The following is a 67910-nucleotide window of genomic DNA, read 5'->3' on the forward strand; positions in this document are numbered from 1 at the left end:
CCCTTCACCATTTTTATTTTCAGAGAGGAAACAGAGCTGGGCACATGCTGTTTGTGCCAAAATGAGGGAGAGAATGTGGGGGTTGGTTGAGATGCTGTCTTCCAAGTTCTAACTACCATACCAACATTGGCATAGTGGATTAGGGAAGCATGGCAAGAAGGTGCATGGGTACCAAACTTCCGGGGGTTGGAGATCAGAAATTCAGAACAGGATTCAGAAATGCACGTCGTTGTTAGAGATCAACTAGCACGTGGTACCAAGCTACAAGTGTTCGATGTATGTGTAAACCGTCAACCATTCGGATCGGAATTATATTATTGCGTGTTGATGAACTGCGGAAGAAGAGTATTTTCAGAGTAGTTCAGTTCAGTGGTAGAGCCACCTCCCGAGCTGGTCGGTTTTCCGCTCAAGTTCCCTAGTTGGTGTACGTTACTGCCAATTGTTGGGAACATGATTTTAGTAAAAAGTTAATGGAAACTAGAAAGGGCCTTTTGCAGTCTTGACTCAATGGCGCCGCTAGCTCCACTTTCGGAGCAGTTCGTTTTACATGGTTTTGATTGATGCAGTGTTACATATGTAAATTGGTTGTAGAGCAAAACCTATATTGCTGTTGCATATAGCTCTTTTGAGCTAGTTGTCATTAGGGTTTCTCTTACAACCAGTTATCTAATTTCAGAATATCTTTCTTTGTCGAAGGGTTGCACAGATAAATAAAGCCCCAACTGAATAGGTCACCGGTGAAATCATTGGAATGGAATTACTCGTATAGGAAAAACTACAGAAAAGTGAGGAATCAATAAGAAAATCTATTCTTTCAAAAGAACAAAACTTTCATTTTAGTAATTGTATAGTGTTGAAGTCACGGTGTTGTTATAAGTTTCAGAACTACTAAGTTTGAATAAAATCTAAACGAAAATTCTAATTTTAGTAAATTTTATCTGGTTTCCTACTGTTTACTGTGATAACCATTGTTACCGGCTTACTGGCATAAAACTACTAGGACCATTTTGGAATTTGGATTGATACCAAAATGTGTCTTACCAATTTTTTTAGCAATCTAAATAGTAAATGTGCTAGTTTGGATTAAGGCCAACCAATAGGTAGCACCCATGTTTTATTTGGCTAAATTCAAGTAGTTTCTTCACTACAATATCAAATTTTGGCTTCATATTGGTCCCAATCCAAACATGAGCTAAATAACTCTACTTTACCCATTTATTGGAGTATCAAAGTTTACCTAGATTTTAGTATTCCTGATAAATTGGTAGGGTAGAGATCTAAACATGCCTGTAAACTTGGCTGTTGTCTGATTAAAGTCCACGACGAACCATCACGGTATGAACTATTGCGGTCTTCTTTTTTTAGATAATGGAATAGAATATCCCGGCCTTTGCTCAATGAGCTACAGCCAATTATTATAGAGTAGCACACAAAATAAAAAGTTTCTCACACAAAAAAAAAGACACCTACCAACTCAAGATAAGGAGTACACAATAATTGAATTCTGTTTGTGAATCCCCATCCAAAATTGGTAAACATTTGCATAACCGTTGCCTCAAGATTATGATATGCAACTTTTAAACGCTCGCCCTCTTCATCACACTTTTGTAGCAGTGCCCAAGACCTGAGCCAATGTGTTGCCCTGAAAATTACCTACATATATGAAATAGATAGTGATTTGTCAAAAATATCATTCCTACTCAACCATAGAGCCCAACATATAGCAGAAGCTACTATGAGAATAAGTTTCCTATTTTTCTTATATCGCGGTCTTCTTGAAACAGAGAAATTCCATTTGCATCTCTCAACTATGGGTTTTTCCTACTGCCGATTATTGAGCTTATCATCAGGGTGCGATAGTAGTAAGGGCCCGATAAACTTCACCAAGCTTAAATAAATCTGAATGAAAATTTTAAATTTGGTAAATTTTGTCTGGTTTTTCTATCGTTTACTACGGTACCGTGGTTCAAATGCCCTAAAAAGGGGTAATGTAGATCCTGGTTGCCGTCTGATAAAAGCCCATTACGAAATACGAACTATCTTTTTTAGAACTCAGGAATTTGATCTTCTGAAAAAAGGAAAGAAAAAAAAACCCCCCAAATTTGATGGAGTGCAGTGCAGTTCAATTCTCCTGCTTCCAGTTGACACAAGAGCCATGGGCCACAGTTCAAGAGGAGGTATTTGGGCCACATATATTAGGTCAGCCCACGACGAGGTTAACCTACCCAGCGTGCACACGTGTCACACTCCCACTGGCCACACATCTCCCCTCATCCGCTGCGTGGTGTTCCGCCGCCCCGGAGCCGATGCGGCCGGCTGGTTAATTTGGATGCGATGCGCCGGCCCACGTCGGCCCACCATCTGACGCCGACGCGTGGACGCATCCTGTCCATCCATCACCTCCATCGACGGCTCTCAGTCCTCCTGGTCCATGCACCCGGTCCACCCAATCTCCCCCCAAAGCGAAGCGACAAAAAGGTGAAAATAAAAGGCAATAAAATAAATATAAAATCAGGGAGAAAATATAAAGAAAATCGAGGGATTGGTGGAGAGAGGAAGAACACTGGGAGAAGAAGAACACAAGCGTGCAGCGTGCGTGTGTGGAGGCGAGAGGAGGAAGACGAAGGCGAAGGCGAGGAGGGAGGAGGTAGCTGCGCGCGGCGATGGAGGTGGGGTTCCTGGGGCTGGGCATCATGGGGAAGGCAATGGCGGCCAACCTCCTCCGCCACGGCTTCCGCGTCACCGTCTGGAACCGGACCCTCGCCAAGGTTTTCCTCCTTCCATCCCTCCCTTCCTCCGCAGATTGGTGATGAGTCTGCTCGAGTAATCCGATGTCCCTGACGCGTGTTTGAGTTCGTGCGCGCGCAGTGCCAGGAGCTCGTCGCGCTGGGCGCCGCCGTGGGGGAGACGCCGGCGGCCGTCGTCGCCAAGTGCAGATACACCATCGCCATGCTCTCCGACCCCAGCGCCGCGCTATCTGTTAAGCCCTAGCCCCTGCCTCCTTAGTGTTTGCAAGATGGGACCTCTTCCCTGATTTTTTTTGTTTTTTTTTTTGGGGCCAATTCATCTAGGTTGTATTCGACAAGGACGGCGTGCTCGAGCAGATTGGGGAAGGGAAGGGTTATGTGGACATGTCCACTGTTGATGCCGCCACTTCTTGCAAGATAAGCGAGGTATACATTTCTCCCTGATGGCTTTGCCTTGCCCTGCCCCCACTATTTTTATTTCAATTCATGTATGTATGAGTGATGAGTTAATCGTGTATTAGTAATTAGTTTGGTGGCTCTTTTTGCCTCAGTGCAATTTCTTGAGTGCGATTGGCCAGTTACATCTTCACAATCCTGCAAGTTTAACTGTCTGAGTACCTTACCAAATTTCACACTATTAGATCCTGCAATATATGTTGCTCGCAAGCATATTCCTTGATATCGACGACCCTGTTAGTGTACAGTTTCCATCCTGGTATGCAAAGATAATCAACTGAACACCACCATGACAATTTGTCTTGCATCCATGTATTCCTGGATATCGACCTAAGAGGTTGGCATTTCCTTTTTTTTTTTACACTAACTTGCCACATCATATACGACAATACCTTCTGTAGTTCTCACTCGTTTTGCTTTTGTAAGTTGTTCTAAAACTGATAATTATTCTCTACTATAAATCATTGCAAAAGCGCAGAGCTTCTAGCCTTGTACCCCCTCCGTCCAAAAAAAAAGACCAATCCTACCTACGAACCTGGACACGTGTGTCTAGGTTCGTAGCTAAGAATTTGTTTTTTTTTGGGACAGAGTAGTAGGCATTTCCGTGTTTTCTTATGTCCTTACTAATTTAATGCTGCCATTCTCATTAATGAGAGCCATTTTGCCCCCTTGATTGAATGGCAACAAGTTATTTTGTATACCTCATTCTAGTTACACTGCCAAGCACAGAATGAATTATATCGTAATCTGAGGGAATATTCCAGGAAAACATGTGAATACTTATAGAATTGGACGATGGAGGAAGATAATATATTTTTTCTCGTTCGCAGTTAGAAAGAAGGAAGAATAATGACAAGCCAAATATCGTATCTATCTCTTTGGCTGTCTTATGCAATTGGCTACCAGGGTTTGATTTATGTCACCAAACATGAACAAATTGAGCCACTTTTTTGCTCCCCAGAGAACAGTATTGCATGAATCATAACACAGCATGGCCACTTGGTGACTAATAGGCTCCTGAGTATGTGCAAATGAGGCCATTTTTAACATTCAGCCTTCTCATCTTGGTAGAGCAAAGAAGCCATTCCCATACAAAACTGTCGGCAATATTCTAAAATACTACCTGTGACCTCACTAAGATAACATGGAACCCAGTACTAGAGTACTAGACTGCATACTTGTAGTTCCCAATTAATAACCTAGCAAGGGTCAACATCTATCAAGGAGTATTGTAGGTTGTCAGGTTAACATTAAAGTTCAAACTTCACATACTCAACAGCTAATTTAATTTGCTAAACGTTCGGTGCTCTGATTTTTTTTATTTGTTTAAATAGTAAGGAAAGCCCTACTTTAAATATTGGAAATCGTTAATGCATCACCACATATCATAAGAGGTGATTTAATTTATGAACACAATTCCATTTTGTTTATGCATGCTATTCCCTTTTTTTTTTTTTTGCATAAATGCACTTGTGGTCACAGTATGATCCAATCTTATTCACCAATGTATAAAAGTCCACCAGTAATAGTGGCATAACATTCTGAATGGTGGGCGACCGCTCATGTATTGTGCCTTTTATGTTTTGTCTGATGAGTACATGCATGGTAGTATGAGTATAACACTGCACATTTATAGATATGCCACTTCATCATAGATTACCATTCAATCAGAACCTCACATGATTATGACATAAGGACTCCAGCATACCGCACATATGTGACCATTGAACTAGTATGTGCTTGTGCAGTAAGTTGGAAACTAATTCAGTACTGTTGACAGTATCAACTGATCAACTCAACATATTTGCATATTTCTGAGTTTTCAACATCAAGCCAACAGCCAAAAGAAAAGCATTAGCATCATAGCATGGAAGTTCAGCACATTTTTAATTCCACTGGATTGCTGTGGTGGTGTCCTTTATTTATTTTTTTTTTCATCAGCATGACCGAATTGAGTGTGTTCTATAACTACCAAGGTATGTTTACAATCTATTTCCCTTAAATACATGTTTGCAGGCTATAAAACAAAAAGGTGGGGCTTTTGTTGAAGCTCCAGTTTCAGGAAGCAAAAAGCCAGCTGAAGATGGCCAATTGGTCATTCTTGCTGCAGGGGACAAGGTAATTCCATATGCTATGATGATTGTTTGCAATTACTACTGTAAACTAGTTGTATTGGTGGCACTTCGCAAAAACAGTCTTTCTTTTTCTGGGAATAAATGATTGTACCATATTTTGGTCCTCTGCTTGTTAGTTTTTGGTATAATTGATTCATCCAGTTGAGTTCTTTTGATGATTATGGCCTAATGATCATAAACCTTTTGTGATTATATTTACAAAATTTATAGTGCCCATAATGGCTTTTAGTGTATATATGGGTCTACCACTGTGGCGATTTTATCTTTTTTTCTCTGCAAACAACAAAATGTGTCGGTGCATATTATTATTGTTTTGCAGCATTTGCCTGAAGTCCAAAGAAATACTCAGCTTATATAGGCTGGATTTGGTTTAGATGTTAGCATCTAATAAGTCAAGACATGGATTGATGATACAAATCTGATGCTTAAGCCTGTCAAGTGTCAACTATGCCTGTTCTCAACAATTTTAACCAGCAAGATACAAATCACTACTGCTTTAGTGCTATGTCAGATCTGTTCCGCATTTGATGTAATTATACTCCTGCTACAGGTATTGTATGATGATATGGTCCCTGCATTTGATGTACTTGGGAAAAAGTCGTTCTTTTTGGGAGAGATTGGAAATGGAGCAAAGATGAAGCTGGTGGTCAACATGATCATGGGAAGGTGACTCTATCAATTATTTATAAACATCTGCTGCAGTATGATGAATGCAAGCTCCCTATTGTTAGCACATGCACATATCTCCCCGTATCTTTCTGGGCTGTCATTCATTTACTGCCGTTTTTTCCTCTCATACAATACAAGTAATGTTGTTTCTTACTGCAGTATGATGAATGCTTTGTCTGAGGGACTCTCTTTGGCTGATAACAGTGGTTTGAGCCCCCAGACACTTCTTGATGTCCTGGTATGGCACATGGTTAATTTCATTCTACCGGAGCCACCTCCTTTACAATTGAGCATCAAATAACACCGAGTATATCATTGTCTTTCAGGACCTTGGCGCCATCGCGAATCCGATGTTCAAGCTGAAAGGGCCCTCGATGCTGCAAGGCAGCTACAACCCTGCATTTCCCCTGAAACACCAGCAGAAGGATATGAGGTTGGCACTTGCCCTAGGAGACGAGAACGCTGTCTCCATGCCAGTGGCAGCTGCTTCCAACGAGGTGCGACACCTCTCTTCCCCCCTTTCACCGCAACCTGTGAAAAGCTGAAAACACAGCAACTGATTGCTTGAACTCATCACTGTAGTTTGCTGAATCGCAGGCGTTCAAGAAAGCAAGAAGCCTGGGGCTAGGGGACCTGGATTTCTCAGCGGTTTACGAGGTACTCAAGGGCGCAGGTGGCTCAGGCAAGGCGTGAAACTCTGAAACGCTAGAATCCATTCTTCAGAATCTGCCCATTGCCATGCAGATTTGCTACAGTGATCGGCATCGAACCACGCAGCATATGTCATCGTATTGATACTACCGGGTAACCAGTGTGAACGATGTAGTTGCAGGTTAAGTACTATAGCTTGCATGAACTTCATCCCAATAATAAAGATATATATAGCTCTGTTATGCGATGCAACTGTGTATTCACTATTTTCTTTTGCGTTGTTTATGCTGGAAGTAAAAGGACGGACACAGTAAAATGCTTACAGCCACCCGGAACGCAGGATTGACAAATAACTCATTAACAGAAAAAAAATACTAATATTTGGTATGAATATATATGATCACAGAATTGTAAAGCACAAAAAAAGAAAAATACAGATAACTGTTTGGATAGGCTAAAAAAAATCCAAGAGGTTAAGCCCCAGGCTAACTTTGGGTGTGTACGGCTGGCCAACTACAGCGCTACGGCTGCAACGGCTATGGTAGAAATTGTATATTGCTATTATAGCTGCTGGCTGCCATCTAGTCACACCAAACAGGCCCTTTGAAAGGAGTTTCACAGGATTATAAAAGTGTCAATCCTTTGTTCACTGAATCAAATATGAAATTATTGGAATCTTACAAAATCCCTTCATAAATTTTTCATTCCGAGGGGGTGTACTTTAGTCTCTCTCTCAAAATAATAAGTCTGTAGTCTAAAAAAAATAAATCCCTACTCAAAGAGACTTATTTTTTGGAGAGCCCCCCCAGTTTCCAACGGAGGTCTCCGGGTTGAGAGGCTGTGAATGACTGGATCACACTTGACTAGATGTAATCATTTCCTCATCCGTGCTCCAGGGGCTGGAGCCTGGAGGCAGAGATCTGAATATAGATTGTTAATATAGCAACCTTTTAGCATTAAAATTTTGTCGTAAAATATAGTTCCACTATCTTCTTTTCTCTGCTAATCATAATATTTCACAAATTAATTTCACCTAATTATTTAATATATGTGTTAAACCCTATAAATTATTATATTTCAAAACCGAGGTAGTAGAAAACTTTTATAAAAAAAATGCATCATTTAAGAGCTTGAGTGGTGTGTTTGTGACGAGGCATCATCGATAAGAGAAAAAGAGCTTGAAGATTGCCATTAATTATTTTTTTTTTTTTGCGGGGGATTGCCATTAATTAATTGCTAGTGCACTCCGATGCAGATTGTGTGGTATTTCTTCCATCCGAAAGTGCTATTTAAGCTTAGCTACTTCTCACTTTTCGTTAACACGTTTTTCAAACTACTAAATGATTTGTTTTTTAAAAAACTTTTTATAAATATAAGGTGCTTTAAAAATTAAATAAATATTTTTTAAAAGTTTTTAATAATTAATAATCAATTAATCATATGTTAAACATATTTCTCGGTATTTCTCGTTTTGCTCTAGCTAATTAGCTAAAATCTTCCGTCGTGCGCCCTTAGACATATTATATGTCACTAAGAGCGAGAAAAATTAATTCATACTGCATTAATTTAATCTTGCTCTAAAACAGAGTATTAAGATGGATACTCGATATCGGTCAACCATTTAATCTTGCCCAAAAAATAAAAAGATAATATCTTCATTTAAATCTTGGATGCACGTAGACTATAAATTTTCATTTTTTTCTGAAAGAAACTAGAAATATAGGTCGTGTTTAGTTACAAAATTTTTCTTCAAACTTCTAACTTTTCCATCATATCAAAACTTTCCTACACACGTAAATTTTCAACTTTTTCGTTATATTGTTTCAATTTCAACCAAACTTCCAATTTTGATGTGAATTAAACACAGCCATAATATGTTTAGGATTTCTGGATAATGCAGTATAGTGTGGTCATACCGACGTAGTAGTGACTACTCCAATAGTACGACCTCAAGGCTCAAGGTGGTCAAGGCGGTCTCCGGCCGTTCTTCCAAAAGAGTCAAGCAAAAACTAGACCTACTCTACGTCATACCACCATAATTAAGAGACGTACGCTTATTATATGGCTATGCGACGCACCGCCGGCACCGGTGCTCACGGCAGCGGCGACCGCGTCTCTCTCGGTTAACGCCACGCCATATATAAAAAAATGTTTCTTAGTCAAGTCAATGAATAACGTATCAAATTGGAGTATCGAACTGCTACTACGTACAAGTAGCTTAATTTAGGCCGAAGACAACGATTAAGTAAAAGCACGTAAAATAAAATAGCAATCAATACATAATTGTCCGAGTTTTTTTTTACTGGAATTACTGCCAGTTTGCCCAGCAGGGTAATTTTCTTTTATTAAGAAAAATATTTACAAAAGGTTACAAGAAAAGGGAAACCAAAACATATAAAGCTTGTAACCAATCAGCTACAGATTGCTTGAGTGGATCCTTCATTCTGCAGAGATGCAGAAGAACTTCATTTACAAAAAGAGACTTCCATGACTGAAAAGAAGGTGGATGTTTCACACATGATTGTCCGAGTTTTTATAATACAAATTTAATTTTTACAGAACATATCATTTAGCAATTTTAAAAAATATATCTTACTCGAAAGGGACTGTAGCCTAGTGGTTACAAGAGCCTCAGTAGCACCTGAGGTCATGGTCGGGTTCGGGCGTTATGCTTTCAGTGGTAGGTGGCGTACCCGTCGACAGCGAGGCGTTATGCTTTCAGTGGTAGATGATGTACCTGTCGACAGCGAGACGCCTGTGGTGACTTCGTCAATCTCAAGGATTTACCAGCCTAGTCTTCGAAGATGCTCATAGGGGTAGGGTTTACGTGCGTGTGTTTATAGGGAAGAGTGTCTGTTTTGCGTTGCTCAAGGAAAAAAAATAGTAACTTATAAAAGAGCGAGCCTGAACTGACGTTTTCTTTCAAGCGTCTTCATCTACCGGGGCGTCGTGTATGATGGGCTATGCCATCCATCTCGGCCTAGTTGCTACTCCTATCTAATCTGAACGTTTTCTTTAACTTATGTGTGTCTCCATGGGGGATTTACAATTATAACACTGCAAACATTAACCTTAACATAATCTTCACCTACACCATAGACAATCTTAACACAATTAATTTGACTCCATGTCCTCGGCACCAACACCATAGACATCTGCGAATCTGCGATCCCCTCAGTCTAAAAATAAACTATTTTTAATTATTTAAATATTATTTTACAATACAATTATTTCTTCACCTAAGATGTGTTTAGTTCTTTTCAGTTGGAAGTTTGAAGAAATTTGGAGTTTAGAAAAAGTTAAAAATTTATTTGTGTAGGAAAGTTTTTGATGTGATATGATGTGATGGAAAATTGTGAATAGGATGGAAACTAATGCCCTAATCCCACGTCTCAACCATCCATATATCTATTCTCCATTTAATTTTTCTATCAGTTTTATTTTTCTCAACCAATTACAATCTCTTCTTCATATTTTATCCTTTTTTAATAATGTCCATTTTCAGTTTTAGAATTTATTTAATATTTTGAAACGGAGTATACCCTTACACGATATGTAGTACTTACCTGCTAGAGAATGCAGGATACATGTATAATGCAGTAGCGCGTGCTGGCAATGATGCTCTTCGAGTCAAGTCCATGGTGATATATTAGTACTAGAAGACATCTCTTTGAAGTCTCGAGGATCTTGACTCTCCGTTTCGCTGTCATTGACCTGTTTCCGTGAATGATGGGGCAATTGGGCATCTTTGCCTCCATACTGAAGGCAATGCATTTGTTTCTCTTCGTGCTTCAAGGCTCAGATTTATATTTATTTTTATGCCCGCAAGAAATAAAAAGATTCAGTTTTTATCTTCTGACGAGTAATAGCTAGCACAACCGATTGTCTATGGTTCTATATGCACTCAGATTCAAATGTGGTCTTTAGAAGAATTTTTTTTAGGGGAATTTTTTTTTTCGTGGGGAGTCTTCGGAAGAATTAAATGCGTGTAGCTTTTGCTACTCCATCCTTCCCAAATCGATCGTCATATAATGGAATTCAAAATTTCTCAAATTGATCATTAAATAACCGCATGGACACGAATTTCTTCAGAATACAATTAATGCAGCATGTAAGAATATGTGCGTGCTAAGGTGTAATTAGCATGGTGTTTTAATCGATATATGCGTTGTGGGAGAATATGTACATGATGTCTTGATTGATGTAATTTAAATTATCCTTGATCTTAGTGCATAAACTTATATGATGATCAGTTTGTAAAGGAGGGAGTAGTAGTCACTGAGACACTACTTGCAAGATTATGCGTAAAAGGTGGAACCGGTGAAGATTAATTGGGGTTGAATTCTAGTGGGTAAAATCATACACTTGTACGCATAATGCATATATACCCTTGTCAAGTCGTGATTTCTTTAGATAGGTTTCGTCTTCACCACGTATAAGAGGGTGTTTAAAATTGAGGGCGATCTCCATTGATTCTAGACTAGCTGCATATGACAAAAATCAATATAATGACGACCGCTCTCTTTCTGTCAGTGTGTTTTTCGCAGTGCCATGTTTCCTATTCAAAATAGTGTCAAATCACATTACCTATTATTTGACTAGAAAATCTTTAGAATTGCAATTTATAATTCCATGTGAGTTTTCTATGCCAATAGAATTCGATCTGTTTACAAAAACCTCTTACATGTACAAAATATTGTTCCATCCATTAAAAGGTCTAACAAAAAAAATTTTGTCTATAATTAACCATGTTATAACTCATATGCTACACCTCTATCATGACGAGGCAGTCACACTACACTTTCTGCTGCCACTGGCAACTTCATCGAAAAATTAAATGGATAAACGGTAGGGCAACTTCATGTATTCAGAAGAAATTGCTAGATATTTTTGTAAAATAAAATTGCTAGATGAGATTAATATTGATACTATAATCAATTACTTCATCTGTAGGAATATTTGAAGAAAATTTTAAGACAACATTTATAATGTTTTACATAATAAATATTGCTTTTGGATGCACTTCAAATGTTTAGTTATTATCTAGAAGATATAATATTAAGGGTCTCCATTTTTTTAGTTCGCCCTAACCACCAGAACATCAGGACCGGCCCTGAGCATGCTACACGCTAGTATTCTCATCCCTGCTAGCTAGAACAAACATTGGAATTACATATGACACCTTGTGGCTTTTGGGATATATATATGTAATGCATGACTGCCTAATTTGTCTATTTTAACTGACACCATGCATATATAGCAGTGACGGAGCCAGAGGCGTCATCAAGCTAGGTGACTTAGGGTGTTTCTTGGTGGTGACCACTTTTTTTCAACTAGCAAATGTCAGCGGAGACGTAAGGTATTTAGTGCCTTACGTGTAATTCTGACGGTTGGGGTTATATCTTAATGGGTGGAGCATGCTAGTTTGCATATATGTCATCTTTGTTTTTCTTTCAAATTTAACACGTGTAAGGTAATAGGCAATGTCAGATCTAGCTTGACCCAAAGTTTAGAGGGGTCCGCCGACAAGAAATAGATGAATTATGCAATTAGATATGGGCCATCGATCTCCATCTAACCAAATATATGATAAATATATGACGCAACTCTTCTTTTCTAAGAGAAGCAAACACAAAAAGAGGGGATGGGATTCATTGCATGCTCATGTTAGGCTAGGGTATGTTCAATATTTACCCTTTTCTAACTTCTACTCGACGTTTTTCGCGCGTATTTTTTCAAACTGCTAAATGGTATATTTTTAATAATTTATTTTTAAAATTTATATTTTGAACTAATACTTAATTAATTATATGTTAATATTGTGTTCTGTGCGTGAAGGAGAAGTTACCACTCCTTCCGAAATCCGAGCGCACCGATTCCTAAATGATGAATGGGTTATCTTCTAGAAGGTTAGACACGTTCAAGTGCCAGACACCGGAGACACGCCTTTTGTACCAGTACCACTGTTGCCCCTTCCGCATCATCTCGAAATTCGCAGCCGCCAAAACCAAATCCGGCCCTCCTCGATCGATCTCGATCGGAAATATCGGATTGATTGCATGAATTGGTTCCTTACTACTTAGTAATACTCGATCGATCGGTTTTGTATTTTCAAAAAGGCGCAAACACAAAAGGTGATCGATACTCCATGATATGCGATCAAAAAGTGAACAACTTTCGTGCAACACATTGGTTTTGTACTCCTCTGCTCTGCTGATATTTTTGTACTAGATCTGTTGCTGCTGCCGACCTCTCTCTAGCTTTGAGAGAGAGGATGCTAGCTAAGATTGCACTTAAGTATAGTGACGGATCAAAAAAATTTTAAGCCTAAGAAAATATATGTGCTTATAACTGTAGACGTTATTAAACACTGAAAATATCTGCAAGTATATATAAAAATAAATCTTACCAAGTTTTACCATCTTACCAAAAGTTTGGCAGGATGACAGTATTGCTAAATTTTAGTGGGACTTTTTATATATTGACAATAAACTAAACGTAGATATTTTTTTTGAAACTTTACTCAAAAAATATTGGTATGATTGAAAATGGTATCAAAGTGAATAGGCACATAGAATGAGAAATATCTGCAAGATGACGGGGTGTTGCTTAGCTGCTGCTGAGCCTGAGAAGATTGAACTGTTTAGATGATGTCAGCTGTAATTTTCAGGGCCTAATTATCTACCACAGCTTTTCTCCTCAACCAAATGCCACATTGCCATACTATAACCGTGTATGCAAAACACAGAACACAGAGAGTATGAAAATATCATAGCAATCTTGATGAGTAGTATGTATTTTCCCATACTCCCAATTAGCTAGTCCTTATCAAGGCAAATCATTTTTTTTCCTTTTTCTTTTTTGGAATGACCAAGGCAAAAAAAAAAAAAGCACACATTGATAGCCTTTCGGGGGGAAAAGAACGAAAAGACACAGGGACACAGCAGAGTGAAAACTGAAAAGAAAAGGGAAAACACTAAGCTGCATGCACCTTTCTGCTGGTGGGCCCTCGGTGCAACTCACCACCTTCTAGAAGGTCATTCTTTTTTTTTTCCTCTCTAGAGAATCATCTCCTCCTCTCTGTTTTTCTTTTTTTGGTCGGGGAAACGCATCTCTTCAGTTCACGCTGCATGCATGCTTAGCTCTGTGGCATATATATATTGGCGCGCCCACAAAATCACATTTTTTTAGAGAAGGGTATTTTTTACCCGGCCTCTATATCCAACCTGATATATACGGCCATTGAGATAGGGAACTTAGCCCCGCAAACAACCCAATCTGAAATTCGCTCCATAGGAGATTTGAACTCAGGACCTTGGAGCACTACTCAGGTCACTGTAACCACTAGGCTACATTCCCTTTCGTAATCACATACAAAATCACATACACACCAACATGCTATGTAGTGGTGGGAGTGGGACAATGGTACATATGCATTTGTAGAATAATAGAGTCTAATCTTTAGTTTTTCTGGTGTGACCTCAAGTTTATAGGAGAATCACTTTTCATTTCCCCAAAAGATTCTATGATTGAGGGTTGATGGCAATAATTAAAAGGTGATATATATAGTATTCCTAAAATACAATAACTTCTAGCGTTCAGAAATATTAGATATGTTCCAAGTCAATCTTTTTAAGCTTCAAAACAACAATATATGTTATATTTAGATTGGATGCATGAAAAGTATGTACTACGCACGTAGATTTGTCTCAAATGTTTTTTTTATAATACTGTAATTTTGTTGAGATTTGAAAGTATTTCAGAAATAGAGAGCAGCGATCAAAATCTGTGTAAGACCATGCTATATATTTTAAAACATGTTTTCGTCATTGAGAAAAAGAGTAAGTGGGTAACCTCTTCACTGGTTGCAGGCAAAGTATACATTGGATTATGATCGGCAAGATGTAATATCCTTTTCACATCAAGGATCAGAAGAGCATCCAACTTTGCATATGGCATTACAAAGGTTAGAGGGTAGATTTCAAGTCATTTTCTTTCTTTTTTTACATGCATCTTTCGGTTCATACATTATTCAGATATTTTGTGGTAATATTTACACATATCAAAGCCACATACTATGGCAATAAATGAAAAAAAAATTGTTGCAATAGCACAAACCAATGTAATAGTTTAAAATTCGTTGCAATATACTATTACCATGGCACTTGTTATAACGGTTGACAACACATTTTTATTTTGTTTGCAATTAGTGTCCGTTGCAATGAATTTTGGTTTAATGCAACAAATTTTTTTGTTGTGAAAAATAGATTTACTTCTATAGTGGCTTTAATTTTCTTCAAACACGAAATGAAACATCGATACACATGTCTATGTGCACATGCATGATCGATACCACATCTTTAATTAACAGCTCTTTATGCTAGCTCCATGCATTATTTGTCAAAAGTCTTACCATATATATGTACGATATGTAGTGATAAATCATCACTATCGCTGGAAATTGCTCTTGTAAATATATTTTATGATTCTTGTCAAGTCTACCTGTGTCGTCGGATTTAGGCTTCAAGATTTTTTTTTTAGTAATTCAGTGGTTGAATTATATTTCCTATCGGTTGTATGCTTACCAAGTTCATACAAAGGCTAAAATTTGTTTGCACTCAATATATAGAATTGATCTATAAGTAGGGCGAGAGAAAATTTATGGATGTGTACGCTCCACAAAGAAAATTAATTTTTGTTTGGGGCAATTGCATCCATGCCCCCACTTTCAAAGCCAATTGCTGTTTTACCCTTACTTTTTAGGGTTTGCAATTTTACCCCTATTTTTTGAATTTGAATCAGCCGTCTACCCCACTTGTAACAGCCGTTGGGTGGGTCCCATATTTTGGGTCAAAGAAATACAAAAGGAAATAAAACAAATATTTTACAAAATATGAAATTACCTTTGTATCCCTGAGGGAATGGATAGGGCTCAGTCTGTGTCCTCCACCCGTGCGTCGGTCCCTGCGTGCGTGCGTGCGAAACCGCGAGGGCGTGCGCGCGGTGCGGCGGCGGCGAGGGCGGGCGGGCGGGCGGTGGCGGCCGCGGCGAGGGCGTGCGCGAGGCGGCGGCGACCGCGGCGAGGGCATGCGCGAGGCGGCGGCGGCGGCGGGCGGGCGCGCGCGCCGCTCCCAGGCGTAACCCAGCCGGCGGCCGTGGCTCTGGGACGCGGAGGCGGCCGCTCCCAGCTACGAGGCAGGCGACGACAGGCGAGGCAGAAGGCACCGCGCCGCGGCGAGGGCGTGCGCGAGGCGGCGGCGGCAGCGTCGAGGGCGGGCGGGCGGGCGCGCCGCTCCCAGGCGTAACCCAGCCGGCGGCCGCGGCTCTGGGACGCGGAGGCGGCCGCTCCCAGCGGATGGCGTGCCATGAGCCATGGTTCTTGGAGCCATGAGCCCCCGCTCGTCGCGTGCCGCGTCGTCGGCGTCGAGCTGCGCGTGAGTGATACTGACTCTCTGACTTCCCTCCGGCTTCTCTCATTCTCTGATGGCGTCTCGTGGTGCGCATGCAGGCGAACGCGGCGACGGACGAGGTGTACGCGCGGCTCGCGCTGGTGGCAGAGGGTGAGATGAGCAAATGCAGCTTGGATTTCCTGCGCCGTCTAGATTCTTGTGTGATCGAGTTCAGTTCTAGAGAATGGGGGAGAAGTGGAAGCAGTTAACTTGTTTATACTCTTTTAGGTAGTTGTCTGATCGAGTTGTCTGATTTTGATCAGAGACATATCCTCTGTGTCGCACTTGTACTAGCTGTTTGATGCTCTCTCAATGATCTTGTGTTTCCGGTAATAAACCGTTGGTTTAATTTCCTCAAGATGGAACTAATCGTTTTCATGGTTTGAGATGAATGGCCTTGATTTCTTTCCTGGATGTTGTTTGATTTTCAAGAAACTTCTGAATCCATATATGCTCATATTTAAATTATTTATAACAATCAAACAAGCTGAAATCACAAAAGAAGGGCAAAACCACACACAGCTGAAAAAAGTGGGGGCAAATATACAATAACCGCCAAGGGTATAAATGTCATTTTCTCCACAACTAACACCGTTAAAACCGGCTGTTAAAAATGGGGGTACACGGCTGCTTCAGATTCAAAAAGTGAGGGTAAAACTGCAAACCCTAAAAAATGAGGGTAAAATAGCAATTGGCTTTAAAAGTGGGGGTACGGATGCAATTGCCCCTTTTTGTTTTTGGCTAAACATGATCTAATGTATACGCCATACTAATAAACCATTAACAATACCCCTAATGTACAACTTTAAATAATATAAATGGTTTTTATTTTCAGCTTCTATCATAAGGCACACAATTTATCCATGCCTAATGTACAAACCGAAGAGAGGTTAACTTCAGATGGTTAAGATGTTAGTGACCATAATGTAGGTGCGGCCATTACACTCCTTGAGGGAGAATCCATCAAATTCGATGATAAATGGAACGGAGTCCATTATCATAATTTGGCTTCCCTAGTTTAAGATCAGTTATATGTAAGGAGAGACTTATGATAAGCAATATTATTATTTTTCACTTACTGTGCTTCAATAATCTTCTCTATTACCCCACTCCTATATGAAAATATCACTGATCAAATTTACCAAACTTATACCTTTATAGTCCACCATATACAAGAATATCTTCCTCCACTACGTGTACAACTGTATTTTTTTTCGCTTTCACTATATCCTTCTAAAATACCACTACCTCCATCTTAAAAAAAGACTTCACTTCGATAAAAAATCTAGACAAAGTAGTTAAAAAAAGTGAGGTCCATTTTTATGTCCAGATTCATATATAAAAGTGAATTTCTTTTTACGGACGTCATATTATCTAATTTTCAGCACACTTTAAAAAAAAAGAGAGAGAAATCATAGCTCAAATTTGTCCTCACACTCACTCTCCCTCTACTTAAACCCTCCTAAGCCCTCCTTCCTTCACTGAGCCACACACACAAACACCCTCTCTTCCACTTTCCACGTCACAAAGCAAAGACGCCACACTGCTGCTTGCTCTGCTCGCCATGGGCGGCGCCATCGAGCGCGACGGCGCGCTCCTCGGGGCGGCGTTGGTGGAGCCGGAGGCGGCGGAGCTCATCCCGGGGTTGCCGGACGACGTGGCCATGGAGTGCCTGGCGCGCGTGCCGAGCCGGTCGCACCGGGCGGTGCGCCGCGTGTGCCGCGGGTGGCGCCGCGCGGCCGCGTCGGAGGCGTTCCGCCGCCGCCGGAGGGCGGCCGGGGCGGCCGAGGACGTCGTGTTCCTCGTCCAGGCCACGCCAGCGCGCGGCGGTGACGACGGGAAGGGGCCGTCGGCGGCGACGGAGTGCGCGCTGGCCGCGGCGAACCTCACCACGGGCGAGTGGCGGCGCGTGGAGGGCGCGGGGGAGGGGGAGGAGGAGGCGTGGGGCGGGGGCGTGCCGTTCTTCTCGCGGTGCGCGGCGGCCGGGGACGGACGGCACGTCGCCGTCGTCGGCGGGTGGGAGCCGGCCGCGCTATGCCTGACACGCGACGTCCGCGTGCTGGACGTCCCCGCCGGTGTGTGGCGGCGCGGCGCGGCGATGCCGGACTCCCGGGGCTTCTTCGGCTGCACCGGGAGCGGCGGCGTCGTCTACGTCGCCGGCGGCCACGACGAGTCCAAGAACGCGCTCCGCTCCGCCTACGCGTACGACGTCGCCTCCGACGCATGGCGCGCGCTCCCGGACATGTCCGAGGAGCGCGACGAGCCGCAGCTCGTCGCAAACCCGGGCCGCGTGCTCGCCGCCAGCGGCTACCCGACCGACGCCCAGGGCGCGTTCAAGAAGACCGCCGAGCGCTACACCACCACCACAACCGGCGACGCAACCGCCTGGTCCAGCGAGGGAGACATGGCGCCGAACACCGCGGAGACGTGCCTTGCCGCGGTCGGCGGCAAGGTGTGGGCCGTCGGCGCCGGGAAGGGCGGCGTGCGGGAGTGGGACGGGGGCGCGTGGAGGGACGTGGCGGACGGGCCGCCAGGCATGAAGGCGTGCGTGAAGGCGGTCGGCGCGGGCGACGGCGACAGCGCCGCCATGTTCGTGTTCGTGTTCGGCAAGGTGGAGGACGGCAAGCAGTACGCGGCGTGGGTGATGGAGGACGCCGGCGGCGCGGCGCGGTGGCGCGGCGTGGCCGTGCCGCCGGGGTTTGGCGGGTTCGTTTACTCGGGCGCTGCTGTGCGGGTTTAGCCGTGATCAGTGTGCTGTCAGGTCGTCACCACCTGACAAGGATGATCCATAGGAAGAAGAAGAAGCTGTTGCGGTGGAAGTACTGGCTGAACCGGAGGAGGGCGCTGTAGGGCGTAGGCTGTAGCTCTCGTCCCGACAACAGCGCCAAGGAACCAGAGGAAGACGGTGGACCAGGTGTCCAGGTTTGGCCTGTTTGGTTGGTGACATGATGAAAACTCATACATGAAGCTATGCTGAAAGTTTGAAGACATTTGCCTGACCAAGCAGCCTGTGAGATGAGTTGTTTGGTTTGAACCATGTGCCTGAGAAGAATAATGCAATGTCATACTGTAATAATTACTTTTAACAGACAATATTAACAGATAGTATTAACTCAACAAACATGATCAATCGGTGGGAAGAAAGAAAAGAAAAGCAAGAAAAAGAATGTAATTAATAGTGGGACCCATAGATTTCACATCACCTTAATCTTGCTACTAGTAGCTTATCACTTGCATGAGAGACGGGCGTTGGAATTTCGTCGCTTGAGAGCAACTCCAACAGCCTCTCTACTCAGCTCTCCAAGCTAAAAATTTAGCAAATGAACTAAAAACACTACTCCAACAGACTCTCCATTCAACTCTCCAAGCGAACTGACTCTCCATCCGAGCTCATCCACTAGCCAAATTTGGCTAGCCTCCCAGGCTGGCTATCCTCCTTCCTAGTGCTCCATCTACTCGCGCTTCTCCTCTCCTTCTACGAGGAGCTTATCGGACACCACGAGCAGGCGCTAGGACGCAAGGACGACGTCGGCCACCACGAGGAGCTCGTCGGCGCCTGGGAGGAGGGGCTCCGAAAACCTCCCATCCACATCTGGCGCCGCCACCTCTGCCCCCGCCGCCCAGCCGCATCCGTCGCGGCCGCCCCCGCACTCGGCCTCATCCGGCGCCGCCGCATCCGCCGCGGCCGCCCCCGCGCCCGGCCTCATCCGGCGCCGCCGCCTGCGCCCCCGGCCGTATCCACCGCGGCCGTCCCCGCGCCTGGCCGCATCCGATGTGGCCACCCGTAGCCCTTCCATCGTCGGCGTCACTCAAGAATGGCAATAGAAGAGGAAGAGGGGGAGAAAGAGGAAAAGGGAGAGAAAGAGGTGGAAGGAGGTGTAGTAGAGGCTGACGTGTGGGTCCCAATGTCATAGACTCATAATAGAGAGGGTAGATGGAGAGGCTATTGGAGTGAGGAATGAGTTTGGCTTGACAAATCAATTAGAGAGTTGGCTATATGGGTGTTTGGAGAGTCTAATTTAGAGAGGCTGTTGGAGATGCTCTGAGTCAGGCTAATCAAAGCGGCTAGCTATCAGGTCAGGCCACTGCAGGAACACGGGGACAACAACCAAACAGGCCCTACTCTTTCGGTTTGAAAGTTTCTACCGGACGGTGGCAATATACCGAATTTTGGTTCAAAATTTCCAAAATTTTAAATAAATTTTAGTTACATTTGAACAAAATATTACCAAATTCACAACAAAAATAATATAAATTTAAAACTTCGGCCGAAATAATGTCATATCAAGGGGTCCGATATGATCGAAATTTCGGAAATTTCGTTACATAATTTTGAACCATTCGCTGGATTACTAGAGGGACGCCGATCCTCAAGGCCCATCGAACCTAATCCACAGTATCATGGGCCTCAATGGACCGTGTAATTCTCATCCATGTAAACTAATAGGAATAAGTTCACTTGGTGACCCTCAAAAGTGATTGAAATCTAATCCGTGACCCTAAACCACAAAACCGGATATCTTGACCCCCAAACTAAGAAAACCGGTGCAATTTGACTTCCTCGGCCGTTTTGGAGGGTGGTTTCGCTGACGTGGAGGTATTGACCTAGTCTGTGGGCTGACGTGGCATTTCAATTAAAAAGCTATACGTGGGACCCGTTTGTCATTCACACACACAATTATGAGGCCCACTGACATGTGGGCCCCACATGCCATCTTCTCCCTTTCTTCTTCCTCCCCTCCCTTCTCTCTTTCTTTCTCCCTCTCCCCTACGGCCGTCCGCGGGGAGCAAGCGGCGGCGGCCGAGTGGCGGCGGCGGCGGGAGGGCAGGCGGGCGAGGGCGGCGGCGGCTCGTGGCTGTGGGAGGACGAGAGGAACGACGGCGGGCGGGAGAAGCAGGCCGCGACAGCGACTTCAAAACCGCGTGGCCCCACGGCGAGGCAGAACCACTCAAGGAGAGGGATGAGGGAGAGCGCGCCGCCGAGGAGGTCGCATCACGCCGTCACCCCCCCTACGCGGCCGTCCACCGAGAGGAGAAGCGCCATGATCCGGTCGCCGCTGCCGCCGCCGCTGCTTCCCCTCGTCCTCCCTCTATCATGAGCTGTCGCCGCCCTCGCCCGCCCGCCCTCCCGCAGCCGGCTCCCCACGTCCTCCCACTGCCACAAGCCGCCGCCGCCGGCGGCTCCTGCCCGCCGGCCCCCGTCCCTCAGCCGCCGCTCGCACCGCCGCCGGCTCCCCTCGTCCTCCCACTGCCATGAGCTGCTGCCCTCACCCGCCTGCCCTCCTGTCCGCCGGTTACGGCGTCAAAAACCTGGTCGGCGGCGGCCGAGCTCGCCGTACCCCACCGCGTGTGCCTCCCGCCGCCACCGCTGTGGTCTCCTCCGTCTTCGCCGCAGTGGAGCTCAGCCTGGGCGCCACCGCCGCGCCTCCGCGGCTCACCACCGTCTCCACCACTCGCCGCCGTCTCTGCCCGCCGTGGGAGAGAGAGGGAGGGTAGAGGGAAGGGATACGTGGGTCCCACAATCTATTTTCGGTGTCAATGACAAATGGGTCCCACATATATTTTTTAATTCTAAATGCCACCTAAACGCCACGTGTAAAGGAGACCCGGTCAATACCACCACGTCAGCGCCACGTCAGCGAAACCACGGGCGCCGACCGGCAATGATCACTATAGAGGAGTTGATTACAAACGCAGTGGATACATTGGGCTGTCGCACCCTCCCCGTGCGGCTTACAAGAGATATATATAAGAAATCTAGAAGTCCTAGTGGATAAAGACTAGTCATACTAGGAAACTAATCGGAATATATTGTGGGCCCAAAATTCGGATCACATATTTAACAATCTTCATCTTGAGACGAATTTCCCTTATAGCATAAAAATCTTCAATCTCCAAACAACCTCGTAATGATAAAATAAATGTGCGCCAAATAGTCACTTGGACTATAATCGATAACACCCTTGATCCAGAAGAGGTAGACCATACTTCAAACTCGCCATTGGGAATAAATCCTGAATCTGCTGGTATGACATTGTGGAACCCAGCAGAGACGTGAAATCGATGCACAAACTTCAAACTCGCCATGGGAATAAAATCCTGAATCTGCTAGCATGAATTTATGTAATCCTCCACGTGATCTGGACAGGACCCTTCAGGCTCCCTCTCGATGACTTCGCTTGTGTCCTGAAATATGTATGCGCAACTGATAGACTAGTGCACGACAACACTTCCTTTTCGTCCTCAATATATGCACCAACTTGCATCTTCACTTGCCATAATGAGTATATTGCATCTCAATTCAGGAGCGGTAGATCAACCTTTAAACTCGCCTTGGAAATAAAATCCTGAATCTGCTAGTATAAATTGTGGAACCCTAGCAGAAACGTGAAACACTCTATATGCATAAAAAGAAGTATTTGGATCTCCGGATAAAATCTCCTGGTAAACTGGCGTGTGGGCGATTCACCAAATAGAACCATAGCAAGCAATGCACAGGACTTGATTTCCCGGTAGAACTTCGTGTGCACGAAGCAAAAACCAACGTGAAATTTACTCCCTCCGTCCCAAAATAAGTGTAGTTTTAGCACTGTTCATGTCTAACGTTTGACCGTTCGTCTTATTTGAAAAAGGATTATGATTAGTATTTCTATTGTTATTAGATGATAAAATATGAATAATATTTTATGTGTGACTAATTTTTTTAATATTTTTCATAAATTTTTTAAATAAGACGGATGGTCAAAACGCTGAGCACGTATATCTATGACTGCACTTATTTTTTGGACGGAGGTAGTAATTTGCATGAACAGGGCAGGAACGGTGGGCTTCCTGACCTAATCTTCCTGGGAACCGTGCGCGATAGATGGCCTCCTGCTTTTCTCCTACTTTTCTTGCGCTCCTCCTTCTGCGATGGCTGTGCATCGGCTGCTGCTTTTTCCTTCGTGACGTGCGCTGCTGCTCCAGCGTTTTCTCACGCGGTCGCGCGGTCAGGAGGACGGCGATGACTCGGAAATTCGGAATTGACGAGACGGCGCGACGAACACGCGCCTGCTGCCGCCGATCAGATGAGATCGATTTCTTCGATCGTGGAATCACGCCGGTGGCCGGGATTGATAGATGGATCTCAAAGGCTTATGAAATTAGATGCACAACAGAGACACAAATTTTACATGAAAAATCCTTCGGGAAAAAATAGGATTAGATGCACAACGGAGACATAAATTTTACATGAAAAATCCTTGCGGGAAAAAATACAGACGCTGATCGGCAATGATTACTATAAAGGAGTTGATACAAATGCAGAGGATACATTAGAAATCTAGGAGTCCTAGTGGATAAAGACTTAGAGTCGTAGTAGGAAACTAATTCGAATATATTGTAAGCCTAAAATTTAGATCACATATTTAACATAGATGACATGCATGAACCGAGGGGATATTCCCTCCAGGGATGAATATACTTTCCCATCGAAATAGAATCTGAGAGCTCAGGCAACTGATCATCATATGGCAACTCGGTGGTAAGTTACGGTGGGGGCTCAATTCGGATTGAAGCGTAATATTAATTAAATATCTTAAAGCACCTAGTAATATCTAAGTTACCTATAGGTTTGTGTATTCTTGTGATTTGCTTTGTGTTCTTGTTGACATCGAGTGGAACCCTCACAATATTGGTATTTTATTTTTAACAATACTACTATTAAGCTATGTTTAGTTCCACGTCAAAATTAAAAGTTTGAAAAAATTGAAACGATGTGATAGAAAAGTTAAAAGTTTACTATCAAAACAAAATACCCTATACCTGTCATTGACAAATTATTGGACAAATTAGCTGGATCATAATGGTTTACCAAGCTGGACCTAAGGTCTTGGTACAACCAAATCATGATAGCCGAGCGAGAAGAGTATAAAATGGCTTTTCAAACACACTCAGGGCATTTTTTTTTCAATCCTACATGGCATGAAATTTGTACAAAGTATACTCGTGTGGATAGTTAGATGGGTAAATGACTCACTTATCTCACATTAGTAACTCAAATATTCATTTTGAAAATAGAGTGACCTACATGACACACTTAAAGAAGTTTAATGACCCTCCACGTAATATATACACGTATACAAATTTTATATACGTATATATGCAAACTTTATATACACACGTATGCAAAGTTTATATGCGTACATACGCATACAAAGTTTATATACGTACGTATATATGTATAAACTTTATATACGATACGTATAAAGTTTGTATATATAGTAGCCATGATCCACATGCACGTCGTGCTCATGGCGCACGATCGATGCGACGGCAACCATCTCCCTCTCGACGTCAACCTTCGACGAGAGCGTCGAGGGCGCCTTGGAGCACCGGCTGCATCGCGTACGGTACGTGCAGCAGATAATGATGCACATGCAGTCAAACATCCAAATAGTCTCTCTCTCTCTCTCTCTGAGATGAAAAAGGAAGGTAGCAACGACACAAGAAGAAGACAAAAAAAAATGCTACTGGGATTGTGAACACTGAACAAACATGCATGCATTGCGGTGGTGTTTGGATATACAGGGATCAAACTTTAGTAAATGTCAGATCAGATGTTTAGACACTAATTTAAAATATTAAATATAGTCTAACAATAAAATTAATTGTAAATGTTTACTGTAATATCACATAGCTTAATCATGGATTAATTAGGTTCAAAATAGATTTGTCTTACGAATTAGTTTAGATTATAGAATGAGTTTATAATTAGTCTATGTGACCATCCAAACATCCCCTACATTGGCATGTAGAGAGGGTGTGGTACTATTCTTTTAGCAAAGCCCAAACAAGGGGTCATTTTATTTTACAGTACCCTCTACTTGAGCTGGTAGTAGTGTAGTAGAAACCAAATCTAACCATTGATCCTGATGGGTACTTTAGAATTTTACTTCTACACCGTGGAAGGGTATTTTCGTTATTTCAGGTGCTTCCACGAAGGCTAGTGATTCGCTCGTTCCCGTTCGTTGCGCACGACGGCCGCAGCCCGTCCTCGCGCGCCCGACGTCTGCCTTCGCCTTTCGCGAGGCCTCCCGTTCTTTTCGCGCGAACCCACTGCCACGGCGGCGCCGCCCCTCACCTCAATGCGCGGCCGCCACCCGCCGCCCCTCCTTGCGTAGTCGCGTGAACCCACGGCCACGTACGACGGCGCCATCCCTCCACCCCCTGTGGCCCTGTGCACCGCAGCACCGCTTCATTCTTGGGATATGATGGTGTACCGGCCTGCTCTAGGGAAGGTCGCTTTGTCGAAATGTGTTCTTGAATCACTCAATTGCTATACTGCAAAACTAATTACTGAATCACTGATGTTTAGCTGATGATGTATAATTTAGTCATTTTCGCATTAGCATCAGGCAAATGAGCTAATACCGAAGCTCGTTTATCTGCAGCAGAACTGAGTTGACGGACTAAGTACTGAGTTCTAGACTGAACTGAAATAAGGCTAAAAAAGAAAGCTCAACGACTCGCGGTTGCAAGCACACTCTCACTCTATTAGCGTCATTCTAATCAGCTATCCGAATCTACAATTTGACTGACAAAAATAACTACAATCAGATATGAGCTAAAACTGTGTTAGTGTCTTCTTAATCAGCTATTTCAATCTGCAATTTGACCGACAAAAACAACAATTGACAAGAAATTGACCAACATCAGCATGGCTACGACGGTCTTGAACCCTTCATCGGTTTGATCACCTTCCGGCCTTGTCTTAGATTCTGATATGGATCATCCCACTTCAATTAGGTGTTGCTAAACCTTGACGCTACGGTTGAAACAGGTGTACTAGCAGAGTCCTTTTTTTTTTTTTTTGCGAGAGTACTAGCAGAGTCCTTTGACAGGATCTCATCATCAGTATCAAATTGACGGCACTGCCAAACGCGTGAAGTGCGGCGGCCTCCGTCGCGCACAGCAGCACTGCATGTCTGCAGCATCTCGCCTCGCCTCCGTTCTCCCTCTCGCATCTCATTTATCGACAGAACGACTCTCCTCGCCATCCCCGCGTGCTGCAGTTGTGAACCGATTGTGCATATTGACCCCTGGACTAGATTACGAACTTACCCCTAAGCCAATTGCAAATTCATCACAATGCCATCTATTACATTTCCAACGTTACCCCTCCACGAATTATACTACATCTACTACCAGGTGTAGTAGGATTGAATCTAATCCATTAGATCGAATCAAATGGACGTCTCACATTCATTTTGAGGTACTTAAAAAAAATCCAGGCAACCATGCTGCTGCTGCGGCAGCTTTCTTTTTTTCTTAATTATCACGGAGGAAAAAGGAGAAGCAAGGTCTTCATCATGCAACACACGGACGCTCAATTTCTGCAGCATCTCACGCTAGCATTGTGGTGGAGAATAATACTATCAGAAATGCAGAAACTAACACAATGCAATTTTTTTTGAGATAATAAGTGTTCACATTACAAATGTGCAAGAAGACACAGCAATTGTGCAGAAACCAACACAATGCAATTCCATGTGCTCAAGCTCTTAATTAGTAGATAATAAGTTTTCACATTACATATTACAGATTACAGGAAGAGAAAACTAAGTACTATTACTAGAGTAAACCAGCAGGAAGTCAGGAACCCAGACCATCAACCCCTAATCATGCTCCTAGGCAAATATCCATCAAAGACATGCATCGAAGAAATCCATCTGTTTTGGATTCTCATAGAGTAGAATTTAGCCGGCACCAAATGTGATCCATCCACAAGCCTCGACGCCGGGCAGAATGCGTAAGTAATCCAGTGAGTCCATACATCCACCTGGCTCCAAGCTGCTGTGAATATCATCGGAGGCGATGGGAACCCACTCACTGGCTGGTGAATCACTAGGAGATAAACTGATCCAAAGAACTCAGGCGGCGGTAGGACGACGACGGCGGGTGGGTCACATGGGCAGCCGCATGTCCCGCAAAGAATGCGGCTACAACAAAACGAATACCGGAGCGCTACAGCGCCGCAGATAGAGCACCTCGCCAGTGGGAATGCCTGTGGCACAGGGGCGTTCCACGGATACACGACACGGCGTGCGCCGCCGCCGCCTGGTTCTTGTGCGCCGCCCCCTGCGCCTGCGCCTGCTCCGCCACGGCCGCCGCCTGCCCCTGCGCCTGCTCCGCCATGGCCGCCGCCTGCGCCTGCGCCGCCACGGGCGCCGCCTGCCCCTGCGCCTGCTCCGCCATGGCCGCCGCCTGCGCCTGCTCCGCCACGGCCGCCGCCTGCCCCTGCGCCTGCTCCGCCACGGCCGCCGCCCGAACTATGCGAACGAGGTGAAGATTCAGATGGCGTGGGCCACTGGGTTGGGAACCCCTGGTGACGAACACCGGCGGGCGCGGTCGCCGGCCCTCGCACGGGCGAGCGCGAGACCCTGGAGCAGACAGGGGTGTACGGCGATGCGGTCGGACTCAGTGTGGGCGATCGGGCGCGAGTCTCCAGGGAGCGCGCACCTGGCGCCTTAGAGAAGGCGTGAGATGGTGGTGGGCTTGGAGTAGTCCTCGCCGCGGCGATGTCGCCGGCTTCGAGCGGCCCCGCGCCAAGCGCGACGTCGTCGTCGCCGTCGTCGCCGTCGTGGGAGTCGGTGTCGTGGCGGAGCGCGTCGAACTTGTTCACCGTTCCCACGAAGCGGCGCATCTTTTTGTCGACGCGGTTCGAGGGAACGAGACGCCCGCGGTTGCGGAGCCGCTCCGTAGCCGTAGGAGGAGACGACGAGGACGACGAGGAGGACGTCGCGGCGCGCTGCTTCCTTTTGGCGGGGTACGCCCTCCTGACATCGCGGTGCTTCGACCCGACGAAGGAGCCGTCCGCGTCATCCCCAGCTGTCGGGCGGGATCGCCTCGGCCTCGGCGACGAGAGGACGGCGACCTCCTCACGGGACAGCCGGGAAGGCCTCGCCCCGGATCGGGATCCCGACCCCTTGCATCCGGAGGCCGTCGCCGACGGCGGTGAGCTCCCTCCGCGGCGCACGCCCCCGCTCAGCTGCGCGGCAGGTGGTGGCGACGGCGAGCCACGCCGCTGCATGACGCTGTCGATGAACATCCAAAGCGTAGGATGATGTGGCGTACCCATCGATAGGGTTTTTCTTGAGGAGAGGGGAATGGTTGTGATGGGTGGGAGGGTTGGGCGGACTTGGGATGAAGGTGAGAGGGGACGACGAAGAATATCTGCTTTTATAGTCCTCCGATCGATCCGTTTGTGCTCTGCGTGAAACAACCCGAACCCGACTCTGAAACTTGTAGTACCACTGCAACTGGACCCGACGACTCCAACAACCCCAGCTACTACTACGTGTACAGTATACTACTGGTGGTGGGCACTGGGCACTACTTGTATAATACTGTACTACTACCACGTACAGTACTCTACTACTAATACCCTCAGGCGCGCCGCGCGTGTATATACATGCATACAGTACTGTACGTGAGTACGTATACGGAGTATTGGGGAAAGAAGTTGCCGTGGATTCCACTACCACCTCCGAGCCGTTTGCACTGCAGTGGGCCCGTCCCTGTCCTTGCAATTAGCCCTGAGTACGTGGTTCGCTTTGCCTTTCAGCCTCTCTCTGTAGACTGTAGCAGAGGAGGATTTGCCGCTGCGAGCCGCGTGCTTGTCACGCGCAGGCGCAGCCCAGCTGTACCACACGCACACGGCAAAAAAAAAAAGAAAAAAGAAAAAAAAAGATGCGCAATGCGCCCAATTTTAATTTTGTTTCATCAGTAAAAATTCGTAATCGTAATAGTGTGATGTACTAGTACAGAATGCATACACTTCACTAGTTGCAACGATGAGAAGAAAAAAAAAATCTCTCTCAACGCTCAGTAATAGCATTTGTTCAAGTCTAATTATGTGCAGCCATGTACAACTGGTACATACTGTACTGTACTCATGTACTGTAGAGGGGTATACTGTAGGAGTATCTATGGTGGTATTTGGATATAGGGACTAAACCTATCACATAAGATATTTTGACACTAATTTAGAGTATTAAACATAGACTACTTACAAACTAATTACACGGATGGAGACTAATTTGCGATTCGAATCTATTAAGTCTAATTAATTTAAGATTAACATATATTTACTGTAGCACTATATTATCAAATCATAGACTAATTAGACTTAATAGATTCGTCTCGCAAATTAGCCTTCATCTTTGTAGCTAGTTTTGTAATTAGTTTATGTTTTATACTCTAAATTAGTGTCTAAATCTCTGGTGTGACAGGGACTAAAATTTAGTCCATGATCCAAACTAGCCATCGTCAGAGGGACGCTCAGCGTTGCTACTCTACTTGTTTGGCATCGGACGGAGGCGAACCAATACATCATACCGATGTGTTCCTTCTCGACTCACACCAACAAAATCAGCCCACGAACATTTTCGTGGGTTAATAATTTGTTGGTGTGGACCAAGAAGGCGTCAATTGATCGATCAGTTGCGCTTGTTCTCTTTTGTCCAATGCGAGTGGCGTAGCGACGTTGGAGATGTCTAACATAGATTGATCTATATTACATGATCCGATTTCTACGAGTAATAAGGAAACCAGAAACCAATAACTTATAATTAATTGAGTTTTATTACTATCTAATATTTTAAGATAATTTATGCATGAAATTTTTTTTCTATAAAACACACTACTGTTTAACGGTTTAAAGAAAATGCTAGATGGGGATGGAGTAATCTCGTTTATCGTCAGGACCTCACTGCGACCGGCGAGGCGCGCGCTTGGTGGAACCAGACGCAGACAAGACAAGGTTTGGTTTGCGGGGGTGGGGCCCGGTCGAACAGGGCACAGGAATTAGGACAGGATGCCAGGAACTGTTTCCCAGCCTTCCACACGGCACAATAGTACTTTTTTTGATCTTCTACTAGTACTCCTCCAATACTATCCCCACGGATCGGCATCCTCTGCTTTAGCTTTCAATCTGAACCTTTCATTAATGGATCAACGATGCATATACTTCCCTTGCCCATGGGGCCCACCTCGATTCATTAATGGATCAACGAGGTCTACCCATGGGGCCCACCTCCATTCATTAATGGATCGACGAGGCCTCCAGGACTGAACAAGGGAGGAGATTGGAAAGCTAGGGCCTCATCTCATCATGTGGCTTTTTTCGTAATTAGCTCATTAGAGAATAAAAGTAAATTTATAGATATAACTTTTATATATGTGTTCTCGATGACTTAAAAGCTGATATTGAAAAAGAAACTACGTTGAAAATATCTCAAAATCAATATTAAAATTAAGTTTGAAAATTTAAAGTTTGGCTTTTACTTTAGCTGAATAGGCCATCCGATGGGAGCCCTACTTTCCAGCATAGGTTGTTTTGAGTTCCATTCAAACTTTCAAAAATTCCATCACATCAAATGCGAAAAAAATCAATTGCATAGTTTGTAATTAAATTGTGAGACAAATCTTTTGAGCCTAATTACGCTATGATTTGATAATGTGGTGCTACAGTAAACATTTACTAATGATAAATTAATTAGGCTTAATAAATTCGTCTCGTAATTTACAAGCGGAATATGTATGTTTTTTATTATTAGCCTATGTTCAATACTTCAAATGTGCCCTTTTTTTGGACAAATTGATCTTTCTCAAAAACTTATTTTGAAACTGGTCCTTGCAAAAAACTTCAACCAAAAATAGGTCGTCGACTCAACGCTAAGGACCTTGGCGCTGACCTATAACGTCTTAGCGCCAACTTCATTGATGCTAAACTCTAATCGAAGGTGGCATGGATTTGCTGAGTCATTATAGCTCAGCGTCAAGGTCCATTTAAATTAATGTGGAGGCATCCATTTTTAATGAACCACCAATAGCACAATGGCACTTAGGTATTGACGTGGCGCTTAGGTGACATTGGAATTAAAAAATATGCATGGATCCAGTTATCATTCAAAAATTATATCATGGGACCCACTAACATGTGAGTCCTTCTCTCTCCCTTACATCTCTCTTTCTCTCCCCTCCTCCCTCCTGTCCTTTCTCCCTCATCGCCTCCTTCTCCCTCCTCCCTCCCTCTCTCCCGCGGCGGGCGGAGCGGTGGCAGGCTAGCGGAGACGCAAGAGTGGTGGCGGCATGCACTGGAGAAGCGGCCTTCTGAGCAGTCGTCCTCTGGCTCCTCCGCAGAGTAGCTGGGGTCGGCGCCGCCTTCTCCATCTTGGGCGCAGCAGCGGTCGGCCTAGTGGTCGCAGGGGTCGGGATCGGCGCTGGCAAGGCCCTCGCGCGGCATCTGGGTACTTCCTCCGTCCCATAATATAAGAGATTTTGAGTTTTTGCTTGCACTGCTTGACCACTCGTCTTATTAAAAAAATTTGAAATTATTATTTATTTTTTTGACTTATTTTATTATCCAAAGTATTTTAAGCACAACTTTTCGTTTTTTATATTAGTATAAATTTTTTAAATAAGACGAGTGGTTAAATAGTGTAAGAAAAACTTAAAAATTCTTATATATTATGTGATGGAGGGAGTACTACGCAGCGCCACGCCTGGGTCACAACCTCTCTCTCTCTCACACACACGCACACACACAACTTGTCACTTTGCCAGTGCCAGCCCTGGCCGATCGGATCACCTCCCAGGCTCCCATCCCTCCCTTTTGCTTTTCGCCGCGGTGTACGCTGCTGCCTCCAGCCGCTGTCCCCTCCCCTTCCTCCCGCGGAAACCGCTACGGCACAACGCATCGGAGGCAGATATGGTGTGTGCATGCATTTGCTTGACTATCAGTCCACCACCAACCTCTCCCCTACACAGAGAGAGAGAGAGTGTGTGTTTTTGTGTGAGGACCGCCTCCTGTGCAGCTCTTCTTCCAGGGTACTACTCCATTTTGCTGCATGTAGGTACATTCATGTGCTAATTAACGAAACTGTTTCTACTCACAGGTTAGTACTCCTAGGTTACTGATCACAAAAACCGAGCTACCACATAATACATAACTTAATCGCAGTTAAAATCACACAGGCGTCACAGGTACTACTATACCTCCCACACACTTAACTCCGGTTTGGACTATAGAGATGAGGGATCCGAGAGATGACCAAAATTTGGCTGCCTTTTCCTTTTGCTTTTCGAGTAGTGAACGCACTCTGCGCTGCAACGTATACATGCATGCATGAGCCAAAACGCTGATACGATCGCTTTGCAAAGGAGAGAGAGATCAGAGGCGAGCAGTACACCGCCTGGCCTGATCGTATTTGAAACGTGACACGTACGCCGAATTGCCGATGATGATCAGGCCATATGGTTTTAATTTCACTGTAAAGTTGTACAGATTAAAAGTTTCTAAGAGACAAGCTTTATCTTAGTGGATAAACATTTTGTAAATTATTTATATTCCTTTTTTTAATTTAATGTTAACTGTGGGGGCTTCCCCTACAGTGTTTTTCTAAAAAAAATTGTACAGATTATTATTTATCTATCTATAATTAAAAACTTGGTAGCCATTAACTACGGGGTGACATTTTTTTTCAAACTTGGGCACAGCTGTGGCTGTGAGTATCTCATGTGGGCCCAAGCACGTACGAGAGATAAGGCCAAGGCGCATGAGACACCCATGGGTCATTCCGGAATCTTCTTTTTTCCGTCCGTTGTGACCGAGTTGTGACTTTGTGTTGGAGGCGAGGACTCATCACACTGGCTCACTGCGTTCATCCATGTGCTTGCCTAGCTGCAGTAAAAATCGATGTTGCCCACACACGTCGTCCTGATTCATCCTGCCTAAAGCTAATTGATTAAAACACGATCTATTTGATTTGTTCGATTGACAAAATTAAACATTTGCTGGCCATAGCGATCGAAATTAATTGTGCAAGACTACAGAGGCATTACGTGGCAGCAGTTAGAGAGATTCGATCGCTGGGAAAAATGAGAATACTTGGCTACATTAATTTTAATCTGCTCTTTCCAGCTGGCATACAATAATTCCAATCTGTATATTAGTATTTAGTTTGTCAAATCGGGACAATGTATATCATAAACAGCACTCCAAACATATATAACTTCGAATATTTCGAGAAATCAAAACGGAAGGAGGTGTCAAATTTAATGGGTCACTACACGAACGTACGCCTTTCGCCATTTGCAGTTTAACTTTGAAGATTAGGAACGGTGCTACACGTATGCCAACACTGACTATACGTATAACTTCACGTTTATAGTTATATCATAGCTTAGTTCGTTCTAACAAGATCGTAACACCAAAACTAATAAATTGACGAAAAACAACCTCAGAATAATTAATTCACCACAATAAACTCGTGCCAGGTTGCACTGATTAGGAAAACCTAATCATTTTTGCTAGGCCAGTCTACAACGTCGCAAGCCACTCTCTAATGAATTTTCACGTTACAACCCTCGTCAACCTTTTACATTTCGTATTTAAATTATTGGATTTTTTTTCAATTCAGAGATATATAAGTCTAACATTTTACTGTATACACCCTGAAAATCAGAAACTGATATAAAATCCTACTGCTGCCTCTCCCCTCACCCCTCCTCAACGGCGTTGCCTCTCCCCCTATGTTCGATGATATTTTGTACACCTTTTTTTATTTTATAAGAAATGGGGTGCGTCAAAATATTAATCTCGGAAATAACAATATAATAATAAAATTAGTGATTAATTATCACTAATGGTACAATCTGACATACACGAGCGTATATGCATGAATGTTATGTGACACGTGCCAATATCTGCTCTAGTGCCTAAAGTACAGACGTGTATATGCTCATGGTATTGCTTCAGGTGATAATACATTCCCATAGTTGTACGATGGAAGGAGGCAAATATGAATTTTCTTTTTATTAATCTGAATGGAAGCATGCCACTGTAGCACCGTCATTAGAGGATGCTAATCACGTGATTTGCCGGCAGTGGATTGCTTGGATGGAAAACCATGTACGTGCTTGCATAGAAACTCAAGAAATATAAAGGCGATGTAGCTCTGTCTAGAGAATCCCTTGCCATATGCAGTGTGCACGCATATACGAATACAAGGAACTAATTGCTCCGCATCACGCCAGTTCGGAAAGTTGATTGTCCCGGTATAATTTGGATGGAATCATATTGAGTATGATCCTGGCTAATTGGAAGAAATCATAACATATGGAAGGAATTGCAAAATCGTAGAATCAACTGATTGGCTTGCTATCCATATGTGAGCCATGCATGCACTGGGCAGAGAACTGCATCCCCTTCACGCTATAAAAGAACCAGCCATTTCACGGAGCAGAGGGAGACAGACGGAGGCGACGGAGAGAGGTCGAGGACCGAGGCAGGAGCCGAGAGCCTGCGCGTTCACGCTGCGGCAGCCGTCGCCGTCAGGCGCTGCACCATGTCTAGCCTTGGCAGTAGTCAGTAGAGCCCAACATATACAGGGGAGGAAGAGAACACACAAACGAGAGAAACACAGGGACACAACACACAGAGACAGAACACACACGTCAGTTGGCCGTAGTATCTCGGCGTCCGGCGGGAACGCGTGAGCTCGGCGGCCGGTGATGTTGGCCGCAGTACCTCGGCGTCCGGCGAGGAGGCGCGTGCGCTGAGGAGGCACGCTAAGGAGGAGACGATCACTGGGGAGCCCGTACTCAGTCATCACCATGGGTATAGCTCCTTAGTTTTCTTCTTGTTTTTCTTCTCTTTCTGTTCAGATCATCATGCATGCACGAGATGGCGACGAGAGACACGAGGTGTCACAGTTGCTGCATGTCTGAGTTCCTGAGACACCGTCCAAGATAATGAAATATGGGCTACCTCGGTGGAGATCGCCGTCATATCAAGCTGCTGTGGAAGCTGTCAAACCATCCCGCCCGAGGTTGTGCTGCTCCATCCCGTCGGAAACTCCGGCCGCCGGTGACACATCCTGGCGCTGCGACGTCATCGAGATGCCAGGCGTCCTTACTGTGCTGACGGCAGCCTCTGCCTCGCGACGCGGCCAACACCTCACCGTCGCCGGCGCTACAATCTTCCTCATGTTACAATTGTCGAGCGGCCCGAGGACAACGCCGGAGCGCTATTGCTTGGTGCCCGCACGCCGTTGCCGAGTCCAGCCATGATCCCTTCGCTTCAGCTGGCCGAGGTCGTCGTGCCGTCCGTCCACGACGCTTTCGCTTCGGCACGTCGGGATCATCCTCGTACTAACAGCTACGGCGTCATACTCGCCGGCCTTGACCGCTCCATGACAAAATATTTATATATATACACCGTCATCGATGATGATTGATGACTCGTCGCCGTCGCCGGTCATACTCTCAGACCTGCACGGCCAGGGCGTTTTCATGATTGTCATTGACGCCGAGGTGATGCGATCTCGGCCAGAAATCGGAAGAACCCTCGTCTTCGTCATCAATCATTAGCATACATTTATCCTCGCGGATATCACCAATGGTGAACCTGTTCTTGGTCATCATCGCCTACGCCGATTGTTTCTCCGCCGATGGCAAGCCCGGCCTTGTCGTCGTTGCCAGCGCCAATCATGCATTTGTCGCCAACGTGCAAGTTTGGAGCCGCCGGCTGTTAAAGAACGTGCTTGGCGTCGCCGCCGGCTGCTGATAACCTCGCGTTCATCGTCACGGCTAGAGTCATCCTCATGCCAACGACGACGGCGTCATGCTCGCCAACCTCGTCCGTTCGATGACGAAACCCTTATATTTATATATATGACCCGCCATTTACTGCTTGTTTGCTGATGGCGAAGTCCTCCAACTCGTCGCCGCCAACGGCGTCATCATCATATGAATCCTCACCTCACCGTCTAGTGATCACGAGCTCGGCATCCCTACCGGTGTCTCTGTCACTCCGCAGCGCCTATACACTGACGGCTTCTTTGTGGCAACCATCGGCTCACTCCCGAGTCAAGCCGTTACGATCGGAGGTGGCTCAACATCATTTGAGTCCGGCCCCGATTGTCGGCGCATATACAAGAGGGCCACCCCACTCTTGGAACACATATCATCGTTTTCAGGCTAGGCTACGCCCCTAACATCCCCTAAAACTACTCAATACTAAGTGTTTACTGCAGTGATCAGACGACTGACCATTGTACCATGATGATGGTCGGCCATTGCCGTGGAAACTAGAAGGGCGATGCTACCCCAACTGCCAGTGACCACAAGCTTGGCATCTCCACTGGTGTCTTTGTTGCTCCTAGCAATATTCATACACATACTGATGACTTCTTCATGCTCTCGAGTTCGGCACTACCACCGGCATCATTACTGATAGTCTTTTCACGGCTGCCACTGACGTGTTCGGCGGCATCACCGGTGTTAACGCCATCATGACCGACAAGGTTGGATGGATGGGTGGGCGGAGTTTACATCGAGACGACGTCACCGACACTGGCGCGTGGACCGACAAGGCCGCGGACACTGCCAGCGCCCACTTACACCCTCACCACATCAGCACCTTGCATGGGAGAACATGAAGCTAATATCGATGACGACGACTAGCACAGCTTAATCGGAGGTGTCTCGCGGGTTCAACCCGTGAGAGTAACTAACCGGGTGTTTTCCGAGACCCCGAAAACTAGGACCACATAATCGCCAAGTCAGATCCACCTTGCCTATAGGCTGTGGAGCGCATTTGACTAAGGATTTTGTATTTTTTTTAATTCTTTGAGAATTATAATAAAATGCATTTTCCTTCGTCCATTTTATTTTTTTTACTTAGTACACTGGCACGCCCGCACATATTATTTTATTTTACTTCCCTGGGCGGAGAGATTTGAATTTAAATTCTCTCCAAACACCCTCTCTCTGGCGGCGCCACCAAGAACGAGCAAGAGAAGCTACTCTAGCTAGTCGTGCGGGGTGCTCATACTCGGAGACATTCACGGTGGTGGTCTCGAGCTCCCCTCCTCACTGATCAGCGTGATAGGGGCCGACAGAGCTCTGGGTAGTGCGAATCAGGGCACCGTAGACCGGTGGACCTCCAAATGGTGTGGATCAAGGCAGCATAGGTGCACATTGAGACAACATGGTGTAGATCGAGGCGGCACATCGACAAGCTCTCTAGCGCAGCCTCGATGGCAGATCTGCCTAGGGTGATGGGTGGATTTTCCCATGGTGATGGAGTAGCAAGCAATGGCGCAGATCGACAATGACAAGTCCTGGTATGTTCCCAGCATCGCGGTGGATCTTCCAAGCTGCACGGATCAGGGCGTCGGGAGCTAGGTGAAAGAGCTAGGTGTGGCAATTGATTGGTCAGTGTGAAAGTGAATGAAGGACGATGATACTATATCTGTGGCGGGTGATGGTAGATTCACCATCATAATTATAGTCTTTAAAATGAATATAGATTTGTGTATGGGTTTTCTGCTCTATTAAGTTGTTTTGTTCATGCTGTGAGAAAGAGAGGTTGAAAACCGCTGATAACCATTTCCCAACAATAATTCGCCGAACAATGAGAAATCGCGTGTTCCTTTTGATCTTAAAGGGATGATTGGATTAATTTATCTCACTTCACACCAACTGCCCTAGCTTAGCTCTGCTTCAATCTCTCTTTTCATGAGCCACTGATTTCTCTTTGGCAGACTTCTACCGAATCCTGCCAGGGCCCTCACTTGTCGCCTCTAGCTGCAGCTGTTAAAATTAATTGAGTAGTTGTGTGACAGTGTGAGGTGGTGTTTGGATCTATGGACTTACCTTTAATCTCTGTATTTAGACACTAATTTAGAATATTAAATATAAACTACTTACAAAACTAATTACATAAATAAAAACTAATTTGCGAAACAAATTTTTTAAGCCTAATTAATCCAAAATTAGAGAATGTTTACTGTAGCATCACATAGGCTAATCATGGCTTAATTAGGCTCGATAGATTCGTCTCGCAAATTAGTCCAAAATTATAGATGGGTTTTATTAATACTCTACGTTTAATATTTATAATTAGTGTCCAAACATTCGATGTGATAGGAACTTAAAAGAGTGGTATGAGTCCATGCGAATCTTAGGAAGAATAGCACATATTTTTGGCAGGGTTGTGGAGAACAGTCGTACTGACCGATTAAACGGATGTACATATATATGTCCGCAGTAACAAAACCGTTTATTATCGTGGTACGCTCAACATTTATTTTTCATGAACATTAAAATTTTAATTTTAGCAATTAATCCACCATCTTCCGTTTAATTGTTCGTGGCATGTGTATTTGATGACGATCCAAAGTTGTTTTTGGACTTTGTTTAGTATTTCTTATATTCTGTTATGTTTTACTTATTGAATATAACCAAACATACCATTGTTTGCTGTTTGAATTGACTGTTGGAAACTATATTTTAAGTTGATGTTAATTATAAGTATTCAATTAAAAGATAACATTAATATATTCAATTTATATTGTTGTAACCATTTAAATGTCCAAAGTACGTACTTGGCAACGTCATATTTGCCAACATAAAATTTCCACATAGTTCTTATTAATCTTGTATTATGATTAATCAGTGAACGGTACCCTTTTCATCCGAAAAGCATATTTCGTCTTCCACAACAATGGTTTTTTCATCAACTTCGATTTCCACGCATTCTTGCATCACGTCCAGAAACAGGCATCACCATGGCGTCACAAATTTTAGGCCATGCGTGTGTTTGCAGTCACTATAATCTAGGCCCTGTTTAGATTCCATCTTTTTTCTTTAAACTTCCAACTTTTCCGTCACATCGAACTTTCCTACACACACAAACTTCCAGCTTTTCCACCACATCGTTTCAACTTCTTCAAACTTTCAATTTTGGCGTGGAACTAAACACAACCCTAGTCACAAACTAATACCTTCTGACCTAATTTAGAGTAGATTATAGTTATTTTTTTTAACTCAGAATAGTTGTATATATTATATATTTGAGTTTTGAGATTGCAAAGCAAAGCACGGGTACAATACTAATGTTTGTATAGGGAAAAAAAAAATGAAAATTCAGCTCAAACGAATTACCAGGTCTAAACTCTAAACACTGGGAATAATGCCTTTCTGATGTTCCAGAATCAGATGTCCACCGGTGAAAGTATTTTTCACAACAATTCCGTCAAATGGCTTGCTTGCTAGCTTGGATCCATCCATCCACACATACATATAGCACCTACCGGTCTGTAACTAACAAAAATTATGCACAAACAGATTAAACAAATCCTCCGGAGACAGCACTTACTTCAAACGGACCTAGCGCCTTCATGCCAACTCCGATTTAGGTGGTCTTGGACTTCATAGAAAGTTTATCTCGCTACCTTTCAAACGCATCCGGTGTCATGTCCAAATTCATCTCGAGTCAACGGAAATCGCCAAAATAAGACAGTGCTGTTGTTGAAACCGAACTTAGACCTTGGGCCTTGTAATAGACTAGGCCCATCTCGGAAGTGTCTCCCTCCACCTCCATGAATTAGCACTTAACCCTAGCTTTATTTTCCCCTATAAATAGCTTTGTACATCGTCAAAAACAATTGGGTTTTATTTAGTTGAATTTTGCCAAGTGCCATTCACCTTGTCTCTAGTCCTCGCTCGATTAGTCGACGACTATAGATTCAGAGCCCCCAATAGTTGGTGTGTTGATTCAGAGCCACCTCAATCGCAACTATTCCTTTGTGCTTAATTACCTATTCGCAATATTTAGATTGCATCTTATCTTGTTCTTGCAGTGTTCTCTCGTTTGCATTGCAGGGATCATCAACCGCGCGTCACGGTTGGTACGACATTGTTTGTGGTGTAGCGATTGCACGGCGTCCTAGACTTGTTCTGGTTGGTAGCCACGTCGCAAACGTCACACTCGATCAAAGCAAGAGTTATCCCCTCACCAGAAGATCGGGCCACGAGAGAGAGCGTCATCATAGAAAATCTAAGAGCAGATACAATAGCAGACAAGTCAACTGCAAATATATTTTAAGGAGATAAATGAGGAGAGAGAAGAGCAGCGGGCTACAGATTTACAAGCTGTAGCACGGACTCCAAGACGCAGTGTGTGTATGACATGTGGTACCAGGTATTAATAGTTTAGTACTCCCTCCATTCCAAAATATAAGGCATAACCAACTCTAACCCAAAGACCAAGAAAATAATTATTATCATCTTGTAGTTAATCATCCTAATAAATACAATGCATGCATCCAATAGAATTAGAGAACATAAGAGTGGAGGATTTAAAAAAGTAATAATTTAATGAAGAAAGGGTCATAGTTAATGGCCTATATGCATGCATGCCTTATATTATGGAATATCTGAAAAAAGTGGTTGTGCCTTATATTATGAAATGGAGAGAGTATGTAACTATTGTATAAATAAGCTACTAGATTGGCTATATATGAATTGGAGCTAGTAGTTGGCTATACTATTAAACTTGCTTTAATAGCCAAATCATACAATGGTTGCTTACTAAACTATTAATATATGGTCCCACCTATCATACACACAGTGTGTCTTAGAGTCCGTGCTGCAGCTGGCTACAGATCTGTAGCCCGCTGCTCTTCTCTCTTAGGGCACCCGCAATGGTTATCTATAGACTCTCTACAAGATATCCATGTCAGCATATTTTCCTACTTGGAAGAGATTAAATGAAGAGAGAGAGAGAGAGCACAAAGCTATCTACTAACCTGGAGATAGTCTATAGAGAAAAACGAGGCAATGCATTAGAGAGCTATAGATACCCATGTAGACATACTATTGAGGTGGTTTACTATTAATCTAGTCTATTGCTGAGATGTGCATGTTTTATAGAGAGCACCTTACTTTATCATTGCGGGTGCTCTTAGAGTAAGTTTAATAATAGAGCCAACTATGAGCTTATAGCTTATATTAGAGTTAACATGTATAGTAAATGAGCTGTAAAGTTATCTTGAAGTATGTGAATAGATAGCTCTTGCATGAGAGCCAACCCTCTTCATTTTTCAAATTCTCTTTCCTCCACATAAGCTTATAGCCTACTATTATACTTGCTCTTATCATTTATCTCATTAAATATATTTATAGCTGACTTATAACCTACTATTATACTTGCTTTTATCATTTATCTTATTAAAATATGTTTATAGCTGGCTAATAGCGCTATTGTACCTGCTCTTACAGCAAACTGAACCACACCGATCGACAAGATCCTAGTGTCAGGCCATGACATTATGACAAGCAGCCAGCGCCGCCCCACTACCAAATGCTTCGCTCTCTCATAACCTATTACCTCTCCCTCCACCCCACCACGCGCACCTTCGCTAGCTGCGCCCGGAAAGGTGGATGACGCACCTGTGGTGGCCGGGACAGGAGGATGCGGCAGCGGCAACTAGGCCTGGATCAGGTGGTGTTTGGTTGGAGGGACTTATCATAAGTCCCTTTTAGCCTCTAAACTACCAAACGGGAGGGACTTAAACAGACTAAAACAGCATAGGCTAATAAGTCACTGGGGGAGGAGCTTATACGGTCTAAAAACCTATAGAAAAGCGATCCCAACCCTATCCTGTTGCTCTCGCTCTCACTTCACACTCTCTCTCTCTCTCTCACTTCATTCTCTCTCCTGTACTACTCGACTACTCCGCTCTCCCCATCCGGCGCAAGGCGCAAGCTCACGCCGCTGCCGACGCCGCCGCGCGCGAGCTCCCGCGGCCGCCGCCGACGCCGCGAGCTCACGCGGCCTGCCACCTAAGCCGCAAGCTCACGCGGCCTGCCGCCTCCGCCGCGCTCGAGCTCCCACCGACGCCGTCGCGCGCGAGCTCCCGCAGCCGCCGCCTCCGCCGCCGTGCGCAAGCTCACGCCGCTACCCCACGCTAGCTGCCTCAGGCCATGGAGGATCTGGTGCGGGCTACCATTTTAGTCCTATTTAGTCCCTTCAACCAAACAGGCTATGACTAAAAAGGACTAATGTTTTAGTCTTGAGGCTAAACTTTAGTCCTAGTCCTGGGACTAATGTATCCAAACATCACCTTAGTTCCTAACTTTTTCTTCAAACTTACAACTTTTTCATCACATCGAAACTTTACTATACACACAAATTTCTAACTTTTCCATCACAACGTTCCAATTTCAATCAAACTTTTAATTTTGATGTGAACTAAACACACGGTTAGACTATTAGAACATCCGCAGAGCAGTACTGGAGGAGGGTGGAGGAGATCGGAAGGCTCGGCAAGTGGCTGGCCACCGAGGACGAGCATGCATGGTAAGAGGCTAAGAGCATCAATGACGCTTCATGGCGACCAGAGATGAGGGTATCAGCGGCTGCCGTGCTCCTGGTTCTATTTGCCATTCATTTTGCCTCTAAGACTGATTCTCTGCAGTGCATGCTGGAATGCTGGGTGCTGCCGCAAACTTAATTCGTGTTATGGGAGACTCGGTCGGCCCACGACGGTGAATGGATTAATTAACCTCACGAAGCTAGTATCTAGATCAGCATCGACAGCTGGTGAGTCTTGGGAAGAAGAAAACGGCGGGTGGCGGCCCTGTTCACTTTAATGTCATTTTAAACCTTATCAATTTCTGGCAATACCAAAATTTTAGCAAGGTTGGCAATATTATCAAATTTTGGTAAGATAGCTATTTTGGATGTGCTTACTTTGTTGCCAACATACATGCTACTAAATTTTGGTCATTACTGTGTAGTTACCAAATTTCTGGTATATTTTCCAAAGTTTGGTAAGAAACTAAACATATGTATATTCTTGTCAATTTTACTAAAAAAAAATAGTATTGTTTAAAATGACATCAAAGTGAATAGAACCCTCGTTCACCATCACTCCATCAGCCGCAACGCGACGAACCAAGCGCAGGCAGAGTGGAATCGCTTCTCCGAGCCCTAGGAGAGTAGGAGCTGAGCAAGACGAGGGAGGCAGGGTTCGAGCGGAACAACACGTTCGCCTGGAGCCGATCGGGAAGCCGTTGGAAGAGTTATTTATCCACACGTCGACAATCCAGAGGTTTCAACAGGTCTCTAATTTGTTTTCTACGGAGGCTCCGATGAGGCGGGCAAGCGAGGAGACGGCGGACTCGTAGGTTTTGTGAGGGATCTGGACAAGGGCCGACATGGGCCTAGACGCCACGCGATTTGGAAATCGTGGGAAGAGAATCGGACGAAGAAAAAATAACAGGTACGACGTACACACGCGCGGTGAAAAAGGAAATCGGACAGAAAAATATGCTTATATGTGGGCAATGAGTTGGGCGACGTACGAAATTTATAGGCAAAAACACCTTGAAATTTTATATAATAGGTAAAGATTAAAAAAATAGAGATAGAGATACTAGAAAGGATGTCCATGCAATGCAACGGGGAAAATTTAAAATCAAAATAAACATCAAATAATTTGATCGAGGAAACAGCTAGGAAAGAAAACAATGACAAAACATTTTCAGATCAATAATTAAGGGCATGTTTGGGATGGAGGATTTCCAAAGAAAAATCAATAGAACTGAGGACCATAGTATATTTTTTTTTTCCTATAAGGCTGTTCGGAATGGAGGAATGGACCCTAGAATTTCTTTGGAAGCAACTTCTATGTTTCTGTATTCTATTAGTATTCTAGTACAAAACAAAAGAAAGGAATGGACCCTCGAATTCCTTTGAAAACAACTCCTGTGTTTCTGTATTCTATTATATTCTAGTACCAAACAAATGAAAGGAAAACAAATTAAAGTAAAGGGAAAATGAGGTCAATAAGTTTATAAAACCATAAACTGAAACTTATTGTCTTGTTAGTTTAAATAAAATTCTTGTATTCCAAACAACTCATCTACATAAAGTTTCCCATATTTTCTAATCTTCTGTTTTATACTTGTGCATTCATGTGTTTTGTTTTCCTATGGTATATATAATATATATGAATCACCAACTATGGTTGGGTACTATCAAACAATCCAAACAACGATCTAAACCACGACACAATCAAGAACACATTTTTTATCTGACGGTCTGACCTAACAAGAGTAACCTCAAGAACATGCGCTCGCTTCTGATCTTTCGTGTCCTTGTCTTTCTGCTTCTGCTCATTGGCCTTCCAGTGTCCCTCCACTGTACACCATGTCATCGTTAGCCTTCACATCGCAGGCCGAGGCTTCCACCGACCCGGCCATGTTTGCACGCCCGATCCCCTGCGTCGGCGTCGCTGCTCACCTCGATCACCACCCCCAACCCAGTCTCGGAGACGCCATGGGTACAGCCTCGAGGCTCGAGCTCAAACTGTTGACGGGCTGAGGCGACGGCTAGTGCGGGGCGACGCAGGGCTCTGAGCTGGAGTATTCCGTCCCCGAGGTTCGACTCGACTCAAACACTGCCGGCATGGCGGCATGGTGAAGAGCAGGGAACTTCACGAGGCACGACCGACCGGGCCGGGCTGCCGCGATTTGCTGCTGGCACACTGGCGCTACGGCAGCTGCTGATCAAAGCACCGGAGGGGAAAGAGAAGTACGCGCTGCGAGGGTGGCACTTGAGCCTGGAGATGCTCCAAGAATCTTGTCCCAGGAGGCCGATATATCGGAAGTGGATTTTTTTTCCCTCGAGGAGGGCATCCCCTCGTTGCTGTGTCTCTGTTGTTCAAAAAGTTATCAAAAAAAATTAAAAAAATATCAAAATAGAACAATATATGATATATCTTTTTTGCAAACATGCGAATTAAAATTCAACTTACACAATTTGAAAAAAAAATAAATTTGACCGTGAATTACGTGTTCTATTCAAAGTAAAATTTATTGTTTTTGTTTCTACTTATATAAGTGGAATTTGAATTTGCATGTTTGTAAAGTGACATATCACATATTAATTTATCATACTAATTGTTTTCAAATTGTTTTTATGATTTTTTAAGCGACGTATAAAAATGAGGGGATATCCAATTGAGTTTTCCAGATATACGTGCAAGGCAGGGAGATTTTATTGGCGTGTTTGATTCAAGGGTAGCAAAGCTGTGGTTTGTGACCGGTCTGAACTGACGCAGATGCGATCCCGCGTTTCCTTCCTACTTCTGCACGGGTACGCCGTAATCTCGAATCGCTCTACGTGGGTCTGTACTCTGGAGACATGGCCTCCTGTGCGCGCCCGGCCATAACGTTCTCCCAATCTGACGCGTGGGCGGTGGGCGCGTGCACAAGTGGGACACTCGATCGGACACCGGACGAAAGGGCTGTTTGGTTGGGTACCAACATTTGCTAAAGTTGTGGCAATCAAGTTTGACCAATTAAGTCTAGTATTTGGTTCATGCCACAAGTGAGTTATGCCATAATTTTTTAGCAAGCTGACCCACTTGTCATTGGGTGGTTTTTTTGCCATAGCTTGTCATAATTGTGTCCAACAAATTCTTAGTCATATAATGTGTGGCATGCCACACTTTGCCAAATATTTTGTGGTAAGCTATGGAAGTCATCCAAATAGCCCCGAAGAGAGCCATGTGACGAAAGGAAATAGACTAGCTAAATTCCCGCACATTGTATCGGATAAATAAAAATTTAATTATACATATACAAGAAATATCATATTATTTCAATTGGCACGACAGCTACGTTGAGCTCAATACCGACTTATATTTCTACCGAAGTGGTTTTATTATTGATAATCAATGTATTTTTATTAATAGTCATATTTAAATTGTGTAGATGAATTAATGGTAGTTAATGCAGTCATGACTGGACACAACGAAGAACAAGAAGCATTAAGGCCGTGTTTAGTTCTTGGCCAAATTTTTTTTATGTGTATGGATAAATATTTGAAGTATTAAACGTAGACTAATAACAAAATAAATTATAGATTCTGTCTGTAAACTGCGAGACAAATTTATTAAGCATAATTAATCCGTTATTAGCAAATATTTACTGTAGCATCACATTATAAAATCATGGCGCAATTAGACTCAAAAGATTCATCTCGTAATTTACATGCAAACTGTATAATTGGTTTTTCTCGTTCATATTTAATGCTCCATGCATGTGTCTAAATATTTGATGTGATATTTTTAGCTAAAAGTTTTTAGGATCTAAACACACCCTAATTCATCTAGCCCAATAGGCCCGGGTGCGAAGTAAACCCTAGACTACCATGGAGGCCACACGAAGTGACAAGTCAAACATGTAGCTACCACTCTCATCCCATCCACACCTCTTGGTTGATGTGGCGCTCCCATGTCTTGCTTTTTTGAGGTCATCGTTCGTGTTGGCGCCCAATACCCACCGCCGCAGCGGGGCCGCGTCGTAGCCAGCCGCCACTCGATGCCTCCTCTACTCCAGTGCCAACAACAGGGCTGCAACGTCCACCACCAGCCGCCGCTACTACTCCAAGCCAGTGACAATGATGTCGTCTCCTTCCCTACTCCAGCCTCCACTCCTGATGCTCGTGGGCACTACCTCCTCCTTTTGTAGGCGCCCGTGCCATTTCCTCCTTTCTCAAAGAAGGCGTAGGTCAGCGGTGGATCTGTATTTTTTTTAAAAAAATTTCTCTTACTTATGTGGTTTTTTTTGGGGGTTGTTTATTTATATGATGCCTGATTTTTGAATTGATGTCACTATATTTAATTCGATTGTTCTAATTTTGTTGTCAACATTTTTTATTTCAATGTGTTGTTAACTACTATTCCCTCCATCCCATAATATAAGACGCGCGCGTATTTCAAGATTCAACATTTAACCAATATTTAGTACAATATGAAATAAAATTTATTTGTTAAAAAATATACCATTAGATTGGCATTTAAATTTACTTTCATATGGATATAATTTTGTTGCTAAAAATCTTATAGTATATGAGAGCAGGAGCGACAGGTGGGAATGGCCGTGGTAGGGAGGGCCGTAGGTGTGGATCCTACGATAGGGAACTCGGCGGTGTGATGCTCGACGACAACATCGATGACAAAAACGGCGGCATGCAGGTGGAAGGGTGGGAGAGGCCAGCGGTGGGAATGCCGGAAGGTGCGGATCTGGTGACAGGGAGCTCAATAACGGCAAATCTGGCGGCTTGGGGCTCGGTAACGGTAGCAACGACGATGACTGTGGCATGTGGGTGGAAGGGTGGAAGAGGCTGGCGGTGGGGAGGGCGACGGGTGTGGATCCATTGATGGGGAGCTCAACGTGGGGTTCGGTGGTGGACGATCCGACGGGGGGACGGCAGGGAAGGGCTCAGACTTGGATGGCGGTGGATGAGGGCTCGGGCTCCAGCGACGGTGGCGGCAGCGGCAACGATGGGAGGGGTGGATCCGGTGCCCCTCCCTCTCCAGCGCGGATGTTGCTCCCCATGCGCACAACGACGACGGCGATGATGAGGACGACGACGATGAGTGTTTTAGGTTTAGGGTTTGGGGAATCGATTTTCAGAATTTATTTTTGTGATTTTTCATTTTCACGGTCAGATAACTTAAGCGTCCATATGCGAAAATCGGATTTTCGCATGTGATTGCTCTACTCGTATGAAAAATCCGATTTTTGCATACCTTTCTTTTCTTTCATGCAGGCTTCCCAACCGCTTGCAAAAATGGAGTTTGGCTGTATGAAAAATCGATTTTGTAGTAGTGTATATAAAAATTGAAAGTAGGAATCTTGGAAACAAAATCGGATTAAGACCGTGATCAATTACTAATATTTCTGTTTGATTGATTACATTAGATTTCTTACGTGGTAGTCTTTGGACTTTGGAGACATACTCACGTACGGAAGTTTGGTAGAATACATTAGTACTCCCTCCATCCCATAATATAAGGGATTTTGAGTTTTTACTTGCACTGTTTGACCACTCATCTTATTTAAAAAATTTTGGAGTTATTATTTATTTTCTTGTGACTTACTTTATTATCCAAAGTAGTAAAACTTTTCATTTTTTATATTTGCACAAATATTTTAAATAAGACGAGTGATCAAACAATATAAATAAAAACTTAAAATCCCTCCTTATATTATGAGCGGGGGGAGTAGTATATTTCTTACTAGCTTGGAGATAACACAAGTCTTTGGACCCTGGAAACTTGGAGACACACTAGTCTGGTAGAATCAGGCTACACATACACAAAGCACATCGGATTCCGTGAGCGATACGAACGACGAGTCGACGACACGTCCTAAAGCAATGACGAACGAAGCAAAGATGTGACTATTGGAAAATAGTAATTTTTTAGTTAGTTATATATTATTATTATTATTATTATTATTATTATTATTATTATTATTATTATTATTATTATTAAGATAAGATAGGTAAAGATAGTAGAGATATTGAAGCACCACTAGTTCATATATGAATTTTAAAAATCGATTGTCGTACGTTTGAGTTGCTACATATCCCCCTGATTTTCGCATAAAGTGAGCAGACAGTGACTTTACAACCCAAAGTCGGAGGATCTAGATCAGTGTACGAAAAAAGTTGCCACATAAGTGAGAAATTGGGAAAAGAAAAGGAAAGAACATTCATTTGAGTCCGTAGTTGCGCTTTCAAACCCATCACCCTTCTGCTTAAGATCTGAAAGCTACAAAAGAAGTTGTGCTTGAAATACAAGTCAAATAAATTATGCAACACAACTATAATTCTGACAGCTACGTGACATAAACATCAAAATATTACATTATAAAAACTTGGTGACATGGTATGGCCAAACATGGAGGACCTATCTGACACATGAAATGGTAGATTTGACAAAGGTACCACTTCAACTAAACAACACTCTCGCTCGGGCAGCAAAGGGATAATAAGTTAGGCTCTCCTCATACAACATAGGAACCACAGGCATAACCTTTGGGCTCACACTATTTAGTGCCTTCACATATTGGTGTCTGGAGGACAACAGATTCTTCCCTGATGAGGCACTTGGAGGTGTAGCAAAGTTCTCACATGGAGCCATAGATAGTTTCCACGGAGAAAACTTCCTAGGAACATCTTCGCATCTGGTAATGTGGCACTTAAGATGACCTCCAGTGCGCTGTTGCTGCACTTTAGGTGTGGCAAGTGACACCTGATCAAGTGCAAGCAAGTTTTCAATTGTTTGATCAAATGGATTATATAAACCAAGCTTCCTCCCAGTATTCAGCAGAATCCTTCCATCTGTAAGGTCAACTGCCATAGGCACTACAACATTCGTTGCAAGTGAGTAATCTGGCCAGAATTTTAAATTGATTGTGTATGCTCTAGTCCATAGACCATGATCCCACTTCCATATATCTAACTCATCTGCAACTGAATTTGAAAGAACAGCACACAACTTTCCTAGAAGCTCCACCACAAATGCATGGCAGTGACTTCTGGGGTCCCACATTGCAATGCTTGAAGGGCAAGGGATGACTTCAAATATCTTAGCGGCAATGTCAAAAGACACAATGGCTCGTTCATAACTCTGACCCAACCTTGGTTCGCTCATCCAGTACAGCACTCCATCCACAGAGACAGGTGGCATGTCATTCACAGGCAGAGGTGGCTGCGGGAGTTGCTCGTAGTATCCAGAACCACAGCTCCATAGAGAACATGTTAAAGAATACTCACGAGAGTTGTAGTCTTTCCGGTCATAGAAAATCCCCACAACAACATGATCCTGAATCACCTGGCTGAACCCCAAACCAACATTCTTATTGCCAACTGCAAAAGGATTGTCTTCTTGTTCACGGCAACCCGTAGGCATTTTCCATGGTTGGTGCTGATGCCACTCTCTGTTCCAGTAGACCCTGTGGTAACCTGTACACGGGTTGAACAGATAGTCCTCCTCCACGAAGCTCATCAAATTCAATCCACGGCAAGGCTTGGAGCAAACCACCTTTGTGTCAAGAAACAGTGTGCCTTGATTGGATGCCTCTTGAAGCCATTTACTTAAGGGAACAAAGTTGAAAAGTGATTTTCCAGAGCCCTTACCCACAAGCATGATTTTTGGCCTCTTGTCCATGTTCTTGTGTGCAAAGTATGCACGGATAAATCTTTCACTCTTTATCAGCCCAAGCCATTGCTTACAGACTGGTTTGAACTTCAAGACTGATTCAGCCGGGAGTCGGAGTAGGATCTCCTTAGTAGCCTTAGACAAGGGAGTTGCGAAGGCAATCTCTTCCCTTGTTTTATGCACTGGGGTAAGGCATTCTTTAAATAAACTGAATCTAATATCAGATTTCTCATTTTGATAGGATGTGCAGGTCTCCGAGATTGAGGTAATGGTTTCCAGAGTTCTAGAAACAGGATCATAGGAACAAACTTTGTGCTTGGATGTGGCGATGATTATCTTCGTACCTGATCTGCAACTACCAGCGGAACCGATAACTTTCACTATCTGTGGCTCAAGTAAATCCCTAGGCAACTGCCCTGTTAAATCAATTCGATGATCCAAAGACCAATCACCAGAGTTATAGTCCTTAAGCTTCCAAATTTCCAACTTGCAAACAGCAGTTGACCTATCACGAAGGTCTCGGACCATACACAGATTACCATCAAGCTCCACCAAATGCACTCCAGATGCCACAAAGGGTGGTGATCGGATCCATCTGAAGGTTTCATCAGTGAGAGAAAATGATAAAATAGAAGCTCTTGGTAGTTTAACGTGATGCAATGGGTTGATCAACCAGTGCAGATATCCATTGAAGAAAAGTGGCTGCAGTTTGTTCATCACCGCATTGGAAATAGCAGAACGAGCAAAACTGTAGAACCGGAAAGGTACTCCACCAGCGGCAGGCCTCCAAATATCCCCTTCATCGCCCCCAAGTGTGTATATCTCACACTTCAAAAATTCCTTCTCAAGCAAGTTCCCTTCAAAAAGCCTCACTACCTTGTACTTCTTCGTCCGGGCATCGCACCCAAGACCAGCAGTGGCAAAAGCCACATCTCGGAAAGGCGGCAACCGTGTGACTGCCCGTGTGGTTGCATTCATAACATAGTAAGCTGGGGCAATACCATCATACAGGAGGGAGAGACCATGGCATGGTGCGGGTGTCACCTCCACATAGTTTCCGCGAACATCATCAAGCGTGAGCAGCAGGTCATCGGTGGGCTTCGATGGTGAGCACTTGTACACCGCGGTGGAGTTGAAATTTGCCGTAGGTGAGACGAATAGCAGCTTAGGAGCTGACGACATCTCCTCGGCTCTCGCTGCGTAGAGTTGACCAAATTCCTCGGAAGACAGCATTGCGTCCCAGGAGCGGCAGGCAGCCCGGAAGCGAAGGATGGATTTGACGGGCAACCGCAGGCACACCTCCGTCAGCAACTCGTCAGGTAGCATCGCGGCCGCATGACGGGATGGTACAGATTTCCTCCTCCTCCTCTTGCTTCCCGGGGCCAACGTAGCCGTCTCCGGCAGCACGGACCTCTTCCTCTTGCTGTCTTGCTGCATCATGTTGCCTTCAAACTTGACGACCCTGGGTCTGCGGCGGTCGACGGTGGTGGGGCATATATAGCACCGGGTTCCCCCCGGCTCCGATCCGAATCGGACTGTTGCGTCTATTTCCGTCTCGGCTTCTGCGGGAGAGGGGCCAAACCGCCTTGGGGAGGCCGTGCCCCGAAGCGAAGCAACGCTCCCCTTGCCGTCGTCGAGCCGCCGCCCCGACGAGGAGGATAGATGGAGGGGGGTGGCGCTACCGGCCGGAAGGGGGAGGGAGTCGCCCCTCGATCCGAGTCGGACGGCGCTCGCCGGCCACGCCGCCTCCCGATCCGTGCCGGTGGGGGTGGGAGGAGAGGAGGGATGGTGCACCGCCTTGCGCCGTCGTCGGAGAGGACAGAGAGGAGGGGGAGTCGCCGCCGTGGGATCCGAGGTCGTGCTGTACAGCCAGATCCGCGCCGCTGGTCGTCGGAGCAAAGGAGGGGTGGTCGCAGCCGTGGGAGAGGACGGAGATGTGTGGTTCGCCGCCGTGGGAATCTGGGAGCCGAGTGAAGGGAGAGAGAGAGAGAGGGGGGGGGGGAGGGGGTTCACATCGTCTGCCGTTGCACTCATCCATGCCACACATTTTTTATCAACGGCTGTATGGAGTGACCCCACCACAGTGATTAATTAGGGGCATCTAATCAATAGAATTAGTTGTTTCTCTCCTGGAAAAAAATCACCGATAGAATTAGTTATTTCTCTCCTGGAAAAATTCAACGAATACGCCGTGGTTAAGCATGTGAAAACATTAGCAAAAGCTTTAATAAATCACTAGTAAACATACACGTGCAAGGCACGTTTCCCACATCATATCACACTAATCATGTTCAATCACCCAAAGATTATAGCATCTTTCCACATTATATATTACACTGAACATGCAAACAAACTAAGTTCAAGAATTACATATATTGTAGTGTAAATTGCAATATCTTAATAACTCTTTTGTAGACACTTTTTATATAAAAAAAAATGCAAAGCAGAGAACGATATGAAATGTACAATGTTGTCACAGCTTTGATATACACTAAGCTCAACTCTATCTATAGCATCTAATCATGAAAAGTGCCTCCCCTATCTACATAATAGCTTCTCTTCATCGGCAGTAAATTCAAATGTCAAATGTGCCACAACCAATCTGCAATAAAAAAATCATTTAAATGGTCACGAATAAATACCTCCCGTTGCATCACCAGTAATGTAAACCAGAAGCCTTAGTATTGTATACTTCAATTAAGATAAATGTTTACTTATTGTAACTGATTTTCAGACAGAAGTTTGCTCAATACTCCAGCTTGGTATTCTACTTTGTAATCTCAGTGGAAAAAAGCACTTTGCTTTGCAGCAAAGTCTAAGGGGGAGTTGTTCCAAGTAGCAAACAACACAATTTCTATAAATTCTCTTATAACAAATGGTTTTCCCCGTGAGAATTGAAAAAAAAAATAAAGAATCATATAAAAGTATTCAGACATGACCAGAGCAAACTCGCACAATGCCATCAGAACAACCTACGCGCTTATAAGTCAATAGAAAATTGATAGGTCATCTAAATGGTAGCCAAAGGAAGCATAATATGGAACGTTGGAGTATATTGGCAATTTAGATGCTTTATTTCTTGCCTTTCTTGGGGAAGAGAACTTTCAGCTTATGCCAGATGAATAGCAAAGGTCAAATTAACTTCATGTAACACTGCACAACAAATACATTCTTCCTACAACATTCTCTAGTTTGTCAAAAGTCATGGACATGACATGCTTTTAATTAAATATACCGTACATTCTTGCATGTATCAATAGAGTTATTCAAGGTAGCTGCTGGTCCTGCCACCCAATAAGGGTCAATTTTTACTGTTGGTGTGTGTAGCATCTTGTTACATGTTATATTTTATAAAACATTTAGTCAAAATGTCAAATAATGAAATGGATTTCCTATGGTTAACATAAATGGAACAGATTGGATAGAGAGAGAATGCTTAATGGTATGGTTAAACTCATGAATTAGCCTGCGAAATTGCATGAAAGTGAATAACTCAATGAACAATGTACTTGACCATGCAAAAAATGCCTAATTAGTTATTTCCAAAGCCACGGCGTATTCGTTGAATTTTTCCAGGAGAGAAATAACTAATTCTATCGTTGATTTTTTCCAGGAGAGAAACAACTAATTCTATTGATTAGATGCCCCTAATTAATTAATCACTGTGGTGGGGTCACTCCATACAGCCGTTGATACAAAAATGTGTGGCATGGATGAGTGCAACGGCAATGTTTGCCGTTTGCTCCAAAGGCAGACGATGTGAACTCGGGGGGAGGAAGGCCGGAAAAGTGATTTTTATTTTTTGTTTTGGATTACAGGGTGTTAAGTGGAAACTTTGGACCTCCACCTAAATTGAAAAAAAAAGAACTGAAATAAAAAGTGTCAGGGACTGAAATATAAAATTAAAGCTACACCTAGGGTTGGGAAAATACTTAAAGTCAGACGTCCAATCAACGGATAAACAATCGGACGCGTCGGACACCTGCTCGTATATTTCAGTCTATACGAACTACGGAGTGTACCAGTCAATAGCTTCTCTATACATCTTTTCTTTTCTCATTCACAGTGTATACTGCACATGTCATGTCATGTCTATTCATACATGTCCACACATAATTTTTTTTACTCATCTCCACCCTTTTCTCCGCCTTTAAATGTTTTTTCTCCTAAAATAATTATCCAATCTATAATATGATTACATCATTGTATTCCTTACAATTAAATCTTAACAACAAGATATCACACGATTATATTTTGATAAAAAATCAAACGATGTTTCACCCATAATAAAAGTTTGTTTCAGTTCACTCTATAAAATGTTTCAGAGAAATGCAACATTTAAAAATACAGGCTGCAACACTAGCAACCACTTATATGAAACACTGAGTCCTAATGAGTGAAACAAATAAAACATATCACAGATACAATATATTTGTAAAAACCCGATATTGTTGAAATATTTTTATATCACATATGAACACTAAACTATAATATTGAAACATTATAAAATACTTGCTAAAACATTCCAGGAACACCACGTGCAACATTTGCAAATTAAATAGTGAAACACCATATGAATACTGACTGAAACATTTAAATATAATAGGTGCAACATTTGAAAAATTCATGAATAAAGCTAAATATTTTTTTCATCGGATTATAGTCATGTTTGGTCTTATTTTAAAGATTTAATTGCAACGAATTTAGTGGTGCAATCGAATCATGAATTGGAGAAGTAATTTAAGAGAAAAAATAGTTTAAAGTTTGCTAAAAAAAAACTTAAACCAACCTAACTTTTGTTTTCTAGTATAGATGCATGGCTTCCTACGCTTGCAGTGGGCTGCACCTGGTGCTGGTGTGTCTGCATGTGTTGGCGGAGGTGGAGGTGAGCGTCTGATTTTTAGCTAAAACATCGGACGTCCGATCCGTAGTCACCTCCCTAGGGTTGTGTTTAGTTCACACCAAAATTGGAAGTTTGGTTGAAATTGGAATAATGTGACGAAAAAGTTGAAAGTTTGTGTATGTAGGAAAGTTTTGATGTGATGAAAAAGTTAGAAGTTTGAAGAAAAATTTTGGAACTAAACACGGCGCTAGAGTCACTTAATTTAGCCTATGTGGCATTCTAGGACTCCTCTAATCAGAAGGACAATTGTTAACGCCCTGACTACTTATTACTCCGTCTGTCCCATAATATAAGGCCCCCATGACATGATTTGTGAACGATGATATGTAGGTGATTCTGACCGTCTCTTGGTGAATGACCAAATCGCTCCCTAGGAGGTGATTTTGGTCTTTTCCCTTCATTGTGAACTTCCTCACCTCCTTGCTTCTCATACTTATTCAAAAGCATATCGAAGGTCACCTTAGTCTTCTTTGGAGCTTTAGAACTTGAAACTTCACTCCTATTCTCCTTCCAAACACCAACCTCCGGATTCTTTGGCACCATCATCTTTGGCCTAGGCTCTCCAATGACCACTTCTTTCCCCTTAGTAGATTCAGCTTGCTCCAGCCGAATCAACACATTCTTATCATTGAAATTAATTGTATTCACCGGAAAAGGATCATGATCAAGCTTCATCTTAAAACCATCGTAAATTTCAATCGTCCTTCATCTATGGCCGATTAAACTTGTCGTCGAAACACATTGCAATCATTAGTAGAATGAGAATGAGAATCATGACATTTACAATAAGCTCAACGTTTTAATTCCTATTGAGATTGTATGACATGGCCTTTAGGTAACCTTATTTGCTTTTCTTGCAAAAGATAATCAAAAATCTTATCACATTTGGCTACATTAAAACTATACTTAACCTCACCTTGCCGATCTTTACGAGGAGTCGGCATTAAATTAGAACAAACAAAAGGCTTATTTTTGTTAGTCCATAACCACTCAGCAACATACATATCATGATTACCATTATCATCAGAATCACTAGCCTCATCCCATTGCGCTAAGAATTGACCTACATGCTCTTATGTGGTCCTACTATCATCACCACTAAATTTGGTAAATTCGGGAACTCTATAGCCATGAGGATATGGGATGTTATCATAGTAATCAGGATACGGCTTTTGGTAAACCTTAGCATGATTCCTAGCTTCAATCCCGAATTTATCCCTAATAATACCACTAATCAATTCCTCTATATTCTCAGGCCTATGCTGATTTGGTGGTGGGTTTGGTGGCATAAGAGATTGTGGTTGCGGCACAATATAATTATATTGGCCATACCTAGTATTGGGAGGATATCTTCTAGTAAGATCATTATAAATATTAGGGATATGTGGGGGAACTTGAGGACTAACAGTAGATATAGGGGAATCATGTGCTGGAATATGGTATAAAAGCCCATTATTTGTCATTGGATCAATCCCCTGTATCGGGATAATTGCACCGGTCTGACCGGTCCAAGGCCCGGTCTGACCGGCATCCAGAGGCGCGGTCAGACCGGGAAAGAACCCGGTCTAACCGGCCATCTGGCCGGTCTGACCGGCGGCAAACGCGCGGTCGGACCGGCTGAATGCACAGCTTATCCCTCACCGGTTGTTTGCATATTCGCCCCCATCGGTTTTGTTGTATATTTGATCAACAAGGGCTTTGCTAGTACTGGTAGAGGCTTTAGTCTGAAAATCGGCTAAAAAAGAACCGAATTTATTCCTCATAAAATCTTCAATTCGCGCATCAAAACGAGATTCAAAAGATGCATCTAATTTATTATTTGAAGCAACAATGGATGAATCTATTGTATTGCCACGAGATTTTGGATAGGAATTGGTACCTCTTCAGCACCTACCGAATCAAAAGTAGATTTAGGCAACGGTCCAGGCTTGAGAACCACAGGTCTTGGTGCACAATCTCATCAGCATCTCCTGCGTGACCGCCTTGATGTGCTCCTCCATGATCTTGCGTGCTTCCCCATCAAGATCCTCCAATGAGATTGGCATGATATTGGATGGTTCCACCTCTGGCTTGGTCATTTTCGTCATGGCGGCGTCGAAGTTGAGACGACGTTGAGCTGATTTCCCCAGCGGAGCCGCCAAAAATCGTGTTGGCAACTTTTTGTGACAAGTTGACAAGCATGATCGCAGCACCTAAAGCTTTGCGGTGATTCTAGAGTCGCCAACCACCTCAATCAAGCAAAAGCTAAACCAAGATGGGTTTTGATAAACTAAACCGGCTAGCGGAGCAGATATAGATAGAACGATAGATAACTACCCATCTTGTGGGCAAAACGGAAGGTTTTCAGAACAAACCTACAAAGAGGTGTCGCATTCTCGCAACGGCGGCGGACGATTTACAACGCAAATCGACAAAGATGGACAAACTAAACTAAAACTAGAAGCAAAAGTAAAAGAACGATTCGATTGATTGATAGTTGATTGATAGATTACAATTAAACCGGCCTTGTCTCTTATATAGGGGTTGGTCTTGCCCTCTACAGGCCCTCCTCCACGTTCGATTCGGGATAGAATCCAAAGGAAACCCGAAACATGCCTTCCCGAGCAAGGAAACCTCGAGACCCGACGAAACAGACTCGGCTTCAGACTTTGGCGGTCAGACCGGCCACACACCGCCGGTTTGACCGGCCCACTGTTGGCGGTCTGACCGGCCAACATACGACGGTCAGACCAGCCTTCTCAGCGGAAAATCGGCAGATTTCCAAACTTTGGCAATTTTCCTATTTTATTCCTAGGTGCCAAATTTGGGTGTAAACAGATATTATGCATATTTCTCTATTAGGGCCAATCAAACATAACGTAATCATATTGATGAACTACTCCTACTTGGATGTATTGTCCTTCTCTACCAGAACAAATGCCAAGGGAGTAAGTTGTAATCCGGCATCAATCCCTATTCCCTATTGTTGTGAGCAAGGTACCCTTTGAATTTGCCTATGAGCAAGTATAATAGTGCTATAAGCCTACTATAAGCTTATGTGGAGGAGAGATGTAATAAAAAGTTAAGGGTGTTGGCTCTCATGCAAGAGCTAGCTTAACACAAGCTCCAATACAAATACAATTAATGTATAAGTGAGAGATAGAGAGAGGAGAAGAAAATTGTAGCCAACCTTGTAGCTAATCTATTATATGTGTTAGCTTTAAGATGGGCTAATAGTAGGAAGTGAGCTCTATTATTATCTTTGCTCTATTAAGATTGGCTAATAGTAGGAAGTGAGCATCCTTGCTCTACTAAGAAAGTTTCATCAATTGCTAATACCAGCCTTAAGTGCTTGAATGTCGTCACACATTGCCCGAAAATCCATGAAGCATAGCCAAATACACACCTCGAGACTCCATCTATCAATCTTAACTCAATAGTTTCATATTTATTTTGGCTCGATTATGTTTCGAGCCGAGATATAAAAGGTTTAGGTTTTAGATATGTTAGGCATCTTGTTTGGATGTCATCGAGGATGGGGTGCTCAAAAAGATAAATAGGTGGTCAAGCTATCATTGCTCGAAAAGTAACATTCTTGATGACTCTTGTTTTTCTATTTATCGTTGGGTAGCTCTATTAAGTTTGTCGGTTTCATGAGAGGAAGCCCTCCTGTCTTTCCTAATTGGTTCTTAGTTCTCAAACCTTGGACATTGTTGTTTATGCCATTTGCCCATCGGACATTGCTCAAATTTGTTGCAAAAGTCAGAAAAGGCTATGATCACAATAAAACTATTCAAAATTTTAACTTGTACAGCAGAAACTAAAATGGGCAGTGTCTTGTGATAATTTAACTCAGGTATGCAAAAAATCAAATACACTTGTTTTTAAGGATAATCATCAGGTTGAGCCCTTATTGAGATTCTTTCTCTTCGTGCTGCATCACACATAATCTGTAAGATTATCAAACCAATGCGTTTCAAGTGCATCTTGTATTCCCACTCTCAAGTTGTATCATGTTGTTGGCACCATTGATGCCAACATGAAGTTGTCCATAGGCTAGCAATTTTAAGGGTCATTTATTTGGACAGAAGCTTTGAAAAACATATACACCTATTTTCAATTTTCGCAACAAGTTCTGTGCTTATTGTTACAGCTTCCAATGATAAGTTGGGTACAACTTTTAATCTATTTTTCAGATGAACATACACTGTATTTTCTAGGTAGAGGAAGGGGCATCTGGTTGTCTGTCTGGGAGTGCTGCTTGAAATGCTGGATGTTTCATATACTCCTCATGGAGCCTCGCGAGAGTGGGATAATTTAACTGCCAAGAAAACATATTTCATTAGATTTAACAAAATAGATAAAGGCATATGCATGGATAGAGTAAGAAGCACAAGAACAGTACCATGTTAATTTGAAAACGAGTCACTGCTGCATAAATCTGAGGTGCGAGGAATACGTCTGCCTGCATGTGTAACGGAAATGCAACAGTTACTGAAGCCAAAACAGTGCTTGTTAATATTTGGAGTGTTCACAAACATGATTGCATAAACAAAGGGAAAGTTAGTAAATGGCAATCTATGGTTCTCATGAGGAGTACAGTGAATATGAGGATGCATTTTTATTTTATCACTTCAGTTTTTTCTTTTTTCACATGGGAGAACTTCACTCTGTTTTAGGGAAAAAGTGACACAATTTGCAAGCAAGATACACGAGAAAAAAAAAACCTTAGAGAAGATCTCCATACAAGAAAGGATAAAATTGTTAGGGCAGCATACACACCAATCGGACTTCATCTCCTGTTGCATACTTCCCAGCACAGCCTTTTACTAGGTTCTCAGCAGCTACACCATTGGGGAACGAAGTGAGCATGGTGTGACATAAAAGCAAATCTAAATAGGCAGGAATGTGAAAAGGGGAGGAATATGAGTGAGCTTCTCACAACATGCAAAACAACTGAGTTATGCATAACACATTTTTTTTGAAGCAGATTTGATGGTGGAAGTAAAGCTGCAAAATATAGTGATTTGATTAATAAAATAAAGGATACGTCAGTGAGGAGAACCTGCGAAACCTCTGTCGATCTGTTGTTGAGTCCATGGGATGCTCTCCCCTGTACCAACCTTCTTCTCAATGAACCTCTGCAAAGAAACAAGTGGCCCGCAAATTATTCTGTTATACAATATTTTTTTCCCTAATTGAGCTGTACTATATTAATTTTACTACAGAAGCACAAACTGTTTAATATAGAGTTAATCTGAGGCACAAAAATGCATCTTTGCACAATGCAGCCAGATAGACATGGAACACAGGTGCACTGAGTAATCAAATACCAGGCAGAGAACCTTACATGGCAATAAGAAATTGAATGCAAATCAGTTCTTACCAGTACGGTAAGATTGTGAAGAGGTTGAATTCCAGAGCATACAATGCTTGCTATCTGCCATAAAATTAGATTATGTCATGAAAGGTCACACTAGGCATGATCAATCGGTAAGAGGAAAAAAAATCTAGTGCATACAGTAAGCTATATTTTCTGGATTATGCCTAAGCCTATCTTATATCCTTGTGCTCAGTATTCCTATTATCCTGAAACATGTGTGGGCTGATCCTTTCCTCTTTTTGTTATTGTTCTGATGTGATCTTACCTTCTCAAATAGGCACTAACTGAACATCAACGCTGCTCAACCTCAACAAATTACAAATAGCACTTGTATATCAAATGGAATGTTTAATTGAGGTCATCATCCTGCGCATAGCAGTGCAGAATCTATCATTACCTGGAGATTCAAGGCCTTCATTTTAAGGTCTTGAGGTAAAAGAGGGTGCTCAGGGTACTTGTCCTCCAAATACTGCAATCACATAGAAACAAGTCAAGAAGCGACCAATTTTGATGCTATAAACTACTGCATCTCAAAATTCTGAATGCTTACTAATGCTATCGCGTAAGAATCACCAATTACAGCATCTCCATCGACCAATGCCGGGACGAACTTCATAGGATTAACCTTCATGAATTCTTCCACCCACAAACAAAAAAGAAAATAGTTGAGGCTACCACACATGTGTTCTATCTTTCGGTTTGAGTTTCCTGTTTTTTGGTTCCTCCCCTACGATTCTGAGCTAGTTGTGCATGGGTGCGTGCCACGAATGGGTGGACATCATGGCGCATCGTGTGCGTATCATGCGTCCAGTTACAAGGGTACTAAGGCCATGATCTGCATATATCACTTTGCTTTATATTGCATCAAGAAAATCCCGAAAAGAGGCGCTTCCACATGCTGCACCGAAACCTCTCATGTTCATCTCAATTTTCTCAGTTGTGCATTTCATCGAACACCTTCCTATTCATCTTCCCCCACAGAGCCTAGCCTTGTGGATTTCGGGCCGATCGCCTGCTAGAATCTTACCTCTCAACATCCAAGCACAAATTTGCGGCGGTAATTGCACGAACAGTCTCTAGACGCAGCACAAAACCGTACACAAGTATAGATAGGGGGAGGAAAGCAGTTTGACAGACAGGTGGCGTAGCACCTAACCTGGATCAGAGTGCTCCCCCTTGAGCAGGTTCACCGCCTTGTACTCGTACTCCAATCCTGCAGGAGACAGACATCAAAATCACCCGCACGCACGCACGCACCAGGTTCACTCACTCTGCCCGGCCATGAGCCAACCACGCATAGAAGATGACGACGAGAGGAAGGCAATCGCGCGGCGCGGGCACAACGTACCTTTGAGGTTGAGGGCGATGCGGACGCGGTGCGAGCACGAGCTCCGCCAGTACGAGTACAGACCCAGCTTCGCCGGCGCCACCGCCGCCCCCGCCGCCTCCGCCATCGGAAGCCGCCGCCGCCGCCTCCGCCGCGAAGCGTACACGTCAGCGAGCGAGCGAGCGAGCGGAAGGAAGAAGACGAGTGGTCTCTGACTCTTCTCCGTGGGCCACGAGACAAAACTCTAGAAGAGCCCATCAACCGCCCCGACAGGTGGGCCCCACCCCACCCAGGGTGGAAACTGGGATTTCGTTTTCGTGCTAGCCCCCTGTAATTTTGTTTATTCGCGTTTAGGTCCTCGTCTGGACCTGGCTGCGATTTTGCCCCTCCTCTCTAATCCTCTCTCGCTCTCCACTACGAGGCCACCACCACCACCACTCTCGCTCGCTCCCCCCACTCCCACTCGCCTGAAACCCTAGCAAGGAGCTCCCGGCGGATGGACGAGGGAGGCGGCGCTGGTGCTGCGGCTGCCGCCGCCGGGAACGCGGCGGGGGCGGCGGCGGTGCACCACAACGCGCGGTCCGCGGAGGACGTCTTCCGCGACTTCCGCGCGCGCCGCGCGGGCATCGTCAAGGCGCTCACCACCGGTGGGTAGCTCTCTTCGGTGTTGTTTGGGATGCTCTTTGCTGATTGATTGATTGATTGATTGATTTGATGGATTTGCTGTTCTTTTTTTTGTGTGGTTGTGCAGATGTGGAGAAGTTCTACCGGCAGTGCGACCCCGGTGAGGCTAGCTCCCCGATGTTCGTGTGTTTGAGCTAAATTTTTTGTGTTTGGGGATGTGAGGCTTTGGTCTTTTTTGCGGCTGCTCTGGAGTCGCTTTTGCTTTTTCTGGATGGACGGAGCTTAGATGGTTGCGATTTTAGGGTTTGCTCCAGTGTTTCTTAAAGTTCCTTAAAGCTGGAATAATTGATTCCTTGGGGAAAAAGAATAAAAGCTCGAATAATTGGTTAGTTGTAGCCCTAACTAATCTGTTTTAGTTATGGTGGTTTTAGTGTTTATCGGTGAAAGACTTTTCTTCTTAGCTGGTATCTTGCAGTCGCTTGCCGGTGTAATTGGGTCCATTTAAGTCAGTTTGTTAGGGGGGTAGTTTCAGGTTTCAGCAAATTAAAGTACAATTGTTGTTGCGGTTTGCACTATCAGCATCTGGGACCTCAGAGAGCATGCTTAAATGATGATTGCATTCAAAATACTCTATATGAACCACAATCAATCAGATGTGGTCTTTAAATAATTAAATTTTCATTTGATTGAAGCTAGTGTATCAGCTCAGTGTAGAGGCTGCAAATCAAATCCTGATCGCATCGTGCTAATAACTATTCTCTTTTCCAGATCGATCATCATGCAAATCTATGATCTACTTATTGGACCGTAGGATTGGGAATCTGGTTAAAAAAATTTAACACATTTTTAGGAAAAGGCATCATGGGAGTTATTCTAGTTGGCCATACTCTTTCACCAGCCTTGTGTAATCCTCACTGCATTTTCTTAGCAAACAAAAGTTGTTTTCCATAGTAAAAACTGTGTTTTGTGAAACCCATGACCCAAAACTTAGGGTTTTCTGAAATTTCCTCGAAGTAAATATTTTTAGTAAAGAAATTTCATGAATTGAAGACAGAAGTGGACAAAAAGGTATATCCAAATTCAGTTACTGCTGGTCGCCTGGTCCTATCTGTAACTTATGTTAGCATGTAGAGGCATGTATTCATGGGCTTGGCCCACATCATACAGGACTGATTTATCACTACAATTTTCAAGGCCCATTAAAACACTAATGCACCCTATTCTACAGGCCCAACAGCATACTTACATTGCTAGGGAACCATTGAAGCAGCTTCTGCTAGCATGATCCAAAATATAAGTCAATCTGCTAGTATACTGTAATTGCATCATTACTACAATTAAAGGTGAAAAACAACAGTAGCTCCAAAACTTACTGTCCTGTTGATGTTTGAAGACAGGTTTAATGTTTTAGGGGTTACGTGAGAATAATTTGTTTTGAGTAAATTGGTTTGTCGACTCCCTAGGCATAGCCCCAGTATGTGCTTCAAGCGTATGTGGGTTAATCTTCAACTATATGTAGCCATTTTGTGCTGTACTGTCCATTGAAATAATGATGAATGGTACATTACATCACAAGTAGTCTGTTGAATGAAGTTATCTTCCCTTGTTTTTGTCATAGTAATGACATAGTGATCTCCTATTTTTTCAGAGAAAGAGAACCTGTGCCTTTATGGATTGCCCAATGAGACCTGGGACGTGACCCTTCCAGCTGAGGAAGTACCTCCTGAACTTCCAGAACCAGCACTGGGCATAAACTTTGCTCGTGATGGAATGATCGAAAAAGATTGGTTGTCGCTGGTTGCAGTTCATAGCGATGCATGGCTACTGTCTGTAGCATTTTACTTTGGGGCTCGCTTTGGATTTGATAAGGAAGCCAGGTTTGCATAGTTTTCGTTGCAGCTGTCGATGCATTTCTTATTTACAGAAATCAACTGTGATGAGGCATTCTGATTCCATTTGTCAAAGTTTACAAGAGGATTTTGCATCTTTTGTGTAATTATCTGAGTGACATTATCCAGTGCATTGTCACTCAACAATCAACATTATATTGTTTGGTAGAAAATGACAATAGTCCATAACTGGCATTTGAATTTCAGGAGACGGCTCTTCACCATGATTAATGGTCTTCCCACTGTATATGAAGTTGTGACGGGAATCGCCAAGAAGCAAACAAAAGTCTCCAATGGCAGCAGCAAAAGCAACAAGTCCAACCCTAAAGTATGTGCATGTGATCATATGCATGTCTAACATGCATTATCTAGCGCCCATATCAACACAACGTTTAACCTTTTCGTTTCCCTTCTTTTCCAGCCATCGAAGCAATCCAATTCTAACAGCAAGCCTGCAAAGCCACCTCAGCCGAAAGATGAGGAAGACAGCGGCCCAGAAGGCGCGGAGGATGAGGACCAGGCTTACATGTGTGGCGCTTGCGGAGAGACTTACGCGAACGGTGAGTTCTGGATCTGCTGCGACGTCTGCGAGAAGTGGTTCCATGGCAAATGCGTTCGGATCACCCCTGCGAAGGCAGAGCACATCAAGCAGTACAAGTGCCCTGGCTGCAGCAGCAAGAGGAGCCGAGAATGACCACGGGAGGCTCCCGGTTGACATGTTTTAGAATCGTTAGGAATTGGTGAAGAGGCGGAGAACCGCTTCACCCGCAACCTGCTGCCGTGCAGCAGCAGACCCGGCGTGCAGGCCGGTTGTTGTATTAGTTTCAGTCATTGTGTTGTACCCGACATGGTAAGTAGCTATTGTATTTAGCAGGCAGGCAGGCTAACTGCTGTGGTCGTAGTGTGATGTGAACCTCTATGAGAGAGTTGGATACTCTCGGTGTTCAGTAGTGATTTAGTTATGGGTTAGTGTGTATGATTCTATGATAACTGCTTCCCCTTTCCTGAGGTTTCTACCCTGTCTTGGCTCCTTTATTTGTTTTTTTTTTTTGTGGGACTTTTGGTTGCTGATGTTCAACAGTTCAAGACTTGACAACACCAGCTTCTTGGACAAGTTCAGGAACCCATCGTCAAGTGCATGTCTTTCTTCAAGCAGGTTCGAAAGGAAAAGAAAAAACAGAGGCAGAAACATTGTATATTTGTAGATAGATTATATGTGTGAGCAGAACAACAAAGAAATACAGTATACAATACAAACCATTACTTTCCATCAGTGCTTTAGGCCCCCTTTGAATTGAAGGAATTGAAATCCTACACTATTCATGCATTTGATCCTGTATACTAGGGTGTAATTGGCACGGTGTTTTAATCGATACATGCGATGTAATTGGCTCCATTGATGCTTGAGCTCTCTCTCTCTCTCTCTATCTATCTCTTGATTTTTTTTTATTTTATGAACTTTTATATTTCTAATTTTTAAAACAAACATTATCAACCCTATTTTTTTTTAAAAAAATTGAACCTGTTGATCACACCAGCCGAACTATGTGGTAAAACAATAGTCACACTAATCTGAATGACGTGACGACAAAACTATCGCACCCGCTGTGAGTGGCATGACAATTTTATTTTGTCACATGTGGCCAAAAGATTCATATTTTGAAAATAAGTTTTGAAAATATTTATGTTTGTAAAATTTAAAAATAAAAAAAAGGTTCAAAAAAATACTAAAAATTCCCCCTCTCTATTCCTCTCTGACTCTGCGTGTGTTATTTCCTTGGGCTAAGGCCCGATTCAAAACGGGCTGGAACCACGCATCGCATACTACTACCACTTGGGCTTTCGTGTTGGTGTGTGTGTGGCTGTGCGCGTCGAGGAGAGAGAGAGAGAGAGAGAGAGGAGGAGGAGGAGGAGGAGAGCGGCGGCGGCGATGGCGGGGAAGGGGTTGAACGCGACGGGGGAGTTCTTCCGGCGGCGGGACGACTGGAGGAGGCACCCGATGGTGGGGAACCAGCTGCGCCACGCGACACCGGGGCTTGGCATCGCCATCGTCGCCTTCGGGATCTACCTCGTCGGCGAGGCGGCCTACAACCGCCTCTACCGCCCATCCGGCGACAACCACCACCACTAGATCGAGTCGGCGGCCACGCGCGGAGACCCGCGCTGGCTCCCCGAGGTGAGCGCCACCCCCCCCCCCCCCCCCCGGGGGGCGCTGTTCTCTTCCTCCGGCAGAAATGGGTTCGTTTCGTTAGATTTGGATCGATTTGGAGGCGTTAGGGTTGTTCGGATGTGCTCACCTGGATCTATCTATTGGAGACCGTGTAGAACTCTTTCATGTCAAACGGATTAGGAATTTGCATATTGAAACTGTGGCGGGGGGTTGGACTGGCTTAGTTGTTCGTTTGCTTTCCATGCCAATTCATGTTTGCATTTATTTTCATTTTTTCCTTTTTGCAAAAGATTAGGTGTCTAATTACATGGTGAAATATTTCATCCATAGGATTACTAAGAATGTATTTAGCACATACAATCGGTGGAGATCAAAATTCTTGAGAAATGTATATACTAGGTGCCAATGAAGTCTGAACATCATTAGTTCTAGTCTTAGCATTCGTTCCGCCGTATAAGTATATACCTGCCCTAAGAAGAGGCATGTTGTGCCAACGAAATGTATATTGATTTGGTCATCAAGTCAACACATGTGGATAGCACTTGGTAAGATAACTGACTGGATGGCTGGATGCCTTTCCTCTTTAGCTGCATCTTAAGCTGTGATACTTGAAAATTGCATCTTTAATCTAGATAGGTATGTTTTACTATAACCCTAACTAGACTATCATGTGAAGCATGTTTCTGTACTGTATGACATGTTGCCATCTATGTTGGAGCAAACATTATTTTCTCAGTCCTGGTTGAATTCACTTTAAGATGCAAATAAGCCTGTTCACATAATTTAGATATCACCTTTTTTTTCTTCCCTTTTCTGCATGATTATTGTCAGAATCTTATGTTTTTCACCTTCTAATGTTAACTTAAGAACTTGTCAGTGCGCCACTATTTTTGTTGCATTGTGTTAGATACTTGAGTTACATAGTTAGGAGGGTGCCCTTTTTATTTCGCATTGTAGTTACATAGTTAGGAGGCTGTCCTTTTTCTTTCGCTTTGTGGTGAAATGAGAGCCAACATCCTTGCCGAAGTTACTCTAACTTTAACATTGTTTGCTGTTACACGCCACTGTCTTCCCAGACTTCCATAAGTCGATTATCCTCTGGCAGATTCATTTGATCACTTCATATGGATTTATGTTTTAATTTGAGAGGGGCAACTGCTCACATAGGCATAGTTACATTTTATGATAAGTAGTTAGATGCCTGTGTTGCAACGGGATCGAAAAAAAAGAAATATGATTCAGTCTCTCTATACCTGTTTTTCACAAAGAGTTGGGTTTTGGGTTTTCTTAGAGCATTTTTTTTGTTTTGGGGGGTTGGGGGGGGGGGGGTTAGGCGATGAAGGAGGATGGCTACTTTTTTTAGTTAAGACATGATATGGTGTAAGTTAAATTTCATTGATAACTTCTCCATTAATGGAAATTGTGGAATCTATAGTTTATATCAATTAAGGAAATCACTGAAAATCGGGTTTTCTGAAGATGTTTCTTTTGTGATTAAGCTTTTATGTATTTTTTTTTATGTTTTGCGTGCATGATTAGCACATCGGTGGAGGAGCTAAAGCAAAGTTTTGCGCTGTTTGTTGTCCAATGTCTATTGCACTCCCTGGTATTTCCGTGATTAATTGCCTAACAGGTGTATTATATGCTGCAGATGAAGTGGTTGGAGCAAACTTT

General features: G+C 43.7%; 5 protein-coding genes and 1 long non-coding RNA gene across 7 annotated transcripts; 4 read left to right on the top strand and 2 right to left on the bottom strand.

The window, feature by feature from the left end:
• The first annotated feature begins 2528 nt into the window (after window positions 1–2528).
• On the top strand, window positions 2529–6905 carry LOC127763369 (glyoxylate/succinic semialdehyde reductase 1). Of its 2 annotated transcripts, none has more exons than XM_052288042.1 (8): window positions 2529–2768; window positions 2869–2979; window positions 3072–3173; window positions 5220–5321; window positions 5889–6004; window positions 6167–6245; window positions 6334–6504; window positions 6590–6905. In XM_052288042.1, the coding sequence occupies exons 1-8, from the start codon at window positions 2664–2666 to the stop codon at window positions 6698–6700; spliced, it is 897 nt and encodes a 298-aa protein (XP_052144002.1). In that variant the 5' UTR covers window positions 2529–2663; the 3' UTR covers window positions 6701–6905. The 2 variants fall into 2 exon arrangements, with proteins under 2 accessions (XP_052144002.1, XP_052144003.1); XM_052288043.1 differs by having other exon boundaries at window positions 2531–2768; window positions 6605–6905.
• Window positions 6906–15709: 8804 nt separating this feature from the next.
• LOC127763370 (uncharacterized) lies at window positions 15710–16465 on the top strand. Its single transcript, XR_008015690.1, has 2 exons — window positions 15710–16092; window positions 16167–16465. It is a non-coding gene; the product is annotated as an uncharacterized LOC127763370 (long non-coding RNA).
• Window positions 16466–17602: 1137 nt separating this feature from the next.
• LOC127763368 (F-box/kelch-repeat protein SKIP20-like) lies at window positions 17603–19284 on the top strand. The gene has a single exon (XM_052288041.1). It carries the CDS (start codon window positions 17672–17674, stop codon window positions 18845–18847), a length of 1176 nt encoding a protein of 391 aa, XP_052144001.1. The 5' UTR covers window positions 17603–17671; the 3' UTR covers window positions 18848–19284.
• A 29297-nt stretch (window positions 19285–48581) lies between these two features.
• On the bottom strand, window positions 48582–51955 carry LOC127763423 (uncharacterized). Its single transcript, XM_052288121.1, has one exon. The coding sequence runs from the start codon at window positions 51399–51401 to the stop codon at window positions 48750–48752; it is 2652 nt and encodes an 883-aa protein (XP_052144081.1). The 5' UTR covers window positions 51402–51955; the 3' UTR covers window positions 48582–48749.
• Window positions 51956–58817: 6862 nt separating this feature from the next.
• LOC127764753 (glutathione S-transferase zeta class-like) lies at window positions 58818–61777 on the bottom strand. The gene is made up of 9 exons (XM_052289669.1): window positions 61575–61777; window positions 61383–61439; window positions 60777–60862; window positions 60624–60695; window positions 60230–60283; window positions 59909–59984; window positions 59626–59687; window positions 59249–59308; window positions 58818–59164 (listed from the first exon to the last, which is right to left on the bottom strand). The coding sequence occupies exons 1-9, from the start codon at window positions 61678–61680 to the stop codon at window positions 59060–59062; spliced, it is 678 nt and encodes a 225-aa protein (XP_052145629.1). The 5' UTR covers window positions 61681–61777; the 3' UTR covers window positions 58818–59059.
• A 197-nt stretch (window positions 61778–61974) lies between these two features.
• Window positions 61975–65085, top strand: LOC127762387 (PHD finger protein ALFIN-LIKE 7). Its single transcript, XM_052286888.1, has 5 exons — window positions 61975–62200; window positions 62305–62337; window positions 63826–64054; window positions 64274–64394; window positions 64488–65085. Exons 1-5 carry the CDS (start codon window positions 62050–62052, stop codon window positions 64758–64760), a joined length of 807 nt encoding a protein of 268 aa, XP_052142848.1. The 5' UTR covers window positions 61975–62049; the 3' UTR covers window positions 64761–65085.
• The last annotated feature ends 2825 nt before the right edge of the window (window positions 65086–67910 follow it).

Source organism: Oryza glaberrima, chromosome 2, assembly GCF_000147395.1.
Source record: "Oryza glaberrima chromosome 2, OglaRS2, whole genome shotgun sequence".
Taxonomy (NCBI): Eukaryota; Viridiplantae; Streptophyta; class Magnoliopsida; order Poales; family Poaceae; genus Oryza; species Oryza glaberrima.

Coding starts and splice junctions, on each gene's coding strand:
- LOC127763369 (XM_052288042.1), top strand. CDS start 2,664: ATGGAGGTGGGGTTCCTGGGGCTGGGCATCATGGGGAAGGCAATGGCG. Junction 2,980..3,071: donor ACCCCAGCGCCGCGCTATCT/GTTAAGCCCTAG, acceptor CAATTCATCTAG/GTTGTATTCGACAAGGACGG. Junction 3,174..5,219: donor CTTCTTGCAAGATAAGCGAG/GTATACATTTCT, acceptor ACATGTTTGCAG/GCTATAAAACAAAAAGGTGG.
- LOC127763368 (XM_052288041.1), top strand. CDS start 17,672: ATGGGCGGCGCCATCGAGCGCGACGGCGCGCTCCTCGGGGCGGCGTTG.
- LOC127763423 (XM_052288121.1), bottom strand. CDS start 51,401: ATGATGCAGCAAGACAGCAAGAGGAAGAGGTCCGTGCTGCCGGAGACG.
- LOC127764753 (XM_052289669.1), bottom strand. CDS start 61,680: ATGGCGGAGGCGGCGGGGGCGGCGGTGGCGCCGGCGAAGCTGGGTCTG. Junction 60,284..60,623: donor TGAAGGCCTTGAATCTCCAG/GTAATGATAGAT, acceptor ATTTTATGGCAG/ATAGCAAGCATTGTATGCTC. Junction 59,985..60,229: donor TTCACAATCTTACCGTACTG/GTAAGAACTGAT, acceptor GTTTCTTTGCAG/AGGTTCATTGAGAAGAAGGT.
- LOC127762387 (XM_052286888.1), top strand. CDS start 62,050: ATGGACGAGGGAGGCGGCGCTGGTGCTGCGGCTGCCGCCGCCGGGAAC. Junction 62,338..63,825: donor CTACCGGCAGTGCGACCCCG/GTGAGGCTAGCT, acceptor CTATTTTTTCAG/AGAAAGAGAACCTGTGCCTT. Junction 64,395..64,487: donor GCAACAAGTCCAACCCTAAA/GTATGTGCATGT, acceptor CTTCTTTTCCAG/CCATCGAAGCAATCCAATTC.